This window comes from Protopterus annectens, chromosome 10.part0 (genome assembly GCF_019279795.1).
Source record: "Protopterus annectens isolate FY-2018-M chromosome 10.part0, PAN1.0, whole genome shotgun sequence".
In the NCBI taxonomy this organism is placed as follows: Eukaryota; Metazoa; Chordata; order Ceratodontiformes; family Protopteridae; genus Protopterus; species Protopterus annectens.
The window spans coordinates 1,675,355,904-1,675,427,992 of record NC_056744.1 but is presented as its reverse complement, the minus strand read 5'-3'; positions in this window follow the sequence as shown (position 1 = coordinate 1,675,427,992).

Below are 72,089 nucleotides of genomic sequence, written 5' to 3'. Positions count from 1 at the left end.
TTGTCTAGGACTGGCTACTATGGGAAAAAAAACAGTATTTGTTACAGATCTCATGCTGCCACTATAGGTGTCTACTATCTGCTGGCATCCCATTCAGCCACCTGATTCCCTTGCATGCTCACATCCCATACAAGTAACAACACATACTACTCCATTCAGCAATTGGTAGAAAGAGTGACTTACCTTGTGGCTGTGCCAGTATTGAGGATGGTGCTGGAGGGCTGACTATGTCAGATGCACATAGTACACTCCCTATACATGGTTAAGCACAGGTAGTGTCATGTTTGGCATCCCTTTTACTGTGTGCAAGTCAGAGAGAGGTGTCATCCCCTGGGTCCCTACCATGTCAGTGTATATGCTGAGTATTGCCTCTTTGCCAAGGCCTGGGCATACTGGGCACACCTCCTTCTGTCTACTGGGGCAGGCTCAGGTTGTTCCTCCTCCGAGTCACTCTGTGTAATGTCGCAGGCCTTGGAAATGTCGAGGAGACGTGTATGACTGCCCGTGCTGTTCCTGCTGCAGCTGTTTCTGCCAGGATCATATTGTGGCATAGCACACACAATGACAATTGGGGAGTACTGCAAGGCTCCACTGGATGTGTCCAGACACCGGAACTGTGACTTGAGCATCCCAAACACATGCTCTATTATGATTCTGGTCTGTGCATGTGCCTCATTATGGAGTTCTTGTTCAGGTGTGTGTGCATTTCTGATGGGTGTCATCAGCCATGGTTCCAGTGCATAACCAGCATCCCTCACTAGGTGACCGTAAGGGATGTCCGCATTGGCAAATCTCTGGTACAGCTGCATCAGATGCCAGATGTGGGAGTCGTGATAGCTTCCAAGGCAGCCACCACACACATTCATTATAATGCCCTGGGCATCACACACAACCTGGCAGTTGATGGAGGGGAAGCCCTTGTGGTTGATGTAGACCCTACCCCGCTCACCAGGGGGTGCTTTGAAGCATATGTGCATGCAGTCTATAACACCCACTACCTCAGGGTATTCTGCTATTTGGTGGAAGAGAAGCATATTGATGGCCAACGCCTCACGGGTGTTGGGGAAATATATGTGCTCACCGGCATGTGCTGACATGGCATCCAGGAACTGATGGAGTATCCTGGATGCTGATGCCTGTGAGATCCCCATGATATCCCCAGTTGGCCTTTGGAAGGTATCTGTGGCTAGTATTCTTAGGCCTACACATATCTTGGTATCCACTGGGATGGGTTCCCCTCTGTTAGTTCTGTGTGTGAGGTGTGGCCGGCACAGCTCAACAATTTTCTGTAGGAGGTCCCTGTCCACCCTATAGCACTCCACTATCTCCAGCTCATGTAGCCCCTGATAGTTTAACCTGGGTCTGTACACTCTTCTCCTTCTTCTCACTGTGGGTTGGTCGTCAGCATTCCCATCCTCACCACCCTCAGCCTCATCCACATTTTGATGTATGATAGCTGCTGTAGCTCCTATCATTTTGTTGCTTTTGTTTGTTAAAATTTCCCCGCTTGTGTACACTGGTGGTGTACAGTATGTGGGAAAAACCAGAGGCTAAGGTATTTGCATAGTTTATAGTGGTGTGCTGGACTGGTCTGCTGCTTGTGTAATTGGCTGACTCTGATACATTTCACATGCCAGCTATGCTAGTTCTCCTTGATTACCTTCCTACTGCTGTTTTCCCTTCACATTGCCTTATTGTTTAAGGCCAGGGGTGTGCTGCGCAAAGACAGTGCTCAGATTTGCACAGAGCTGCTATTTCCTGGTTTACTTTTTTTTCCTTTAAAACCCGGCACGCACACCCACTTAGGCAATGTAAAGAGTGATAGGCAGCCTCAGACACACACCCTTGCTTAGCTCTGCTAAGCTAAGGGCAAACCCGAGCCACAGGGCTCCAATAAGCTTACAGTATGCCTGATGCACCCCCTATGATGTCAGCTAACTCTTAGGCTTGCACCATGTTATTCCTGCATTTACATGGTTGGGTGCTGGCTAGCAATGAGGGGGAAATCTGGGATTCAGTATCATTCCCCTCATTTGCATAGGATTGCCTGCTAATGCATAGTTACAGGTCCGACACTGAGCCTTCCCCCTTAGCAATCACTATTCACTGGTCATGTTGTCTTCTGCCTGCAATTGAGTATAATGGCAAAATAGTGATTTTGGTTACAATGCTTATTTCAGGTTTTTTATTTTATTTTCAGCCCGATCCTTTATGTGCGATGCTGCCCTACGCTTAAACAGCCAAAATCGGCTAAAAAAATTAAAAGTTTTTTTTTTTTTTTTGCAACTGTTTAACATTCCAATGGCCATATATCTGGCCATTGTCATGATTTACACATACTATACACCCTTTATTTGGAGCTGTCATGGCTCCGTTTTGTAATTTGCAAAAATGTACTTGCTTACTAACCGAGTACATTTCTGCACACTACACTAGTCCTGCACGGCCAGCTGCCAGCTTTCTGTATTGCAAATTCACCTCATTTGCATATTTTACCTGCAAATAGGGTATTTTGCATACAGGAGCTGTGTCTGTGCAGGAATAGTGCAGGAATAGTACAGGAGTGCTCATGCACATCCCTGGAGCTTATTCCTGGATTGCACTGTAGCCATATTGCCCCCCAGCAGCTCCTGCACTATTCCTGCATGCCATGCAAAGCTTCCTGAATCTGGGGGGGTTATCTTTCATCAGAGGGTTATTTTTTTTTTGTCTTTTTAGATATTTTCACTGTTTCTGATAAGATAATGTAGTTAATTTTTAGTTTCAGTGCTTTTATTACCCTTACAGTACTGAAGTGGCGGGAGTGTTCTATAATTTGCCTCACATCAGTGAATGAGGATAGCTGTTTGGCATTTTATGTCACTATGATGGAGATGACAATGTCCATCCATGTTTAGGATGCCACTAGTATGGGTAGCAGCCTTGGTCAAACTATTCCAAACCTCAGCCTTCTACTGAGACCCGGTACAGACCTTCTGGAGTAGCCTCTGTCTGTAGCTGCTTACAAGTAGGTGTACAAAAAAATCACAACTCATCTTCATACCACCTCTGTGCTCTAAATGAATTGCCCTTATGTACATTTTGTAATGTATTTACAGGTTGCATTGCTTTGAGATAAAAATAGTTTTGTTGTGGACTATGTACAGCACAATGGACTCAAACCCCAGCAAGAAAACACATTAGCTACTGAACTATATGTATTAAATAGTCACGCCCCAGAGGAAATGGCATTACATATGCGCGTGAAGTGAGGACTACAAATGTGTGGATGACTGGGAAATAATATATGTTACATATCCTAAACCATTATGTAGATCTGAAACAATACAGCATGTATCATAATAATGTGCCTATGGTATCATGTATAGCATGGATTCATACTTTTTGTCATGTCTGTGATATGATTATTATGTCCATATGGTATCATGTGTAGCATATATGCATATTTCTTTTTTTTGTCATGACTGTGATATGATTGTGTTTCACCTATGAACATTACCCATATTAGGGTGTCATGCTGACAATATAACAATAGTCAATGTATATGAGGGAATTAGAAGACATGCGTACTTTAATGATATAGAAAAGAAACATGTTAGGGATGCCACTGCAGCTGTGAGAGGGGATGTATGCATTGATATACAGTACAATCTGCTATATTACCTGACTGACATAATAAGGACATGATGTTCACTGTGATACAACCCTGTACCTCTTGCACTATGTTATGTTTCTTCATTGCATTAATAAGTTGAGGCACAAAGGCTCTTATGTGGAAAGGGTTTTCCTTGAACTAATTGTGTTTATATTCAGAATGCCAACTGACGTAACCAGACACCAAGCTTAGGTGCATGACTGATGACAAACTGCTAGTGCCTCCATAGGAATTTTCTCACTTTTTGCAATGAAACGAGAACTGCTATTTCCCTACGGTCATTGCTTACCACTCATGTTGCTCAATGCCAACCATAATAAAAGTGGCATTTTGTAGTTTAGAAGAACTTTTTGGTAGATGTGTATGTAATGTGATGGAATGTGAACACATGCAAGTTCCAAGCACATTTAAAATAAAAACCATTAGCAAGGTTTGTCACTGAAGCTGTGTGAGTGCATGCTTTCAAAGTTTTTGTGATTCATTTTACATATAAAAATAACTTTACTTTATATTCCACACACCATGCTCACAGATGTTTGTAATATTCTGAGGAGAGCACATTCAGGCATGCATAATCATGGATACTATTCAGAATAATGAATTATAACTTCAGTATTCCATAATATCAGAATGTGAGGCTAGAAACTGCTACATTTTGAAGTCAGAATTCTATATTGTCAACTAAATCCCAATGATACACATCACTCTTTATTATATGAATAGAGTTGTCTTTGTTGTTACTATATGCTATTGTATTCAAACATGTACATAATGAATTATAGTTTATACTCAAAACATATCTTTGCACTGGAATATGTCATGCAAATTGGATTCTGCCCCTTGAAAGCCATAATTAACTTCTTGACTGGTGTATTTACTTGTAACTCCACCTAGGCACTTATATTAGGGTTGGAATGAGGCAGGTGTGTGAACTGATGTTAGAACAGGTGTGTAAGAATGTAACTGCATTAACATAAAAAGTTGTTGTTGTTGTTGTTTGATATATGTAAAATGTAATGATAACAATGAGCCATGCAATGTCTTACAGATTAATAAACATTATCAGTAGTGTCTGTTAAAAATATGGAATGATAACATGTATAATGCCATGAAATAATAATGTATATAATGCCATAATATCGATTCACTCCTTTTGTGGATTAAAACCCTGCACTTATGGTACTGTAACTGAATTTACACATCATTAACATGTTAAGCCATTGAGGAACTTAGAGGACAAACTGCTTTTCTGACTTCCCCATTGTGCATGTCACAAATGCTGACTGGTGTGCACCAACACCATTCTCATTTGTAAGGATAATAGCAAAGTGTTTTTGTATGCATAATTCATTTCTGGGTTTTTGCCATAGGATGGGAACTATCATTCTCTGAGGGGTATTGATGACTAGCCATGATGTACAATGCCAAAGATTATGCTGTGGATAACTGGTCTGAAAGCAATATATTGCATACAATTGTCAAGTCTGAGAGTTAAAATGTGTACTTTTTCACAATTTGAGGAAAACAACACCTTCACCTTACTGGAGCCCTACAGTAATGAAGAAGAATGGACTATTCATATCATTAATATGTTTTCAACGTAGATGTTTACTGAAAGGAGGTTCAGTTACAATTTAAATTCATTGCACTTCTGCAATGGGACATTATGTTGCAGTATGCTGTATGTTCAGGGCTTTTTCTTCTCATTTTGTGAAACAGATTAAAGTGTGATATTGGGGGAATAGGACAAATATAAGGGTGAAAATGGAGGTGAAGGTACAACCAAGTTTTGCATGGAACACTCCTAACATTTCTGTAAAATATTCATTGCATTATCTTTGCTCATTGAATGTCTTAAAGTCTGTCATAATTTCATCCCACTGTCTTCTACTACTGTGGCTATATGCATATTAGGTACTCTAGATTCGTAGTGCTGGAAATGTCGTTTATATTATTTGGAATCTTCACCTGCGTCTGACTTGTTTGCACACCCATCTCACATAAATTTTATAGGACATGGTATGTGGCTCTAAGTTCAGTCATATTTCCCAGTTTGTAGAACTTAATTGCAACAGTTAGATGTCAGACAAACCCTTTCAAAGTGTGAGTTTGCTGACCATGAACCATTGGCTGACCAGCACTGGTAATGAGGCAGAATTGGAAGGAATTAGGTTGCCAAAGACTTAATTCCAGTTCCTATGTTGCTCAGGTGTGTGTAATGGCATGTGTATTGTGTAGAAACAAGATGATGTTTACTTCCTTTGCTCATTGTACCAAATTGGGTGATTCAGAAAGTATAATGAGTCCGACACTGAGCCTTCCCCCTTAGCAACCACTATTCACTGGCCATGTTGTCTTCTGCCTGCCATTGAGTATAATGGCAAAATAGTGATTTTGGTTCCAATGCTTATTTCAGGTTTTTTATTTTATTTTCAGCCCGATCCTTTATGCACAATGCTGCCCTACGCTTAAACAGCTGAAATCGGCTAAAAAAATTAAAAGTTGTTTTTTTTTTTTTGGCAACTGTTTAACATTCCAATGGTCATATATCTGGCCATTGTCATGATTTACACATACTATACACCCTTTATTTGGAGCGGTCATGGTTCCGTTTTGTATTTTGCAGAAATGTACTTGCTTACTAACTGAGTACATTTCTGCACACTACACTAGTCCTGCACAGCCAGCTGCCAGCTTTCTGGATTGCAAATTCACCTCATTTGCATGTTTTACCTGCAAATAGGTTATTTTGCATACAGGAGCTGTGTTTGTGCAGGAATAGTGCAGGAGTGCTTGTGCGCGTCAGTGGAGCTTTTTCCTGGATTGCACGGTGGCCATATTATCTCCAGCAGCTCCTGCACTATTCCTGCATGCTGTGCAGAGCTTGTTGAATCTGGGGGGTTATCTTTCATCAGAGGGTTATTTTTTTTTTGTCTTTTTAGATATTTTTCACTGTTTCTGATAAGATAATGTAGTTAATTTTGAGTTTCAGTGCTTTTATTACCCTTTTAATTAGTGGTAAAAGTCTTATCCAAACTGCCTATGTTTTATTTAGTTAATATGTGTAATTATGAACTGTTGATTGTTTAATGTATGAATAAGTACTGTGTATATACTGACAGTAGCATAATTACTTTTGTGAAAGTATATTTCTGTTAACATCTGCTACTCCTTAATATCCAGGTCATGGCTGCAAAAAGGTCAAAAGACCAGCCCACTTACCCAGTTATAAAATAGCAATAACTAAAATACATAAGTAATCTGTGTCACTAACCTATTTTTTATTTTATTTTATTTCTTTCTTTTATTTTCAATTTTTATTCAGACTTACCATACATTCATTAATAATGTGGCCACATTGTGGTAAGCTATGTCATGGCCATCTATGACTACATGATGTAAGCAAATTAGTGCCTCATAGCTCTCAGCTGTTTACATCCACAATCAGGGAGAAATTCAGAAATAATCAGGGACACATGTAAAAATATTAGTCCATACAACATGAGACATTAACTGACTAAGATAATACAAAATAGGATGCATTATCTTACATAAAAGAAGTTTGTAACTCTTATTATTGTCGTTATTAATAAGTATAATTCACCACTTTTTTACCCTAACTCTCCAGTTTTAGGAGTGATTAGAAAGGACAGAGCTAAATTTTAGCTAAAATCAGGAGTGTTCCTGAAAAATAATAAGGACATTTGTGAACTATTGAGTGTATGTAAGAATCCCTTGGCAGCCAAAGTGAGTACACATGCAGCAGTCTGTGTTTGGGATGTAATCAATATCATCAGATAAATAAAACAAGAAGTCATGAGCAAGAGAAAGTGTAGTAACAAATGGACAAGGAAGGGTGGTGTGGAGGTCATTGACATAAGTCAGGGAGAGACTGTATATTAGTTACAAGGTGATGATGTGCATAACCAGTCATGTGAAGGTTCAGCTTTAAAAATGTGTAAGTTAATACTGCTATTTAAAACATTTTAAAAATATATGCGCATGCCTCTCAACCTCTCATTGCAAGAGTACTGGAGCAATAAACAAACAAACTGTGTGAGGACAAAGCCACAAAATTAAGGACAAATTGTAAACAGCACTCCTATACATTGTGACACTGGATAGAATAACAGTTGTGACTATAGCAGCATGTTCTGAAGGGTATGACGTCAGGCACAGAAAAGATCTGTTATTAGTTACAGCAGTCCTCAAGGGTATGGCAGACAATCACAAATGTCAGGAGAATAGCACATGGCTGCGGCACAAACAGTGGACTGTGAAGGTCAGGATAGGTGAGTAATTTGATGTAACAACACATACATAGCTAACAACTATGGAGTCTTAACTATGTGCCCATAATACACCATGGAAGTAGTTTAAAAATGGAAGATGTTTGTCCTGAGGTGGGTCAATGCAACATTGCAATCCACACATCAGTATATCAGAATATCCATATTCTAATGTTAAGGCAAGACACTGCAGATGTCACAGTGTAAGGGTATTTTAAAAAAGAATACCTATGTTTTTTTTTCCATGTGTAAGAAATAGGTGACTGACAAATACATGCAATGGAAACAGACTAGGTGATATCATGCAAACTAAATGTGCTTACAAGTTTGTCAGTTCATTACCTTTGATATTAATAATGGAAAATCATGGACCCAGCTATAATACACCATAAAAGAAGGTGTTCTAAAGAGTTGTGAATAAAAACAGACATGCACAATTAAAAATAATGATGTGGAATGTAAAATGCATATGGAAAACTTTTATAACGATGGTGGGAAGCAACATCCACCATAAAATGTATAAGATATACATGATGCCAACGAGGCATGGAATCTGTGAGCTGGACATATGTTACCACTGTGTAATGCTTATATGGTGTTACTACAGTATGATAATGGTAGTTGTCAGTATTCCAAAACTGGCATCAGTATAGATTTCCTGCAGGCCTGCCTAACTCAGTTCTGTACTACCTAATGATGCCACAGAGCAAGTTACACAACTCTTCTCATAAATCACAAAATTTTATTTATTTATTTAAAAATTAGTTGATCGGGAAAGTCTGACTAGGATAGAGCCTATTTTCAGTGAAGGCCCAGGGAGAAAGGCTCCAGATGTATGTCTTTGGATTGTGGGAGTAAACCGGAGTACCCAGAGGAAACCTATGCAAATGCAGGGAGAACATGTAAACTCCACACAGAACGCATCCCAGCCAAGAATCGTACCGGAGAACCTCTTGCTGTAAGGTGACAATGTTAACTGCTGCACCATTGTGCTGCCCAAATATGGAGGAAGGTCATCAACAGTGAATGTGAATGAATGAGATCACAGTTAAAAGTGAGAACAACACTTAGTGGAGCAAAACCCAACCATTGTGAATATATCATATACAACACCATACCTCTCAACTGTCCAGATTTGTGCCTTGTATTTTTGGTCTGTTACTCATAAAATTTTGTTTTGCTGACAAATTATTGAGGCCTGAAGTAAAAAAATAATGACATACATTTCAGTTGCAGACTTCATACCCTTCAAAAAATTCATGCTAACATAAAATCTGTTATTCTATCAACTTTCTCCATTTGTAAAAGCAATCTTTAAAAACTGTCCCTATTTTTCAGCCTTTGTCCCCCCATTATTTATGGCTTTGTCCAGATTTCTTGCTCTAAGAGGTTGAGAGGTAGGTATGCACAACATATATGTGCAGTAAGTCATTATTGCATGTCAACAATTAGTTTACACACTGCTACAATGTCTACAACAAAGGATCTGAATCCCTGCCTGTTTAAGTCACATTTGCATGATCTGTATATCAGCTAATGACTCTGCAAAACTATTTGTGCAACAGTTTTTAGAAAGCAAACGTTTGAAGGGAGTATGATAACATTATGGAAGAATGACAAATGATTAGTGTGCAACAGACAACAGTAATCAGTGGATCACAAACCTTAAGTAGCTTATAGACAGTTTGAACATCATATCAGGGTTACAGTAAACTCTGGAAGTTGTGACAGCAGACATAATAAATATAATAAATATAATAAATAATAAATACATCACTATTATTTTCCTTTGCACATCAAATCTAAGTTCTATAGCAAGACAGGCAGCATAGCTATCCAACCAAAGGCAACATTTTAGCAGTTTTAGTACAACAAGAAATTATAATTATTATTTATCAGCATGTAGTATTGGTGCTGCTCTTTGCTAACTATTGCACAATGGAAGGCCTAAAATGTACATTGTGAAACTGGCCATGTTTAAAATGAAGTACAGCACTTATAGGATGAAAAGCCTCTATCTAACAAATACCACTAAGATTTCTCATATCACATCTGATTAGAAAGACATGCTTGCATATCATCATCTACTGCTAACACACTGATACAGTGCACAATTTATTGGATTCAGACTCCTGCTTACATAACTTACATTGCCCTGATGTATGCACCAACTACAAATGTAATAGATAAAGTAGGTAACAGTTGTCAGACAGCACATCTTTGACTGCATGACATGACCAGGGTGTATGAACGCATACATCCTTCCTTAAAAGGAACATTTGGGGGAGCAAAACCCTCCAGCTGTGAATGTGCTGCAACTAAGAAGTATTGCACACAACACATCTGTTGAGCCATTCCTGTATATGACTAATGTCTTGAAAACACATTGTTACAAATTACATCCCACTAGATCTGAATACCTGTCTATGTAGCTGTTATTCATTTGGCTTGTACACTAGCCAAGGATACCACATGAGAACTCATGCCACAGGCATCAGAAAGCACACATATGAAGGGATAACATGACCACTGTGTGTGTGAATGCATATAGTAATCTGTAAAAGGGAGTCCATGTGTGGGATCAAAACCTTCCACTTCTGAAAGTGTTACAGCTAAGCATAAGGGCAAACATCACACCTGTTAAGTTGTTAAGTAAGCCTTTCCTTCTTCTTCTTTCGGCTTTTCCCAGTTAGGGGTCGCCACAGTGGATCACCTGTCCGCTCATGATTGGCAGTGGAGTTTTACAGTGTCGAGTTTCCAGCCTGGCGCCCAACCTTCCACAGAAGGCACACACACACACACACACACACACACACACACGCACACACACGCACACACACGCACGCACACACATGCACACACACGCACTCACACATAGGGCCAAATTTAGGGTGTCCAATCCACCTACTGCATGTCTTTGGGATGTGGGAGGAAACCGGAGCACCCGGAGGAAACCCACATGACCACAGGGAGGACATGCAGGCTCCACACACAAGGCATCCCAGCTGAGGATTGAACCAGAGAACCTCTTGCTGTGAGGCGACAATGCTAACCACTGCACCACCGTGGCCACCCTTAAGTAAGCCTTTCCTATATGTTTGCAATTTTATTTAGCACACTGATATAAGCAATGCACTGCTAGATTTTAACACCTGCCTAACTCACATTTTCTAGACCTGTGCATTAGCTCCTGATGCCACAGAAAAAGTCATAGCACAGTTGTCAGAAAGCACACAGTTAAAGGGTGTGTGAAACATTTACATAAGCCAGACAAATACACTTTCTGAAATGGACAACAGCAATTGGTGGGATTACAGGCTGCAAAATACCAAACTGAGAGTTTGAATATCACATCAGGAATACATTGAACCATGAATCCTTTTATAGCTATAATAGTAACTGTCTACTCATACTGATATTGTTATTGTTTTCTGTCATGCATTGAAGCTGAGCACATTTGTGATAAGATCAGAATATTACTGCAGCTGAAGGAACATTTTGATCTGCTTTTGTCATAGGGTGTGAAGTAGCATTTCCATTACTTAAAAATGAATAGTGGTACTCCTCAATACACACATCATGCAATAGTAAAAGCAGAAAAGTACATTTTTGTTCTTTACAAACTCATATGTCCGTGTGTGTGAAGTGATACATTTGTTTTTTTTTTCTTGTCTTCTTCTTCTTATTATTATTATTATTATTACTATTATTAATATTTAACCACAAAGCATGTTCAATCATGACAACTAAATAGAAATTGCATACTCAAGCAGGCTATAACAATACCCATGAATGGCTGTATCGATTGTAACCTTAAGCTTACCAGACTATGAATAATTCTTAAAGATGAGCCAAGACAGAATGAGGAAACAATGGAGGTTCTAAACCCATATGACAGCATCCAGAAAAAAATAAATATTAATGACAATTGTAGCCCACAGTCTACGTACAGTATTTGGTCCTAAAGTTATAATGAGTAAATAATAATTCTAGGGTAACAAGCATCAGGAAATTTCCCATTGGCTAAACACTATTGTAGGGCACTGTGAGTTTAAACATTAGCAAAATCAAGAGAAAGGAAAATACAACAACATTTTGCAAAGTACTCATCACATAGATATTTGAACAGATAATTAACAGTTAATTAACGATTCAATAGCATGCTGCTGTTTATCTTCAATCATCTGCTTCATTGTCAAGTGTAAACATATTACAAGTTAAGGAATAGCAGTGTAGAAGAAAACTAAACATAGCATTTTTGGGCCATCCCCTGCATAATCCCCAAACAACTTATGTCATCTTACCCCAACTTACTGCCTAGTCACTAACTAAGTGAAGGGATTTCTAGGCAAGTTGTCCTTTTTAGTAAAAATGAACTTATTATATTTTTTTCTCAAGACTAAGGACTTTTCACCTGTAAATACATCTTACTATTTGCCAGCATTCCGCAATTTTTGCTGATTGTGGAGATCAACAATACCTAGTAATAGACTTTTTGCAAGCAAGAAGTAGAATAGTCAGTACTGATTGTGGGGCTCGGCAGTCCTGATATACTGTACCAAAGAACACGTTCACACTGTGCTCTTAAGTCAGCCATTACTCAAAACAAAAAAACAAAAAGACGTAAGTTATCCACTACATACATCCAAAATAGGGCTATATGTTATAGAAAATCCAATGAAACCAACTCCACATATAAAAAAGAATTTTATTAAGTGCTTTCATCTCTCTCAATAGAGACTACATCAGAACAAATCCACTTGTAGTAAAACTTCTTAAATAGTAAAAACCAAGTACTATTTCCATGATTAAAAATACAATGAACCAATCTGTCCTTAAATAGTTCAATTAAACAATTATTGATTCAACTTTTTTTTAAAAAACAAATGTTCTTGCATCCCCTTCAAATATATAAATACAAACATCAAATTTGATTCATATGCTTAAAACAAACTGTATGAATGAAAATAATAATAAAATGTTTCATAGTTTCAAAGCTTTTAATTTTAACAATGGTAATACAGAAATATTACCAATTGTTTGGGTTTCACTTGTTTCAAGTTTGGTATTCTAGAAATTATTTCAAGAGATCCTAGGAGAGTGGGAACTACAAATAGAAACAAATGAGCTACAATGGCAACTAAGGTTAAATGCCACCCCCCAGGTCTTAATATAATTTTATAATTTTATAAAAAAGGTGAATCAATAATTGTTTAATTTAACTATTTAAGGTCAGATTGGTTAATTGTATTTTTAATAATGGTAATAGTACTTGATTTTTACTATTTAAGAAGTTTTATTACAAGTGGATTTGTTCTGATGAAGTCTCTCTATTGAGAGAGACGAAAGCGCTTAATAAAATTCTTTTTTTTATATGTGGAGTTGGTTCCATTGGATTTCTATAACATATAGCCCTATTTTGGATGTCTGTAGTGGACAACTTAAGTCTTTTTTTTTTTTTTTTTTTTTTGGAGTCTTGATGTACTCCACAGACTGACAAGTAATATCTCTCTGTTGGCATGGTAGGCTAGATCTCCTTGAATTTATGCCAAAACGTGACCCAGAATTCCTGAACTCAGAGACAGCTCCAAAAGACGTGATCCCATGTAGAGGTTGATTGGGGCTGTGCACAATGCAAGCAAGGCAATCAGATAGTATAGGTATTGAGGGCTACAAGTTCAGAAGTTATAAATAGCTTGTGAAGACATTTCCAAGCAAATGTTTTCCACCTAGGAGAGGAAGTAGTTCTACTAGGAGATTGAAGTATGCCCATCTCCTATATCTACAATCGCTACCCTTGAAATCTTCGCCTTATAGACTGCAATCATACTTTATTGTAATTACACCATTAAGTCCATCATGTAACACATAGATGGTTCCCTATTTTCTCTATTCTCAAAATATCCATGACTAGGAGCTGCAGAAAAGGAGATGCCGATTGAAATTCTACTTGCAGGGGATATGCCATGGTATGTTTGTTACTTCACATGTATTGTTGCAGTAGGCAACATCGATGTCTGTGCTGTGACAGAAACCTGGTTCAAGGCTCCTGAGAGCACCCCAGCGCTATCAGGTTTTACCTCATATCATGCGTTCCGGCCCCAAAATCCGGACAATACCAAGAAAGGAGGGGGGGTATCCATATTCATCAAGGACACCCACACCTCAAGACTGGTGGCAACGCATGATGCATCGGAGACCATCCAGGTACAATTAACCGTAGGCAAGACGGCTCTGCAAATTGTAGCATGTTACAGGCCACCCTCACAAACTCAGGAACCTCACATGGCCTTCCTGAAAACACTAGAGGGGATAAATGTATCACCAAACACCATCATATTAGGTGACTTCAATTACCCTAATATAGACTGGGAACACTACTCAAGCCCAAACACCCTAGCCCAAAAGTTCCTGGAATTCATAAACTCAAATGCCATGGAACAACTAGTCACCATCCCCACAAGAGGAGATAACATACTTGATCTCATCATCACGAACATGGGAGCACAATGTTCAACACCGGAAGTATAACCCTCACTGGTGAGATCAGATCACAAACTAATCTCGCTGGAGGTCCTCATCCCACCCCCACCTGAAATAAAAAAGACCACAGTAAAGAACTTCTCAAAGCCGACTTCACACTTCTAAAGACTAGTGTGGTCTCCTTTAAGGCCCCGAGCGGCGGAAAACAGTACTCAAGCCGCTGAATCACTTACAAATGCCTTCTACCAGCACCTGCAGGACTGCATGGATAAGGCAATCCCAAGCAAAACAAAGACTCTTTGTACCAAAGGCAAGCGTCCAGTCTGGTGGACCCCAGCCATAAACAAACTCTACAACAAAAGGAGGAAGCTACTACAAGATAGAGCAAAATCCTTAAAAGGTAAGACACCCTTGATCACTATAAGTAAAAAACTAAGAGCTCTCATAAAATCATCCAAAGCAAATTTCGAGAGAAAAATAGCTAAAGACTCAAAAGACAATCATAAGGCCTTCTTAGGCTATGTTAGAAACCTAGGAGGAAACTCCCAGATATGCTCAGAACTAGTTCAAAATGATGTGAAGATTACTGATCCTACAGACATTGCCAACATACTGGCTGACAGGTTCAGTGCAAACTTCTCCCCTCCCCCAAAGGAGAGATATCTATACCAAACGATTGCAGCCCCAAAACATCTCCAGCGCCCAAGTGAGAACTGCTCTCTCCAAAGCAAAAACACAGCATCCATGGGACCTGATGGTGTCCCGGCTGTGTGCTCCACGAACTCAATGAGGAATTAAACCCACAGCTAGGACAGCTGTTTAATCAAAGTCTTACCTCTGGATATGTACCCAGGAGTGGCGCACTGCAACTGTGGTCCCACTTCACAAAGGCGGTGCCTCCACCGACCCTGGAAATTACCGCCCATTAGCTTGACAAGCCTTATCTGCAAAGCCATGGAGAGGATCATAATGGACCTCATAAATAAAGACATAGGGAATTTGCAGACTTTGGATCCAACCCAGTTTGGCTTTGTCAAAGGCAGATCATGCCTTTTAAACTTGGTTGACTTTTTCAAACAGTCACCAAAGCCATTGATGAGGAAAGGCAGTCCATACAGCCTACCTCGATCTGGCTAAGGCCTTTGATACAATACCCCACTCGGGTATCATTGAAAAACTCATCAGCTTAAATGTTAACCCATACATCACAAGATGGGTTGCAAACTGGCTGAGTGACAGAACCCACAGGGTCAGAGTTGCTGGCGCCATGTCAGACTCAAAGCCTGTCACAAGTGGTGTCCCACAGGGCTCAGTCCTGGGCCCACTCTTGTTTGGCATCTACTTTTCCGGTACAAGCAAACACAGGAGGGTTATGGCTGACAAAGTTTGCAGATGACTGCAAACTAGGCCATAGTAGAAAACACATCTGACACAGATATCCTTCAGAAGGGTCTCACAGAAACGGATAACTGGTGCCAGAGCCACGGCCTAAAGTTAAATGCCAAAAATGCATAGTCATACCCTTCGGGAAAAACAAGGTTACCCCTAGCTACCAAATAGGTGGCAATCCACTGAGCACAGAAGAAGTTATCAGGGACCTGGGGACCCAGGTTGATAGTAGTCTGTCATTCGACACCCATGTAGCTAAAGTAGTTAGGAAGACCTGCTACATTGCCCACCTTATCATGAAGGGATTCTCATCTAGATCAAGGGAGGTTATAGTCTCCCTTTACTCATCACTCATCAGACCAATGATTGAGTACAATGCCCCATTCGGAATGTATCTGACCCGACACTTGCAGCAGCTGGAGAGGCCACAAAAGTTCCTCACCAAAAGGATAAAGGGTCTCAAAAATCTATCCTATGCTGCCCGACTGAAAGAACTCCAGCTCTATTCAGTCGCCAGCTTGCTCAGAGGTGACCTTTGCCTAACATACAAGGCCATGTCAAACCCAGATTTGAAGAATATGCTTCACCTCAAAAAATCTAGATCCATCAGAGCCACAAGGGCAGGAGACTTAAACCTCGACACAGCTATTAATAGGACGTGCTGGAGGGATAGATTCATCACCCAAAGACTCCCTATGCTGTGGAACAAAATCCCGGTACATGTGAGGCAGAGCACCTCGCTGGCCTTGTTCAAGAGAAATCTTGACCAATGGATGGGAGATCGCAGATATACCCCAGGGATTACCTCAGTGTCACTGCTCGACAGAGGCACAGCAAAATAATGGGTATAGTTCCCCATACTAAAGGGGTGGCGTAAGCCACAAAACGATGGGCTAGGCTTGTAAATGCCCTCGGGCAGATAGCCTAGTATGAACCTATGAACCTATGTATGAGTAAGACCGATGCTAAGCACACACTGTTGGAATGGAAGTCATGATGAAGTAAGTGATATGTTCTACAGCAATGTTATATCAGGTGAAGTCACAGAGGAACTTGTGCTATCATGTGTTTGACAAGTCACAGGTGGAGGAAGTGTGCGGAAAGGAAGTCACCAAGGTAATGACATAGGGATTCAGCAGGATAGTGCTGAGCAATAGGGACAGTTGTGACACAATGGAGTGCAACATATACATCCTTGAGTGATATCCTTCATATCACTGCAGTATCCAGCACTGCCAGTAAGTCTTGTGTGTATGTGTTCACTAGTGACACATTGCTGTTAAGTATATACAATTTGCAGAATAATATAAAGGTATTCATGCAACTGATGTCAAATTTACAACCATTGATATCAGTCTGCAAATATGGTTTTATGTAATCCTGTTCAATGACAAAGTTTCAGAATGAAACGAAAAATGTAAGACAATCCCAGCCACTGACATACAGCACTGCACCATGTGCAGTGGAATGGACTGCTCATATCATGTGTACTTTGAGTCAGTAAAGCATACACAACTGACAGAGGTCTCTGACTTTAGTTTTTTTCTGTCAGAATTGCTTACTGAAAAGCAGTGCTGCGAAGCTCAGTTGCATGACTGATGGCAAAGTCTTAGTGCATGCATAGTTATTTTTTGACTTGTTGCCATAGAACAAGAACTAACAGAAGGCTTTGCTGCTCAATGCCAAGTGGTGGTTATATGCTGAGTACAGAAATATCGATTAATGTTTAAAAGCCTTTTATGGCCATGTCTGTGGTGTGCACATCTGTTTTTTTGAACAGATCAGTGGTATGAAATGGGATGAAAGGACTGTGATGGAAATGGTGTGCAAGCAGGAAGTAGGACATTAGTTGAGTAATTCAGGAATAAGCTGGATGGTGGTGCAATAGGACCATATCTGTTCACTTCTTCACATGGTAAGAATGTATGTTTACTAAAAATGCAGAGAATTATGGTTGCTCACATCATAAATGATGTGTAAGAACAATATAAAATGCATGTGATCAATTTGACCAAATCAGGTGCATAATACACATAAATGGGAGAAAAAGTAGATAGCTATTCATGGGACATATATCTATATCTATCTGTCTATCTATCTCTCTATATGTATATAAATATATATATATATATATATATATATATATATATATATATATATATATATATATACATATATATTTTATTTTATTTTTTTTGCACAAGTGCTCTTTTTACTTTTCTATAAAAGAGTGGAACATTGGGGAAGGAAGTTAGGGATATCAGAGATCAGTATGTAGAGTATATTAGGTCATTGGGCAGACATATATGACATCCATGACAGCAACGGTGAAGGACACAAGAGGGAGGGGCACACCATAATGGAGGATAGGTATGGGTTTTAGGAGGTGCAATCCCATTCAGCACGAACACAGTGGGAATCAAGTCTTTACCTTCAAAACTGTCATCATTGTCTTCTATTGCGGACACCTGGAGCAGTGCCAGATGGGACAGAGATTTGGTGATTTACTGCCGAATATTCTCTATATGGCCAATTCAGGCACTGAGACCCCTCTCCATAATCTGCTACAATATCCCTGTCAGCTCCTGTCAGTTGAAATAATCTCCACCTCCACTTGACTACTCCAAGTGGGTACCACTTCACAAGGCCCCAGGACAGAGCTATCAGACACAGGTGATGCAGGTAGTACAAGTGGTGTGGAGACAATGCAGGCAGGGTGTGCCACTGCTGTCTGAGGTAGCACCACCATAGCCACCTATGGAGGGACAGTGGTCCAAGCTGCAGTAACCAGTCTAGCTTTCATTGTTACTGACTGTGATGAGACAGTAATGGATGATGCAATTAAATATAAAAATAAAAAAAAATAATATTAAAAAGGTTAGCGGGAAAGAGGGTGGGCTTGGGCAAGACATGCAACAAAATGAGTATGAACATTTTTTTAGTTTAGGCTCACAGTCATTAGACACTCCAGATATATTGTTAGGATTATTTACATCCTGATACAAACAAATTAGGTCATTAAATCCTGTTATACAAATGCAATAATATAATTGGGTGTCACGTTTAACAAACATTCTACAGTAACTGCAATTGTTTTACATTTAGTTTATGAACCCAATTTAATTTGCATGCTATTTAGCCTGATGATTTAGTATTATAAGTCAATAAATGCAGGTTGCATACAGGTTAGTACTAGGCTAACTACCCTTAGCGAGCCATTGTAAGCCTAGCCAATTATCCCTTGTGAGACTCAAATCCTGTACCTTGTGTTTGCAAGGCAAACACCTTAACCATTAGACCACCCTCCAAACACCCAAATGTCTACTAATGCTATAATTATATTATAATAATATATTATATAATAATATAATTGCTGTTGAATGGAATTTAACCCACAGCTATCAGATCTTGCCTGACAATTAAGTAGTTCATAGCTGCATGGCCTAAACTTTTAGGGAAGTTAGGTTTGCATATTTAGAATATGCATACCCAGTTAGTTGTCTGACAAACACTTTTGCCCTCATTTTCCAGATGCTTTATTTTACCTATTGGTAAAATTACTGGTATTCTAACATGCATTCAGTAATACCTGAATCCATACATACTGCCATGTCCATCTGAGGTGTTCTGATGCACCTCCCAGTTTCTTTCAATCTCCATAGGGGCTACACATACAAAATAGACTAATTAAGAAGTGCTTGTTGCCATGTTATGGCAGTGGTTTGAACTGTTATGGGAGGATACACTTACAGTACTGAAGTGGTGGGAGTGTTCTATAATTTGCCTCACATCAGTGAATGAGGATAGCTGTTTGGCATTTTATGTCACTATGATGGAGACGACAATGTCCATCCATGTCTAGGATGCCACTAGTATGGGTAGCAGCCTTGGTCAAACTATTCCAAACCTCAGCCTTCTACTGAGACCCGGTACAGACCTTCTGGAGTAGCCTCTGTCTGTAGCTGCTTACAAGTAGGTGTACAAAAAAATCACAACTCATCTTCATACCACCTCTGTGCTCTAAATGAATTGCCCTTATGTACATTTTGTAATGTATTTACAGGTTGCATTGCTTTGAGATAAAAATAGTTTTGTTGTGGACTATGTACAGCACAATGGACTCAAACCCCAGCAAGAAAACACATTAGCTACTGAACTATATGTATTAAATAGTCACGCCCCAGAAGAAATGGCATTACATATGTGCGTGAAGTGAGGACTACAAATGTGTGGATGACTGGGAAATAATATATGTTACATATCCTAAACCATTATGTAGATCTGAAACAATACAACATGTATCATAATAATGTGCCTATGGTATCATGTATAGCATGGATTCATACTTTTTGTCATGTCTGTGATATGATTATTATGTGCATATGATATCATGTGCAGCATATATGCATATTTCTTTTTTTTGTCATGACTGTGATATGATTGTGTTTCACCTATGAACATTACCCATATTAGGGTGTCATGCTGACAATATAACAATAGTCAATGTATATGAGGGAATTAGAAGACATGCGTACTTTAATGATATAGAAAAGAAACATGTTAGGTATGCCACTGCAGCTGTGAGAGGGGATGTATGCATTGATATACAGTACAATCTGCTACATTACCTGACTGACATAATAAGGACATGATGTTCACTGTGATACAACCCTGTACCTCTTGCACTATGTTATGTTTCTTCATTGCATTAATAAGTTGAGGCACAAAGGCTCTTATGTGGAAAGGGTTTTCCTTGAACTAATTGTGTTTATATTCAGAATGCCAACTGACGTAACCAGACACCAAGCTCAGGTGCATGACTGATGACAAACTGCTAGTGCCTCCATAGGAATTTTCTCACTTTTTGCAATGAAACGAGAACTGCTATTTCCCTACGGTCATTGCTTACCACTCATGTTGCTCAATGCCAACCATAATAAAAGTGGCATTTTGTAGTTTAGAAGAACCTTTTGGTAGATGTGTATGTAATGTGATGGAATGTGAACTCATGCAAGTTCCAAGCACATTTAAAATAAAAACAATTAGCAAGGTTTGTCACTGAAGCTGTATTAGTGCATGCTTTCAAGGTTTTTGTGATTCGTTTTACATATAAAAATAACTTTACTTTATATTCCACACACCATGCTCACAGATGTTTGTAATATTCTGAGGTGAGCACTTTCAGGCATGCATAATCATGGATACTATTCAGAATAATGAATTATAACTTCAGTATTCCATAATGTCAGAATGTGAGGCTAGAAACTGCTACATTTTGAAGTCAGAATTCTATATTGTCAACTAAATCCCAATGATACACATCACTCTTTATTATATGAATAGAGTTGTCTTTGTTGTTACTATATGCTATTGTATTCAAACATGTACATAATGAATTATTGTTTATACTCAAAACATATCTTTGCACAGGAGTATGTCATGCAAATTGGATTCTGTCCCTTGAAAGCCATAATTAACTTCTTGACTGGTGTATTTACTTGTAACTCCACCTAGGCACTTATATTAGGGTTGGAATGAGGCAGGAGTGTGAATTGATGTTAGAACAGGTGTGTAAGAATGTAACAGCACTAATAAAATTGTTGTTGTTTGATATATGTAAAATGCAATGATAACAATGAGCCATGCAATGTCTTACAGATTAATAAACATTATCAGTAGTGTCTGTTAAAAATATGGAATGATAACATGTATAATGCCATGAAATAATAATGTATATAATGCCATAACATCGATTCACTCCTTTTGTGGATTAAAACCCTGCACTTATGGTACTGTAACTGAATTTACACATCATTAACATATTAAGCCATTGAGGAACTTAGAGGACAAACTGCTTTTCTGACTTCCCCATTGTGCATGTCACAAATGCTGACTGGTGTGCACCAACACCATTCTCATTTGTAAGGATAATAGCAAAGTGTTTTTGTATGCATAATTCATTTCAGAGTTTTTGCCATAGGATGGGAACTATCATTCTCTAAGGGGTATTGATGACTAGCCATGATGTACAATGCCAAAGATTATGCTGTGGATAACTGGTCTGAAAACAATATATTGCAGACAATTGTCAAGTCTGAGAGTTAAAATGTGTACTTTTTCACAATTTGAGGAAAACAACACCTTCACCTTATTGGAGTCCTACAGTAATGAAGAAGAATGGACTATTCATATCATTAACATGTTTTCAACGTAGATGTTTACTGAAAGGAGGTTCAGTTACAATTTAAATTCATTGCACTTCTGCAATGGGACATTATGTTGCAGTATGCTGTATGTTCAGGGCTTTTTCTTCTCATTTTGTGAAACAGATTAAAGTGTGATATTGGGGGAATAGGACAAATATAAGGGTGAAAATGGAGGTGAAGGTACAACCAAGTTTTGCATGGAACACTCCTAACATTTCTGTAAAATATTCATTGCATTATCTTTGCTCATTGAATGTCTTAAAGTCTGGCATAATTTCATCCCGCTGTCTTCTACTGTGGATATATGCATATTAGGTATTCTAGATTCGTAGTGCTGGAAATGTCATTTATATTATTAGGAATCTTCACCTGCGTCTGACATGTTTGCACACCCATCTCACATAAATTTTAGAGGACATGGTATGTGGCTCAAAGTTCAGTCATATTTCCCAGTTTGTAGAACTTAATTGCAACAGTTAGATGTCAGACAAACCCTTTCAAAGTGTGAGTTTGCTGACCATGAACCATTGGCTGACCAGCACTGGTAATGAGGCAGAATTGAAAGGAATTAGGTTGCCAAAGACTTAATTCCAGTTCCTATGTTGCTCAGGTGTGTGTGTGGTATTGTGTAGAAACAAGATGATGTTTACTTCCTTTGCTCATTGTACAAATTGGGTGATTCAGAAAGTATAATGAGTTGAGACCTCATTAGCATGTTCAATGTGCTCAAAAGGGTTTATCTATACTTTATAAGCATAACGTGGAATAGGGATATTCTATTTTGCTATAGAAGACATTTTTCATCTTCTTGTACATCCTAAGACAAAAAGGTTTTCTCAATTGCTTCAGAAATAGGGATGATTCTTTCAGAAGTATTGCAAGGTATGTCTTCTTTCATACAACAGCACCTTTGCACAATGTTGACAATTATTTGCTTTGTGTTGTTTTTCTCCATTATTTTACTATAATTCATAAAAGTCATCTGAAATGCATTTTATGGGTCCAGGGTATCACAATGTCTGCAGCCTTTAGTAGCCTACCAGGTAAAAGGTTTAAACATTTTATTTCTTCAGAGTTATACCTATCGACATATGCCATTACAATGGTGGGCAAGTGCATGTGTGTAGAATTTCTGTCAATGCAAGTTTAGATTGTGCTCTCTTTCTTATCATTGCTGTGCTTATGCAGTTGTGTCTCTCATGAGTGGACATGCCTGCATCTGTTACTAGTTTTTCTTAGGTTGTAGCGGGATGCATTTGACTTTAGACTGCTGGTTGTGTTTTGTTAAGTTACAGCTATGTTAGTGTTAGGGGAACATACATTTGGCACATTAGACTGTTGGTTGTATTTGTTAGGGGGATCTCTGTTTGTGTTAGGCACAAGTAAGCCATTTACTAGGGGCATACAGTTATAACACTGAATTATTGTTACATTTTGTGAAAGATCAGTGAAGTAACCTGGATTGTGATATCCGTTTTTTTATCAATAAGAATGGAAATATGGTTCCTAAGACTGCTAAGGGCAAAACCTTACTGAAGCCTCATTTTTCAGAAGCTGAAAAGGAGATGATATACAGGGCCTCCATCTCCATGGTGGATGGGTACTCGATGTGCAAGCCCCTGACAATCCCCTTTGTGACTATATCAGGTGGCATGTGTCCAATGATGTGAATGCTGTCAGTGGCCATGACTATAAATGCAAAATGGTCCAACAAAGGGCCACTGATATGATACACAGTGACATCCTGCCAGCAAAGGCCATGGTGTGGAGTGGAGGGCTACAGGTGGTGAGATGTCTACCATACCACCACTTACTGAGATGAAGGAGTTCCTGTCATCAACCAGGGGTGCAAGCAGCTACTCTCAGTTTTACAGTGAGGTGCTGGACACTGGGGGTAGAGATAGATAGGACCAGGCATTTTGACTAGTGATGTCCTAGGTATGTCATTCCAACTTTGTTAAGTCCACCATTTGCAGATGAGATTTGCATGGATACTACCTCTCTCCCCTATTGCATTTAGGTACATCTGACAATGTGGTGCAATGACCACCTGCACACATTATGGCCATATTTACATTTATCAGACATGTTTATTAGTAATTGAAATGCATGTGTTCTTGTGGTATATAGGCATAATAACAATGAGTGTACTTGTTGTCATTTTTTAGTGTGTTCACAGGTAAAGCATTGTCTGGCACCAGTACTGTGGAACTATCACCATCTGATGTTCAAGAATCATTATCTTCTGATGATGATTATGGTGGGATGAACATGCACAGTCTAAGGCTGCAGGGGTTATGTCAGACACAAAGAGTGTGCCACACACATCACCTCCCAATACTGTGGACACAGTCCATCTACTTATGCATATGCATGACAGCAAACCATTGGAGAGTGGATAGGTGGATGGGGACATAGTTGATCAGGGTAGTGTGGTCTATCCCTCTGCAGACATGCCTGAATATCCTCCAGTCATTGTGGGAGGGAGGTACCACACATGGGAGTCAGTAGAGGTGCTCAGTGAAGTTTTGCTTACTACCCGCCCTCTAAGGTTGATGTGTCAGTAGCTGCCACCTATTGTATGTGCAGCTCCATCTTGGATGCACAGGAGAGTTCCACTGAGGCCTCAGAAGAGGCTGTAAGATGACTGCATGTTGTGCATGCTGACATACAGGACTGCATGAACTGTGTGTGTGTGATTCCCTGGACACAATGAATGATACACTGGACTGTGCAGTGCCCCTTCTGGGTAGTCTGTTGGGAGAGGGGCAAAATCCATGAGGCTGTTCAACTGAAATGTCATCAGATGTCAGCCGACATGGCTGTGGTAATGCCAGATCTCACTCTCAACGTAGCAGCATTTCCACTGCTACAATGACTGTGTCTACACTCAGGCGGTCACCCATATGGTCATGCTGTTGGAGATGTTCATGACGACAACACATACAGTAGACACTGTTCACATTAAGGTAGCACACCAACTTCTTTCCAGGGTCATGGAACAACCAGTTTAATTCCTGGCAGAGTCAATTCTCATGGATGGGGGTATCTGCTACAAACTTCATCCTATTCCATGCATGGCTCAGACTTGTCCAGAATGCTAGGACATAATGCTGGCACACAGCCTATGGCAGTCTTTCTGCAGACAAACACATATTAACCTAGGGTAGTTGTGAGATCTCACATCCACACACAGTTCACCATGGACTTTCAGACATCAGACACACACACCCATATGTGGAAACATTGGCCTTAATTGTGCAGACTTGTTCTAGTACACCTCAGCTCTCACACTCACAACACTTCTCTATGAAAGACATGCACTTCTGTAACCTCCCCAATGCAGATGGTTATAACTGTGCTCGGTGTTTTGAACAATATGTCACTTGGTTTGTCTATGTCTGATGCACAGAGTGGCCAAGCAATGCATGAGTAGGCAAGATCTGGTTTTCCATGTATAAATCATCATTTGTAACAACAGGAGCAGTAGTAGCAGTAGTAATAGTAGTAGTTGTAGAAGGAGTAATAGGTAGTAGTAGTAGCCGGACTATCAGTAGTATTACTAGTAATAGCAGTAGTAGTAGTAGCCGGAGTAACTGTAGTAGTAGCAGTAGTAGTAACAGTAGTATGTATTAGTAGTAGCCAGAGTAGCAGTAGTAGTAACAGTAGTAGGTATTAGTAGTAGCCTGAGTAGCAGCAGTAGTACTAATAGTAACAGTACTAGTTGCAGCAGTAGTAGTAGTAGCAGTAACCATAGTAGTGGTAGTTGTATGGGACAACTTTGCTCACCCACTTATGAAAATGATTATGTGAGTGCTCTGGACTCTGTAAGGGTGTCTGTCTTGAGCTGCTTATGTTTGACACACAGAGTGGCCAGGCAATGTATGCCTAAGCATACTCTGTTTGTATGCATCATTGTTACTTTCTGTGTCTGCTGAGCTCATAAATAAGTGTATGTGGTCTGACTTTCCTGTGTATGCATCATTGTTGTTTTTTTGAGTTCTAAATCTGTTTAAATGTTGAACTTCTTATAGAAACCTTGATCACCCACTTATGCTACTGCTGTTAAGAGCACCCTGGCTTTGGGCTGTCGATGCCTGATTGTTATAGGAGTAGACAATGCATGGGTAAGCATGGTCTTGTTTGTTTCTATGCATCAGCATTACTGTCTGTATCGGTTGGGATCTTAACTAAGTTACGTTATGAGTGAACGTGCAGATTGCTGCTTCTTAGCTAGTGCCATGGCATATTGTGCCCATTTCTATCTGCACTGTCATTCACTCGTCCTCTGCCTCCTTGCCTGTCACAGCTGCCACGGCCTGTGGTGCTGAGAACTGTAGTCCCTGCACTAAGCATCCTTGCTATAATTCTTTTCTAAGCATAATGTTATGTAAGATGACACACATAATCACTGTTTTGGCACAGGTGGTAGGCTCATACTGCAAAGCATCAGAACTGTGACTGGAGCTTAGACAGATACTTTGTGATGTTTCTAGTTTGTGCATGGGTGTGGTTGCAACCTTACTCTGACTGTGAGTTGTGTGAATTTCTCATCCGTGTCATGAGCCAAGGTTCTAGTGCTTATCCAGCATCCCCCACAAGATGTCGCTGTGGGAAGTCTCCCATTGCAAACCTTTGTTAGAAGTTAATAGGTGTGCCACATGTGACTTGTGGAAACTGTCTGGGTGACCTGTACTCATGTTGTAAATGATGCATTGTGCTTTACAGACCACCTGACCGTTGATGGGGTGATATTCTTTGTTGTTCACATACTCCCCTCCCAGTTCATCAAGCGGGGGCTTTATTTCAATATAGGTGCACTCTATGACCCCTAATATTGCAGGGGAAATGGACTATAGTACTGAAGCCTTGGATAGTACTAGCTCTCTCCTTTTGAGTGTGTGGAAAATACATATGCTTACTCATATACCGAAGCAGGTCATTGAGGAACTGGTAGAGTATTTTTGAAACAGAAGCCTGTGACATCCCCACTGTTTCCTATAGGTCAGTGAAAGGTTCCTGTAGCTAAAATATATGGAGCTATACATACCTTAATATCCACTGGAATGGGTTGTTCACTATTTCCATGGAGTTGCAGACAAGAGCGACAAATGTCCACTATTTAAAAAAAAAAAACAACTGACGAGAAGCCGGTCCAAGGTACACTATAAAAGGTTTATTGCAGGATACAATAAACTATATAATCCAAATCTTTAAACACAATGTAGATACACTAATACAAACACTTTTCGTTTGCACTAAAGCCAACTTCCTCAGAAGACCTTGTAATTAGAAACACTACGAGTTTAAATTAGTATTACTAGTGACATCACAATTACATAATTATGCTGCTGTTCAAACTTTAAAGATATAGTGCTTTAAAATAACAAACCACTCACTTTAATCAAAAACACGCTTAAAAATTTCCTTATACCAAATATAATATACATGTTATTGTAACATTTTAAAAATAACCCTAAATGTAGTACTTATAAACTATAAAAATGTATATGTATATAATATATCCATCTATACCATTATATATAAAATCATAAATAAAAAATGTGTATGATAACCATTCCCTTAAATTCTGTACGGCTTTTCATGTTCAAAGGTACCTAATAATAAGGTTCAACAAGATATTTAACCACAATTGCCACTGTGTACTGTAAAACAAGTAAACTATCTACACATATTTCTATTTTTTAAAATGCAACTAACTGAACACATATCATTCAACCCAGGCAGTCTATATGCATCAAGTCTGATTTGCCATGTTAGTTCCAATTCTTCTAAAAGAATTGGTATCGAGCCCCCTCTCGGGGGTATGTTTACTTGATCTATTGCCATGTATGCAAAACTATGGCTGGGTGAGGTATGTGCATGCTTTGCTAATGCATTATTCATTTTACCTTTATTTATAGCATACTGGAGTTCATATACTCTCTCTCGAAGTTTACGTTCCATTTTCCCAATGTAAAACACGTCACACTGCTTACACTTTGTAAGATAAACTATAAGTTTAGACTGACAGGTGAATTTAGATATAAACTTATATTTCAAATTATTAACAACAAAATTATTGGAAGTTTCCATATACTTACAATAATTGCATGCTTCACATTTAAACATGCCTGTTGTTTTTGTAGTTTGAAACGTCAATGATTCAAAAACATTTTTCATGTTCCTGCCCCTTCTAAAGGTTGTACGGGGTGTGTCACCCAATCTATCCCATAACATTGGAAATGATTTAAATAAATTCCAATTTTTCTTTAAAATACCTGTTACTGGGTGGCTGTCACAGGTAAATGTAGTGATGAAATTTGAACTATAGCTATTAACGCTACATGATACAACCTTTTCATTTTTGTATGTAGAGGTTACTGTTTCAAAGGGCTCACTAGGGGTATCCATTTCTATATCACATTGAATTTTTACTGATAATATCGGTGAATAAATTTCATTCATCCTTTTGCCTGTAACCTCGTCAGTCAACTTATCGATTAAATCTTCAGGATATCCTCGGTCTAAAAACATAAGTTTAAGGCGATTGCATTCAGCATAAAAATCACACAATTGTGTGTTAATCCGGGCCGCTCTTACTAATTGGCCTTTCACGACTGAGCGTTTCTGATGGAAGGGGTGGCAACTTGAAAAATGGAGAAAATCATTTGAATACGTAGCCTTCCTATGTATACTTGCCTGGAAACAGTGTGAGGTTCTATTTTTTACAACCAATAAATCAAGGTATGCTATTTCTTCTGTACTAAACACTGAAGTGAACTTAAGGAAATCAGTTGTACCACTGAAATAATGCAATAAATCAGACCCTCTTTGGGCAGAACCCTTTACCAGAATAAAGATGTCATCAAAAATCTGGTATAGTAAATTATTTTGTTGGTTACATTGAAGTTGTTAATCACATACTCCCTCTCCCACTTGGCCATAAAAATATTGGCAAAACTCCCCCCGCAGGGGGACCCCATGGCAATACAAGATGTCTGCAAATAAAAAGATTCCTCAAACATGAAATAATTTTTTGTTAACACCAAATCTAGTAATTCAATCACTAGACTAATCTCACAATTGGTTGCACCATTCTGCTTTAGTCTGGAAACTGTCCAGTCCATAACCACAGAATGGGGAATACAAGTATAGAGGTCCTTGACATCTATTGTAAGGAAGTTATAATCATTGCTATACTCAATTTTATTTAAATCCGCAAGGAAGGACCATGAATCTTTGCACACTTGAACCTCTCGTTTTAAATACCTATTTAACAAATCATCCACAAATTTCACTACAGTGTATGTAGGTGAATTTCGACCATCAACTAATGGTCTCAAAGGAGGTGAAGCTATACTTTTATGTAGTTTGGGAATCCCAAACATATAAGAATAACGTGGGTAAGAAACAGAAAAAATAATTATACATTTTCTGATTGATGCTGCCATCAATAAACAAATCTTTGACACACCTATTGATTAGCTGATAGGCCCCGTTCAACTCTGAGTGTGAGCTTGGTTTATAGGCTGAGTCAAGTAACTCCTCCATACATAAAACATAATCGCTGGTATCAAATATTGCTAGCCCACCACTTTTATTTGGTTTACATACCCTTACTCTCTGAGTTTTGATGAAAGATAAAATTTCTATTTTAATCATTCAAAATGTTGGGTTTCACCACCCTATTATTTGAACGTGGAATCAGCCTAATGTCCAACTCACAGATTTGCTCAAATGTTTGTAGGACTGGGTTCAAGGGTGGATTAAAAGTACTTGAGACAAAAAAGGGGTCCCGATGTGACATAGACTTACCCATCAACAAAACTAAGTTCAACTTCCTCACAAATAACTTGATGTCAATAATTGTTTTCACAACGTCTAGTTTCTGGGTTGGTACTTTTTTCGATTTTTTTTCTGGTTGCTTGAGTTCCGATTAACTGCAAGTTGGCTGTATTTGAATATCAGGCAGTTTTGCTCAATGTTTTTACATTTGATATATTGACTATTACAACATGTACCATATACTCATCTAGACAGATAGATATAGCTTCTCAACTGTCCAGATTTTTGTAGAATGTCCAGATTTTTACCTCAGTTTTTCTTCTGCTCCTCATAACATTTGTGATTTTCTGGAAAATCACTGAAGATCAAAGTCAGTAAATAATGACACATTTGAGTTTCAGACTTCATATCCTTCAGAGAAATGCATACCAATTGAAAACCTATTATCCAATTGACTTTCTAAGTTTATAAGTGCAACATTTAATATTTGTTCCTATTTTGGGGCCTCTGTCTCCCCATTATTTTTGTCGTTGTCCACATTCTTGTGTTAAGAGGTTGGGAGGTATGTAGAGCAATACACAAATACAATATAGTCACCCTGTACATGCATACCCACACTATTTTTTTATTTATTTTTAACTGGCTGCTGTGCTGATCCATGCTTCATTTTTGAACAATGACACAATGACACAAGCAATAGACACAGTGAAAGACAATAGTGCAACATTTATTTATTTAGTGAGTCTTCGATTGGTCAGTTGATTGATTTTCTTTACCAGGTTAGTATACTGGCATGGACATTTGCAGACTCAACCCATGTTGCAAAACACAAAAAGAAGAAATGTGGTAGCAGATTCAGATAATGTGAAAAGTAACTGTTTATAAATTGATATAATGCTATACATCATATCATTTACATCATGTTAGCATAACTGTATACATCATATTATACTCATGTACATTAAATAAGAAGAATACATGGAACAGGGTTAAATCCATTGAATACATTAAATGATATACACAGATAATAGGGAAAGCTATAATAACAGTTATTTCTGGCAGGACAGTAATTTATGGCAGAGAAGGTAACATTCTGCCAGTAATGAACAGACCAACAACTGCATGTCATGGTGTACAGGAGCTACAGCTGCTCCTGTAACAGTCATATTTATGGTATGTAGTTACATGGTCAGGCAATACATTTCAGAATCTGCATACCTCTGTCCATTCTAAACACACCTGGGCAGTTGGTTTTATGTTCCAGGTGAGATGTTGTTAAAGGCCTTTGCACCTACAATCAGTCCTAAGGAAGACTCCTCTTGAATGAGGCCATTGCAATCTTGAGCTGTAGTAAGGGAGAAGTTGAAGGTGGCAGTTTTTAACTTTTGCGGCAAACTCACTCAACTAGGCATTGACTCTTATTTCATTAGATGGGTTGCTAAGATGGGTTGCTAAATGGCTCACTGATAGAACTCATATAGTCAAAATAGGGGAATCCACCTCCAACAGCAGACCTGTAACCAGTAGTGCTTCACAGGGATCAGTCCTGGGACCTTTACTGTTTGGAATCTATTTCTCAGAAGTGCAAGCTAAAACTAAAGGTCTGGAGCCGGCAAAATTTGCTGATGCCTGCAAACTGGGAGCTGTCGTAGAATCTACAAATGATGTCAACATCCTACAAGAGGGTCTTACACAAACAAATGATTGGTGCCAAAGTCATGGCCTGAAGCTCAATGCAAAAAAAATGTATTATCATTCCTTTCTGTAAAAGCGAGGTTCCTGCTAAGTATCACATCAATAGCAAAACCTTAAGAAAGCACTCAGTGGTGAGAGACCTGGGCACTCAGTTTGGCAGCAACCTTACCTTTGACCACCATGTCTCCACAGTGGTAAGAAGTGCATTCTATATTGCTCATCTCATAAGTAAGGGCATTGCCTCCAGAAAGAAAATAAGTTATAACCTCCCTGTACTCTTCGTTCATCAGGCCAATAATTGAGTACAACTCCCCTTTTGGTATGTATCTTTCTAAGCACCTGCAGCAGTTGGAGAATCTACAAAGTTTCCTCACAAGGAAAATTCAAGGTCTTCACTATCTGTCCTATGTGGATCATCTGACATCACTGTTACTTTATTCTGTTTCATGCAGACTACTCAGAGGTGATCTCTGCCTTGCATATTAGGCAATCTCTGAGCCTGTGTTATTGGAAAATGCTTCATATTTGAAAGTCAAATGGTACACGAGTTACTCACTATAAAGAGCTTATCCTGGTATGTGATATTAATAACACCTGCTGGAGGGGCAGATTTGACTCCCAGAGATTACACCTTGGAACAGACTCCCACTTCATTTCAAAAAGAGTACCTCATCGGCTCTCCCCAAAAGCCATCTGGACGATTGGATGGATGTCCATAAATTCACCCTGGGGGTTCTATGTGTGTCCCTCTTGGACAGGGTCAGTAGGTGTTGATCATGGAAATAAGGGTAAGAACTTGGCTAGGCTTGTAAGGACCCTAGGGCCATTAGCCTAGTAACTTCCTATGATCCTATGATCCTATTCCAGTGAAACTGACAGGGTAATAAACCCATAAATCTTCTCTGTAAAACAACGTAAATTACAGAGGAAACGCAGTACAGGCTCCAGATAAACAATGTTTATTATCAAACAACTCGCTGAGATGAAAAAAGTTTAAAAAATAATTCCAGACCTACGCATCAGTAAATGTACTTCCGAGATAAAACCTTAAAGTTGAACAAAGAGTTAAGCGCTTTCACCTACATAATGTAGGCTTCCATAGAACAAAAGAAAGGTGATTAGCTAAGTTTTGTTAAGCACCTCTCAGTGTTGTTAAGATCTAAGCTTGCACTAGAGTATAATAGCAGCCAATTGTGGATACCACAGGAGAGTGGCAAAAAGCTAAAACAGAACTAAAAGCTGTAAAACACTCCTTTGTCTGTCTGTCTATATGTCTGTCTGACACACACACACACACACACACACACACACACACTCACAAAACAAATGTGGCTGAGAAAATAGTCTTAACAATTTCTAAAGCCACCCATAAATAATGTGGTACTGTAATGTCAGTGACTCAACAGGTAGCACGCTCACCTTCGGTGCTGGAAGATCAGAAGGCTGAGGTATACTTGGGTTCATTTTCCAATATTGGCACAGAGAACTAAACTGGTCAGCAAAGAGTAAATAAATAAAACTTTGCTGTTGGCCTGTGTTTGTGTGACAGTGTCTTATGGCTTTCTCCGGATTGAGGTCCCTCTCTTTTTCATGCTGCATAACTCATTTTCATATATACTGCATACCAGGTGCCTGCTTCGTGCTTAGCAATATATTACTTTTGCAGCTGTTAATTTCACTTGTCTTTGAATCAACTGTTCGCTTTTTCTTCATGATTTCTCAGTGTACTTGCTATTTACATTGCAGACCTTGTCCCTGAGTCCCAGCCTATGCATTTTGTATTACAATGGCATTATGTAATCATTGCAGCCTTCTGAACACCTTTTATGCTCTTTTCAAAACATGCATTCCAGTGCCTTGATAGAGTATACAGTGCAATGCAGATTGTTTTCAATAGGTTAGACATATTCTCCGAACACACGTTACTACAGCTTCATACATGTTGGTATTTAATATTCCTTTATCCACTTAATTGTTTAACTCTGCACTACCTTAACATCAATATAAACACTTTTGGAGACTTAGGAGACCACCACATTGCTAAATAACTTTAGTACTTTAATTTAATGCACACAAATATCTGGAATGAAAGCCAGATTCTTCACTCTTCCACATCTTTGAAATTATTAATTTTTACCCAATGTATTTATTTATTTACCAGGTAGGTGGCTTTATTATTACTTCTTTTTTATTTAGTTATTTGTTAAGTGAGTAGGTGAACTGGTAAACTGATCTGCTATGATTCAAATTCAGAAATGAACAGAATTCAAAGAGCAAACAATAAAGTATAAACATACATGTATACAATCATGCATAATATAATCAGTACATATCCATATAGTACAGTTCAAGTTCAGATCATAATGGTTATAGTAACCAGAAGGTCAACCATAGTCCCATAACACCTTAATGACAAAAACCATATCAGTGTAAGTCTACACACCAGAAACTAGGCTCCGTTTATAGGATCAATGTATTCCTTACAGTTACTGCAAGAAAAACACTACCCACCACCTTCTTACTGCCAACTCTCTTACACATTGCTCCTATCCTAGCAAACATAAACAATACTCAAAGAAAGAAACTTGCCTCCAGCTACAATAAAATAGCTAAATTTGCCACCAGTGTCCCTCATAGGATTCATCATTGTCATAGCTTAAAGCAATTAAACTAGCTTGAACTACATAACTGTCTAACATATTCACAGCTGACTACAGCTCACAAACTAATTTATCATCCAGAAAAATTAACTGCACTAGAAAAATTATTACTACCCTAGTGTCCAGCAAGAGACCTCTGTTCTACAAACAAATTCTTATTATGTACTAATAAGTCAAATAATGTTGCAGGAGACTCGGTCTACTCCCAATGTGTTGCTAAACTCTGGAATAGTATCCCCATGCAAAAAAAAAACTGTGCAACAAATACAGCAGTTTTAAACCATATGTTAAACATCTTAACCAGTCCTGGTCCTGCACATGCTCATCATAGGGTTAAAACTTTTTCACTGTATGATACTCTCCAAATACCCTCCTTAAACATAATATTCTCAACCTCTTACAGAAATGACGAAATCTTTTTTAAACATAACTTCTGCCTCTACAATCCACTGAGTTGCATGTGTGCTTTCTCTTTAGTAACTTTTACCTCTGTAAAATCTTAGAATGTATATGTATTAATGTAAGTACTGTTTGTGTATAAATGTAAATAGAAATGTAATTACTGTTTGTGTATGAATGTAACTACTCTGTGTTTGACTGGAACTTAGTATAATGCAATGTAAGCAAATGGAGCTTTTCTTATAAGGCCTCCACTGAAAATGAGCATTACCTAGTCAGACTTTCCCAGTAAACAAAGACAGATAAATAAAATAAATAAATTTACAAAGGTTTTAACAATATAATCTACATAATATTCACAGTTCCAGTATTTCTTTTCAGTCAGTTCCTCAGAAATCCATAAGGTTTCCTTGTATGATCGTCTCTACCATCATCTATGATCTTCTTTGCTCTTCTTTATATCTTATTACAATGCACTATGGCCCTATATTTCTCATCAGTTGTTTTTTTTTTTATTAGTTTTACGATTGGTTTCTGGGTTTTCAACATGTCCACTACTTGTTGTGTGTTGCCCCTCTCCACCTTATAGCAATCCATTATGTCTATTTCATGGAGGTTATGAAAGGTTAGGTGTGGTCTGAAGACCCTATGCCTTCAGGGGTGAAGTCTGACAACCTCGGTAGCAGCAGCTTCTATGACAGCCTATTTCAGATACAAGTTTACAATGGTTGTGGTAACCCCTAGCATTTTAAAATATTTTTTCTGTGGCTGAATGGAAGCATATAGCCAAATTCAATGCTAAATTAGGTGTGGCATGGTTTGCATGTGTTTTATATGTTTCTGAATCTCTCCACCATTTTTTACTTAATTAGCATACAGTATGGTTCACTATATGGTCATTAGCATATAGCTATGATTACCCTTGTTTTCAAGCCAGCCACATCACGTTATACCTTTTTCTGAATTGCTCAAATCCTGCTCATCGCACAGTCAAGCTTAGCATGACGTGGCAGCCTTTCATGATGTCCATCATTAGTATGTTTGATCTGGGGTGTGGTGTGTTTTTCTCTTGATAGTGTTTATTTATATTGACTTACTGGTTTATTTCTGATTCTGGAATATGTCTGTGTTTTACAGTTTTTTCCTTCTAAATAATTTTTCATGATGGTGACATTTTACTGGATTTTGTAGTCTGTGACACACTAGGGATGTGTGAATGAATGTTTTTAGATTACAGTAAACTCTCGATTAATCGGCACCCATGGGGATTGGTATATGCTGGATAACTGTAGTTTCTGGTTACTTGAGAGTTACTATTTAAAATAGACCTGACTAATACTGTACCCTATACTATTTGTTTGATTTGACTTGTTCTGAGGTTGGGGTGAGAGGGAATTTATTCCTATCTTCCTTTTTAAAAATGTAAAACTCTAAAAACGTAAGGTGTGTTTCTGCGGGGGGTGGGGTGGGGTGGTAGAAAGTGCAACACATGAAAATTGTACTGTATTTTTTCGATTTTTTTTATGGTTGCTTGAGTTCCGATTAACTGCAAGTTGGCTGTATTTGAATATCAGGCAGTTTTGCTCAATGTTTTTACATTTGATATATTGACTATTACAACATGTACCATATACTCATCTAGACAGATAGATATAGCTTCTCAACTGTCCAGATTTTTGTAGAATGTCCAGATTTTTACCTCAGTTTTTCTTCTGCTCCTCATAACATTTGTGATTTTCTGGAAAATCACTGAAGATCAAAGTCAGTAAATAATGACACATTTGAGTTTCAGACTTCATATCCTTCAGAGAAATGCATGCCAATTGAAAACCTATTATCCAATTGACTTTCTAAGTTTATAAGTGCAACATTTAATATTTGTTCCTATTTTGGGGCCTCTGTCTCCCCATTATTTTTGTCGTTGTCCACATTCTTGTGTTAAGAGGTTGGGAGGTATGTAGAGCAATACACAGATACAATATAATCACCCTGTACATGCATACCCACACTATTTTTTTTTATATATTTTTAACTGGCTGCTGTGCTGATCCATGCTTCATTTTTGAACAATGACACAATGACACAAGCAATAGACACAGTGAAAGACAATAGTGCAACATTTATTTATTTAGTGAGTCTTCGATTGGTCAGTTGATTGATTTTCTTTACCAGGTTAGTATACTGGCATGGACATTTGCAGACTCAACCCATGTTGCAAAACACAAAAAGAAGAAATGTGGTAGCAGATTCAGATAATGTGAAAAGTAACTGTTTATAAATTGATATAATGCTATACATCATATCATTTACATCATGTTAGCATAACTGTATACATCATATTATACTCATGTACATTAAATAAGAAGAATACATGGAACAGGGTTAAATCCATTGAATACATTAAATGATATACACAGATAATAGGGAAAGCTATAATAACAGTTATTTCTGGCAGGACACTAATTTATGGCAGAGAAGGTAACATTCTGCCAGTAATGAACAGACCAACAACTGCATGTCATGGTGTACAGGAGCTACAGCTCACCCAAACTCACTTTAACAGTCATATTTATGGTATGTAGTTACATGGTCAGGCAATGCATTTCAGAATCTGCATACCTCTGTCCATTCTAAACACACCTGGGCAGTTGGTTTTATGTTCCAGGTGAGATGTTGTTAAAGGCCTTTGCACCTACAGTCAGTCCTAAGGAAGACTCCTCTTGAATGAGGCCATTGCAATCTTGAGCTGTAGTAAGGGAGAAGTTGAAGGTGGCAGTTTTTAACTTTTGCGGCAAACTCACTCAACTAGGCATTGACTCTTATTTCATTAGATGGGTTGCTAAATGGCTCACTGATAGAACTCATATAGTCAAAATAGGGGAATCCACCTCCAACAGCAGACCTGTAACCAGTAGTGCTTCACAGGGATCAGTCCTGGGACCTTTACTGTTTGGAATCTATTTCTCAGAAGTGCAAGCTAAAACTAAAGGTCTGTGGCCGACAAAATTTGCTGATGCCTGCAAACTGGGAGCTGTCGTAGAATCTACAAATGATGTCAACATCCTACAAGAGGGTCTTACACAAACAAATGATTGGTGCCAAAGTCATGGCCTGAAGCTCAATGCAAAAAAATGTATTATCATTCCTTTCTGTAAAAGCGAGGTTCCTGCTAAGTATCACATCAATAGCAAAACCTTAAGAAAGCACTCAGTGGTGAGAGACCTGGGCACTCAGTTTGGCAGCAACCTTACCTTTGACCACCATGTCTCCACAGTGGTAAGAAGTGCATTCTATATTGCTCATCTCATAAGTAAGGGCATTGCCTCCAGAAAGAAAATAAGTTATAACCTCCCTGTACTCTTCGTTCATCAGGCCAATAATTGAGTACAACTCCCCTTTTGGTATGTATCTTTCTAAGCACCTGCAGCAGTTGGAGAATCTACAAAGTTTCCTCACAAGGAAAATTCAAGGTCTTCACTATCTGTCCTATGTGGATCATCTGACATCACTGTTACTTTATTCTGTTTCATGCAGACTACTCAGAGGTGATCTCTGCCTTGCATATTAGGCAATCTCTGACCCTGTGTTATTGGAAAATGCTTCATATTTGAAAGTCAAATGGTACACGAGTTACTCACTATAAAGAGCTTATCCTGGTATGTGATATTAATAACACCTGCTGGAGGGGCAGATTTGACTCCCAGAGATTACACCTTGGAACAGACTCCCACTTCATTTCAAAAAGAGTACCTCATCGGCTCTCCCCAAAAGCCATCTGGACGATTGGATGGATGTCCATAAATTCACCCTGGGGGTTCTATGTGTGTCCCTCTTGGACAGGGTCAGTAGGTGTTGATCATGGAAATAAGGGTAAGAACTTGGCTAGGCTTGTAAGGACCCTAGGGCCATTAGCCTAGTAACTTCCTATGATCCTATGATCCTATTCCAGTGAAACTGACAGGGTAATAAACCCATAAATCTTCTCTGTAAAACAATGTAAATTACAGAGGAAACGCAGTACAGGCTCCAGATAAACAATGTTTATTATCAAACAACTCGCTGAGATGAAAAAAGTTTAAAAAATAATTCCAGACCTACGCATCAGTAAATGTACTTCCGAAATAAAACCTTAAAGATGAACAAAGAGTTAAGCGCTTTCACCTACATAATGTAGGCTTCCATAGAACAAAAGAAAGGTGATTAGCTAAGTTTTGTTAAGCACCTCTCAGTGTTGTTAAGATCTAAGCTTGCACTAGAGTATAATAGCAGCCAATTGTGGATACCACAGGAGAGTGGCAAAAAGCTAAAACAGAACTAAAAGCTGTAAAACACTCCTTTGTCTGTCTGTCTATATGTCAGTCTCACACACACACACACACACACACACACACACACACACACACACACACACACACACACACACACACACAAAAAACAAATGTGGCTGAGAAAATAGTCTTAACAATTTCTAAAGCCACCCATAAATAATGTGGTACTGTAATGTCAGTGACTCAACAGGTAGCACGCTCACCTTCGGTGCTGGAAGATCAGAAGGCTGAGGTATACTTGGGTTCATTTTCCAATATTGGCACAGAGAACTAAACTGGTCAGCAAAGAGTAAATAAATAAAACTTTGCTGTTGGCCTGTGTTTGTGTGATAGTGTCGTATGGCTTTCTCCGGATTGAGGTCCCTCTCTTTTTCATGCTGCATAACTCATTTTCATATATACTGCATACCAGGTGCCTGCTTGGTGCTTAGCAATATATTACTTTTGCAGCTGTTAATTTCACTTGTCTTTGAATCAACTGTTCGCTTTTTCTTCATGATTTCTCAGTGTACTTGCTATTTACATTGCAGACCTTGTCCCTGAGTCCCAGCCTATGCATTTTGTATTAAAATGGCATTATGTAATCATTGCAGCCTTCTGAACACCTTTTATGCTCTTTTCAAAACATGCATTCCAGTGCCTTGATAGAGTATACAGTGCAATGCAGATTGTTTTCAATAGGTTAGACATATTCTCCGAACACACGTTACTACAGCTTCATACATGTTGGTATTTAGTATTCCTTTATCCACTTAATTGTTTAACTCTGCACTACCTTAACATCAATATAAACACTTTTGGAGACTTAGGAGACCACCACATTGCTAAATAACTTTAGTACTTTAATTTAATGCACACAAATATCTGGAATGAAAGCCAGATTCTTCACTCTTCCACATCTTTGAAATTATTAATTTTTACCCAATGTATTTATTTATTTACCAGGTAGGTGGCTTTATTATTACTTATTTTTTATTTAGTTATTTGTTAAGTGAGTAGGTGAACTGGTAAACTGATCTGCTATGATTCAAATTCAGAAATGAACAGAATTCAAAGAGCAAACAATAAAGTATAAACATACATGTATACAATCATGCATAATATAATCAGTACATATCCATATAGTACAGTTCAAGTTCAGATCATAATGGTTATAGTAACCAGAAGGTCAACCATAGTCCCATAACACCTTAATGACAAAAACCATATCAATGTAAGTCTACACCCCAGAAACTAGGCTCCGTTTATAGGATCAATGTATTCCTTACAGTTACTACAAGAAAAACACTACCCACCACCTTCTTACTGCCAACTCTCTTACACATTGCTCCTATCCTAGCAAACATAAACAATACTCAAAGAAAGAAACTTGCCTCCAGCTACAATAAAATAGCTAAATTTGCCACCAGTGTCCCTCATAGGATTCATCATTGTCATAGCTTAAAGCAATTAAACTAGCTTGAACTACATAAATGTCTAATATATTCACAGCTGACTACAGCTCACAAACTAATTTATCATCCAGAAAAATTAACTGCACTAGAAAAATTATTACTACCCTAGTGTCCAGCAAGAGACCTCGGTTCTACAAACAAATTCTTATTATGTACTAATAAGTCAAATAATGTTGCAAGAGACTCGGTCTACTCCCAATGTGTTGCTAAACTCTGGAATAGTATCCCCATGCAAAAAAAAAACTGTGCAACAAATACAGCAGTTTTAAACCATATGTTAAACATCTTAACCAGTCCTGGTCCTGCACATGCTCATCATAGGGTTAAAACTTTTTCACTGTATGATACTCTCCAAATACCCTCCTTAAACATAATATTCTCAACCTCTTACAGAAATGACGAAATCTTTTTTAAACATAACTTCTGCCTCTACAATCTACTGAGTTGCATGTGTGCTTTCTCTTTAGTAACTTTTACCTCTGTAAAATCTTAGAATGTATATGTATTAATGTAAGTACTGTTTGTGTATAAATGTAAATAGAAATGTAATTACTGTTTGTGTATGAATGTAACTACTCTGTGTTTGACTGGAACTTAGTATAATGCAATGTAAGCAAATGGAGCTTTTCTTATAAGGCCCCCACTGAAAATGAGCATTACCTAGTCAGACTTTCCCAGTAAACAAAGACAGATAAATAAAATAAATAAATTTACAAAGGTTTTAACAATATAATCTACATAATATTCACAGTTCCAGTATTTCTATTCAGTCAGTTCCTCAGAAATCCATAAGGTTTCCTTGTATGATCGTCTCTACCATCATCTATGATCTTCTTTGCTCTTCTTTATATCTTATTACAATGCACTATGGCCCTATATTTCTAAATGCTGTACATTTGAGCTTTTCTTCCAAAACTCCCACTGAGAAAGCAAGCTAGCAATCATGCCTGTTAAATTACCCTATGACAGTTTAGTGCTGGAAACTTTATTAACCTGCACAGGATGTTCTTTTTTTTTATAACCCCCCTACCTCTGTCTATATCCTATTTATACTATACTATTTAAACAGTATTCAAATCACATACATTTCTGTAATCCAGTTATCACTTTATCTTTGATACTTTGTTATTCAGTCCTGAAGGCATCATGATACTGATCCGTAGTCGACATTTTATACAAATTGTAACATTCTCCACATTTCCATCAGCTTTTACACTTGTTCACTTTACCCAAATATGTCATACCCCAACATCAGCTAAGATGTCACCACATCCACCCATCAGTCTAAGCAACAGTGGCTAAGGTGGTCTGTTGCCATTTCTTTGCTACCTGTATTTCATAAACACAGCCACTCCATGCAGTTAAATCAATCAGTCATTGTGCTAGGGGTAAGCATTGTACCTCTGCCACTTTATGGGATATACTTGCAGTCATAATAATATCCACTTCCTGACATTTGTTTTATACTTATAGATTACACTAGTCCATATTATTCTTTCAGGTTTATGTATACATTGTCTTATCCACCCATAAGGCCAAGAAAGGACAAAAAGAATGTAGCTGTTACTCCAGATTTTCTGACCTCCAACAAGGTACCCAGTCAATAAATAATAGTCAGCCAAACTAATATGAATTGCATTCCTCTCGCATCCTCCCCAGTGTTACAATCGTATTCAACCATTATACATACACTTTGCTCTTCAGCACTAAGAAGAATTCCTTTCGTCAGAACAACCGGTCCTGCATTCAGTTTATATGTTCTTGAACAAATTTTGAAGTATTTCTCATCACTGGTCATCCTCGGGTATCCTCCCTGCTATTGTAGTCCACTACATGTATCCACATCTATCTTTCATAACTCTTAGAAAAGCACAGTGTAATCAGCTTACTGTAATTATCTCTTAGAAATCAAACATTTTACCTTTTACTAAAAGATAACTTGCACAGATTTCAATAATATAGAACAATTTAATTGTTACTTATAGTAGTACACAACTAGCTTAGATTATCTGCAATTTATGAACAGCATTCAGTCTTACATAATAAGTCAGATCTTACATAATTATATAACCCAGAAAGTTGTCCACAGCTTCCCCTTGTAATTTTGTCTTCCTTATGGTTATACATTGCCCATCTCTTGACCAACCATGAATAAATTAATGAAAACTAGAATGTATTTGTCAGGATATGGATTTCTTTCATAGACAAAATTAATTTATGCTAAGTTTCTCATGGAACAGCTACTTACAGCAGCTAAAGCCTTTCCTAAGCACTACTTAATTATCACTATATATAAAATGTACTCCTTTTTCATAGAGAAGCTTTGTGCTATCCTTTGACTGACATGCACTTTATTTACTGCCGAGGCATAAACTGGTACTGTGTGTGTGCATGTATGTGTGTGTGTGTGTGTGTGTGTGTGTGTGTGTGTGTGTGTGTCTGTCTGTCTGTCTGGGTGTGTGCACATGAGTGTGAATGTCAGCGTGTGTTTATGTGTGCATGTTTGTATTGCAGGTGAAGAAAAGATCCTCCAGACCTTGTATTTTCGGTTTTTATTTAATAAATTTCTTTCTGAAAACTGCAATGAAACAAAGGTTCTGAAAGCACTATTTGTTTTTAATTACCTTCTTTTTTAATAGCATTGGTATGTTTTTGTATAACCCATCATTCAGCACAGGCTACTATGTGATTCTTAATGTATCCTTCAAAATAGCAGGTTTGTTCACCTTCGAATAAAGTATGAAAAATGGAAAATCAAAACTGCGGAGAAATATGTCAAACTCCACCTCCAGCCTTTTAAGAGTGTTGAATTTCTGGGCTGCGTGGCATCATTTGAAAGTGTGAAGTGTTAGATGATAAATGTAGCTGTCTGTTTTCAATTATGGAAACAAACAAAAAAGAAAGATTAATGATCACATTTAGAACAAGGCAGGTTGTTTGTCCATGATTTTTATTGTTTCTCAGAAGAGTAGAATAAGGTGTAATAAATATTTTGCAGCTAAGGTGGCAAGAATGTACCTGAATACCTTAGCCTTAATGCAAGTGTCACTCTGTTAAGACAAACTTTCCAGACAGACAGAGCTGTAGCACTGTGCTGCAAGCTACTTTTCAATTCATACCATTAAAGCAACAAAAACATCTATCTCAATATACCTGCCAGAATACCATTTTAAGCAGTGAGAGACATGCAAAAGTAAGAAATGATAACCGAATAGTCAAGTTTGAACCTAACAAAGCCAGTACCAGTGAAGGATCAGATATGCTGGAGACAATAAAGAGGCAGATAACATTAATGTCAAGTGTGGTTATGTGGGACATGATGTGTTACCTAACATTTGTGTACCCCTAATGCAAGGCCATGAAAAAATACGTTATACCTAAGTTTTATGTACATTTTTCACATTAAAAAGAAGTTTCTATCAGATTCCTAAAAGTTCTGCATGGAGTGGCAGAACACAGTGCTCTCCAATGGCTGAGCATCACGTGTAAATGCAGGCAGGTTATAAACCATTAAGTTATGATGTCTAGCATTCTTCATCTCAGCAGCGGTTTTCATGAGAATACATGACCTGGTAGGAGAAATGCAATGTAACAATCAAAACTTTGTGTACAAGCTTAAAACCAAAACTGCCAATGCCTGAAAATGATACATATTATGAATAGCACAACATGCCACTTTAATATAATAAATAAAACGAAGAAAAAGTATACAACTGGAATGAAATTAAACCACCAAATCCTCATTTGTCAAACTCTTAAAGGTAGTAAAACGATACACCCTAGGATTTATTAATAATTGTGTAGGCTTCATGTAAAACATACGCGGTTTCAGCACATTATCTTGAAGAGCAGCAGCGCTCATTGAATATGTTTGCTGCTCCTCCCATTTACACATTTCCAAGCACCATTTCATGGCCAGCAACAGTGTTGGCCACCCATGAAATGGTGCTGGAAAGCACATGCACACAATGTGAACAAAACTGCTTGCTGTAGTAAACCTACTATGGAAGCATGTGTGGGCATCTTATATGAAGTAAGGTCAAGTTGGTTACAAGAAATAAGATACAGGTGACATTAAATGGGGAGAGTGTACACAGAATACACCATTATGAGTGCAGAAAAAAGTATAAGGGGAGGGTAAACAGAGAAAATTTTCTCATCTAATGCAGACAAATGTGATTATATCAAAAAGAAACATTTTAAAGAGAAAGACGTCCATACCGATGTGACAATAATTAATCCTTTTCCCAGTTTTTTACCCATGCACTAACTAAAAACAGATATGCGAACACTGGATGTGAGGGGGACACAATGTAACATTGTAAGAAAGGGGAGTAAATAGGTTCATAGATTAGTACTAGGCTAACTGCCCTTGTGAGCCATTTTAAGCCTAGCCAATTATCCCTTGTGAGACTCCAACCCTGCACCTTGTGTTTGTAAGGCAAACACTTTAACCATTAGGCCACCCTCCCAACCCAATAAATAATAAATAATAAACCCAATAAATGTGATATTAATGTTGATAACATGCCAAGCTGAGATAACAGCTAGCATGGACACTGGATACATTAGACTATTCACATAGACTGCAGTTATTGAATATGACATGTATGTGTTACAGATGACAGTACTGCTGTATTCTCCACTTCATCATATATAAATAAGAAATGAACCCTACAGCTGTTGTGTCATACACATCAGAAAGGGACATGTTTTACCATTTATTGTCATTTGACAACCATAGACGGGGTATATTACCTTGACACATGTTTTAGACAAGCATGTGTCTTATATTTATGTACATCCTAACCAGTAATATAATATCACTAAAAATATACAAGTGACAAATGATAACGCAGATATGATGACATTGTAGTAGTTCAAGGTCTTCATTCGTATATTTAACGCATCTTGTACATGATTATACTGGGCATGCTCACAAGAAATTACAGTGAACACTGACATAACAACATGTAAACAACAGATACACAAGAGAAAGTATCCTAACACAGGCACAATTATGCTTTATGATGATTTTGTATCATGCCATGCAGTAAGAAATGTTATATAAGTCCTCATGTCCAATAAAGCTGTACAGTATGAAGAAAACAATTAGAGCAATACATAAACGTTTGGAGGAGGACACTCAATACAGTATATTATTATATGGAAAATAACTAATGCCTGTGAATAATCAATAACATTTGCATTTTGCATAACTTGAATGTGTGCCAGGACAGATATCAGAAAGCTGCGTATCAACCTGTGATGCCACAGAAATAGTCATACTGTGTGTGTGTCGTGATGAACGCACTTGATGGGCTTACAGCACTTCCCTATTGAAATAGGTATGGATCCCGTACCTTGGAGGTTGATCCCTCTTTTCCAAAGCCACTCCTGTCTGACAGAGTTATCTGACATGCAGATGTTACCAGATTCAAACCCCTGCCCATCATACTTCACATTCTGTAGAGCTGTGTATTGACTGTGTCTGCCACATGATATAGCAGTGGATCTTGTCACAAATACACAAAATTATTGTGAGAAGAAATCACATTTGAGAATACTTTGCAGAGTATAATTTTGTCAGAATCGTGACAAGGAGCTAACTATGTTAATGTTCACCCAGTTGTGAGCAGTATATTTGGATGTTTCTTGGCTAAGGAAGTTGTTCCTGTTGTTTTGGACAACAACATTGTGCCAGAATTGAACCACACTCTATTGGTGTAGATATGCTATATCAGCAGGAGCAGTCACACCACAACATTCAAAGAAGATCTGTTTTACTGGAAGGAAATTAAAAAAATGACTTTATATTTCTTTCCCCAAAGTAAAAAAAGAAATGAGAATAATAACTTCATACAGTGCGGTTTGTGTAATGTCAGTTTGTTTGTGTCTTCTGGCTTTTCTCGGTTAGGGGTTGCCACAGCGGAACTCCGGTCTGCTAATGATTGGCAGTAGAGTTTTACGTGCTGGCTTGCTGGGCCTAACACACGACCTTCAACAAAGGAGCGCCCGTTCACGCATGTCACCACACAGAAGACGCTCTAACTGAGAATCGAACAGGCAACGTCTAACTGTGAGGCGACAATGCTACCGCAGCACCCCATTCATATAATGTTGCCCTTTGCTGGAACTGAACAGCAAGTTATGTAAGTCTACCAACTAATAGCATGTGTATGAATAACATGCACCACAGTGGACGTCTGAACAAAGCTGTGCGACTCCACCTATGTGAATTCATTACACCATAGGTTTGTGTTGCAAACAATTGCTATTTGATAAAAGGAAGGTAACTACACACATTATAACAATTCTGGCTGTCATTCATGCTTAACAGCATTAGGATACACAATGCTTATAGTCAGTCAACATGGATTTTTGAACACCTGATTACGTGACAACAGAAGCTACATGATACTGGGAAAAATGAACAAGCCACAGATATTTAGGTCTTTGAAGCCGTGACATCAGGTTATTGCTGCAAGGAATATGTGTGCTTGGGATTTCTTTAAATACTGTAGCTATATGCCCTTTCTCATACAACATTGCCTGCTGCTAGGTAAACTCAAACACATGTGGTGTGGAATGCAGTCATCACTGTGATAGGAGAATTGCAATCTTGCACAATATGTGGAAAATTACAGGTTCAAACATGTCTTACTAAGGCAATAGCAAACTGAACATTGCCTCATGTCCTTACACCATGGGAAAAGCTTAGTAGTTCCTATGGGAAAGCCAAGTGTCATCCCATGTCATCATCATTATCCAATAAAGCATTTCTATGTGAAAAATGAGCAGAAATTCTTGTAATAGGATTTGCTAGCTATACATGCACACAGCAGATAGTTGGGTGACAACATTGTTGCCTACATGTACATTTACAGGCATACTGACATATGTCAGTCTAAGAAGTGATGGCTGGATATGAACTGACTACCTGTGCCTGAATCACATGTGCCACATGAGATGTTGTTTTGCAATTGTGACAGCACATATTTGAATGGATGGCATCACCATTCTTTAATACATTGATGTTCTTCTAAAAAGGTAGTTGGTACACAGTAACACTACACAGGTACACATACCTCATGCATCACAAGACTTACCTAGACAACAAGACACTTCACTCACTTAGTAGTCAGTCATTACTAGATTCACACCTCCTCCATCTGCACTTATGCAGTGTAGAGATCACAGTATCAACAGCCAGCACCACAGGATAACTTAAACTACAATTGTGATGAAGTTTATTTTTGATAGCATAATGTAACCATTGTGTTTCCAAAGCTGGGTATTGCCAGGGGAGAATACAGATTTATAGGGTAGCCCTGTGCCAGTGAAAATGTGCTACCTAAGAGAAAGTTTACATAAGGGGGTTTGTCATGGACACAATTGCCCATATCAGCATATACAGTCACATTATAGGTTCATAGGTTCATAGGTTTATACTAGGCTATCTGCCCTAAGGCATTTATAAGCCTAGCCCAAAGTTTTGTGGCTTACTCCACCCCTTATATGAAAAAATACTGTGCCCATTAGTTTGTTGTGCCTCTGTCCAGCAGTGACACAGAGATGATTCCCGGGGTAAACCTATGATCTCCCATCCACAGGTCAAGATTTCTCTTGAACAGAGCCAGCGAGGTGCTCTACCTCACATGGACCGGGATTTTATTCCACAACATAGGGAGTCTCTGAGTGATAAATCCATCCCTCCAGCACGTCTTATTTATATCCGTGCTAAGGTTTAAGTCGCTTGCTCTAGTGGTTTTGGTGGATTTGGAGTTTTTGAGGTGGAGCATGTCCATTAATTCTGGGTTGGACATGGCCTTGTATGTCAGGCACATGTCACCTCTGAGCAGACGGTATGCGACTGAATAGAGCTGGAGTTTCTTCAATCTGGCAGCATATGACAGATTTTGGAGTCCCTTTATCCTTTTTGTGAGGAACTTTTGGGGTCTCTCCAATTGCTGCAGATGTCGGGTGAGATACATCCCGAATGGGGCATTGTACTCGATCATTGGTCTAATAAGTGAAGAGTACAGAGGAACAATGACCTCACTAGATCTGGATGTGAATCCCTTCATGATCAGGTGGGCAATGTAGAAGGTCTTTCTAACCACTTTAGCAACGTGAGTGTCAAAAGAAAGGCCACTGTCAACCTGGGTCCCCAGGTCCCTGATAACCTCTTCTGTGCTTAGTGGATTGCCACCTATATGGTAGCTTGGGGTTACCTTGTTTTTCCCGAAGGGTATGACTATACATTTTTTGGCGTTTAACTTCAGGCCATGGCTCTGGCACCAGCTATCTGTTTCCGTGAGTCCCTTCTGAAGGATATCCATGTCCGATGCACTTTAGTTAACCAATGTCATATTCAAACCCCCTACTTATCTAATTATACAATCAAGATAACAGATAATTAGTTGCAAGTGTCACAGGAAAAGTCTGACTTGTAAGATTAGAGAGTGCACTTTTGACTTTATGACCTCATCAGTGTGATGCATAGGAAATAGCTGTGTTAAAAATGGGATAAAGGATGGGGCATCCTCTCCATTGTTAAAATCTTCCCCAACTGGAAACTGATACAGCACATCTGTTCAATAACCTAAACCGACATGACAATAAAGTAGCACTCACAAGTTCACTGTTGTGAGATTTGAATCTCTTACCTATTACGTTATACAACCTAGATAACACAGTATTATTACAAGTGCCAATGGAGAAGTCTGACTTCTACAGTGAGAGACTGCACTTACAAAAGGCTGATCTCATGAGTGTGTTGTGGAGAAGATGTATGTGTTAAAAATGGGATGCAGGGATGGGGGAATACTATCTCTGGTTAAATGTTCCCATGACTGGAAGCTGATATAGCATATGTTCATTCAGAAAGCTGTATGCACCTGATACTAGAGCCAAACACACAAGTCTGCCACTGTGAGATATGACCCTCTGACCTATTTATAGGATCTAGAAACCACAGTATTAGCCACAAGCACCACAGAAGAAGTCTGACTTTTAATGGGAAATAGGCCACTTTTGACAGGATGACCTCATCAATGTGTTGCATAGAAAAAGTTTGTGTTTAAAGTGGGTAAGTTACCAAAGGAGCTGTGTCTGAAGTTAACATTTTTTCCTGAGTGGAAATGGAAGTGGATACAGCATAGCTGTTGTTGAGGCTTCATTTCCTTGACACTAGAACAGCACACACACAAGTTGACCTAAATCAGATTCAAAGCACCTCACTATTTAGTTACAGAATGTAAAGAGAATAGTGTTAACTACAGCTCCACACAAGCCTGGCTCTTAAAGGGACAGAGTGCACTTTTGAAAGGATGACCTCATCAGAGTGATGTACAGAAGTTTGTGTTAAAAAGTGGATAAACTGGAGATGGAAATATGTCCAGACTTAAAGTTTTCTCCTAAATATGTCTAAACTTAACATTTTCTCCTAAAGGGAGTAAAACAGCACATCTGTAGTTGAAGTTTTACTTCTGTGACAATAGAACCACACACACACACACACACACACACACACACACACACACACACACACACACACACACACAGTTCCACCACTGTGAGATTTAAATCAACTACCTATCTAGTTACAAAATATATAAAAAAACACAATAGTAGCTGCAAGTGCCACAGGAGAAGTCTGCCTCTTAAGAGAAGGGAGTGCATTTTGACAGGATGATCTCATCATTGTCTTGCAAATAGGAAGTGTGTGTTAAAAGTGTGATAAAGTGCAGAGGGAGCTAAGTCCAAAGTTAAATTCTTCTCCTAAGTGGACATAAAAACAGCACGTTTGTCATCAAGGCATTACTTACCTGTCACTAGAACCCCCCACACACACACACACACACATGCATTCATCACTGTGAGAATCCAACCTTGTACCTATTTACTTACAGAATGTAGAGAACACTGTATGAATCTCAAGCACCACAAGAGAACTCAGATTTTAATGATACGAAAATGTATATTTGTAGCAGAAGAGGCCCAGATCAACTGGCACCCTAGGCAAAAGGGCTCTATGGTGCCCCCACCACACCACCCAGTGCCCCCATCCTGGTCTACCTATATCAAATAAATAGTGGAAAAGCACCTCTGTTAGAGCAGTGCCCTAGGTGATCACATAGTTAGCCTATGCCTAAGTCTGGCTATGATTTGTAGTTAGTAAAACTTCACCGTTTGGAACATTAGCTACTGTGCATCAAAGGTTTTGGGACAAGTTGATATGCCTGGACAGGCCACTGTAATAGCACTGTACTTGTCCCACACAGTCACATACTTCTTTGCTAAAATTTATATACTGTAATTCATGTACATTGCATTACTGTGAGGAACATGTACCTGTTTCACAGTATGGGGTGTCAATGACAAGCACAACTGTAAAACAGTGGATTGTCAAACAAGCATTCATGATAGTTTATCCCAGGATGATTGCATGCAAATACTAACAATTTATAGTGTCACTGTCAGTTGGATTGTCTCACACTTGCAAAATGTGCATTTTCAATACAAGCAGATACTTCCTAAATATGACAGTGCATGCCTGAATAACAGTGATGGATTATCTGTGAAAAGGTTACACACCATTGCAACAAAGTTCCAAGTGTAATCAATGGAGTGCACACATACATTAGCAGACTGACTATATTGAGTCCACATCATTCTGAAATCCAGACCCTTGGTTTCAAAATTCTGTAAATACATGTTAAAGTTGTACCACCTACTCAAAAAATTATTTGTAAATATTTTTAACTTTCTCATAAAGCACTGTGTTGTCAAGCTCATTTGCACTGCTGATGGCAAAGTATTAGGGCATGCATAATCATATCATGAGGTGTTGAATTTAGAATGGGAATTAGCAGTAGTCTGTGGTACTCTGGGCCTAGCTTTGCACAAATAAGCAGTATACACATACAACCATGTCTGAATATGATGGAATACAGAACAGATATGTCTTATGGTCATGCTTCAGGTGTCGTGATTTATGCATTTGTTATGGCAGTTACAATTCTTCACTCATTGTATGTATGATACAGGTGTATTCTGAAACACATGAGGGACCAAGCATGTTGTTGCTGATAGAAACATGGCTTATGAAATCTAGTTTGAATCAAGTAGGTTTATTTGATGACATAGAAGGGGTGGGAAGAGCTGCAGAGTTGATGATAGGAGTACACATACAGACATGCTAAGACATTAGTTTGCAGTTCATTTCTGCACGTATCTCTGCTGTGCTGTGCTATTCTTCCCTTTATCATCATAATTATTCAGGCAAGATCTGTACAAGACAGCATTCACAATACTGAGCAAGCACATTAGCATAGCAGCAGGATAATGGTGTGTTAAGAAAAGGTGCAGCTGACATTTACACTCAAAGGAGTCATGCCAAATATTTAAAAACACTTTGGCAGACATCTGGATTCAGAACTTGAGAGTATTCTAAGAAAAACTTACAGACATGAGTATTATCTAACCACATCACATAAGAACTCCCACTTCACATACTTGAAATATGACATCAGACTGAAGCAAACTGTAACATCCCCTAATGTGTACATTACATCTATTAGCCTAATAGATATGAAACAGTAAAAGGTGATGGTACAGAAGAGGGAACAAATACAGACATGGACACAGAGACAGGGAGACAGAAAGAAGGTTAGAATTTTTTTGTGCCATTTTTTAACATCCTTAGGGTGCGTTAATGTTTTGTTTTTCCTGATATGTATTCTGTCATGCAATGTAGAATCAAATATTTCCAACAGGGAGAAATCAGGACCTGGAAAGTCAAACCATAAGTGATACTTAAGCAGGATAAAAACATGATAAAGACAGGTAACTAAGATATGTAAACAACACTTGCACACATAATAGCTATATAATTAAAACATTAAATATGACTTTCACTTATTTCTGGATTCAGACTCTTAACTCTTTGGCCAAAATCATTTCACAGATGTGAATTATGTCAACACACCACACAGGAAATGTTAACTTGCAACCTTAATTTTGCTGGTTTAATGGGGCAGTCACAAAACTATGAGGCATGGGCAAATGATGAATGATGAATCAAGCTTCATTGCAGTAATGACAAATTTAACATTTCATAAGGTGTACATTACCTGGGTCACCTCTAAAAAAGGGTGGTACTTACGTATTATTGCAACCAGATTTTTAACGTCCTGTAATTGCTAATATTTTCGTGAAATGACTGTAGGTTAAAGTAAAATTGAATGTGTGAACTTCCACTGACTACTGTTTCACCTTGTTTGAGAAACAGAAACCAGAATAAGAAGTGCAAGCAGGAGGTTGTCAAATACCTGCAATTGGACAACAACTTTCAGCAAGCACATTTTTTAGCACACGCAGCCTACAACCATTCTGTGTACCAGTCTACCCAGAAAAGCAGGGCAACTGCGATCCTGTAAGTGTTTCACTTGTTTGCACTACTTTTGAACTGACCTTCCTAAAGCAAAACTTGAGCAGTTATGCTACTTTTCTAAAGTCAGCCTGTGTTTATTACCTGTGTGAGGACCCTCTGCCTCTTAAAAGTCAAGCTCCTGCATAAGCTGTTTGTTGTAAGCACGCACTGTACTTAAAATTCCAGTAATACTTTCTGGACACTGGGTATAATGCACGTTGAACTCACAATTCACCTTGCAGGATTGCTCCAAACTTGCAGATCATGATCACTTTAACTGGGAAATCCTCCTCCTCCTTGGTAAAATGTTCTATCAAACTGAGGTAAACCTGCCATTCAAGCAACTGTCCAAGAGCAGAAAGAAAGAAAGAGTGCAGAATTGCTGCTAATATAGCGACACTCACTTCCTCGCACCCTACATGTGAGTAAATGATGTAAGTCAGAATTTGCATCCCCACAAAGACAACTTCAACTGACTTACTTCTGGGGAATTAAACCTTTTTAACAGTATACTGCTGCTGGTTTCAGGCTTACTACATGTAAATGTCAGCAAATGTTTGAGGCCACTGAAAACTGTAGTAATTACAGGATGTTAAAAATCTGGTTGCAATAATACGTAAGTACCAAAAGGGCTTTTGCTCAGTCGGACTCTCCCCGTCAACAAATGTAAAATAAATAAATAAAATAAAAATTACAGACAGAAGCATACAAAATGATCCAGTGCAGAATGCTTCCTAACAATATTTGACATTTGAAAATCCTCCATGGTGTACATTCAACTCTTTAGCCTATTCAAAAGAAGATTAGCCTGAGTGCACAAAGTGCAGAGAGGCTAAGCACAGTAGCGCAAAGTGCAACAAAGTAATGTAGATGAACATCAAAACTCACAAGATTTGCCATAAGCTGTGTACTTTAATTTAGACAATGTTACAGGTGGTACTCAACACTAGACATTGTACAAATGCAGAAGAGAAAGACTGATGATGCAGAAGAGAAAAGGTACATACACAGGGAGAGGAAGGCCGGCGAGATAATGGTAGATCAACACAATATGTAGGCAACGGCTACACACAAAGTAATGTAGTAAAAACAGTTAACAGTGCTTGCTAATGTCTGAATTAGAACCCTTAAAGTACACAAATCAGTCTATAGATCTGAACATTACCTCATCACAACATAAAGAAACTCCTATTTCACACAGTATAAATCACACAACTGAAAGGACAGAGCAAACTGACTGAAGAAGAAGGAGTGAACAGAAAGAGAGAGAGAGAAAGATGGTGAAATAGCAACAGCATTGTTTATGGTATATTTAGGGCCATCTTTGTGGTGTGCTGCTCAGGCTTTTCCTCCTTATTAATCTGCCATGCTCTGTAAAATAAAATGTTTGCATAGGGAGCAATTAGGGCTAGAAACAAGATTAAGACATTAACAGAATAAGGGTGGCTTACTAAGACTCCATGTTGGAGATGGAATATTTTTGCAAATGCTTTCTTGCTGCACTATTCAAATGCTATGTTCATAAAATTACATAAATAGAGATAACATTCGACATTTCCAGTTAAACATGTAATAGGAATATAAAATGTCATGAAATAATCATTTGACATACAGCTTTAATCAAACCCTTAATACTATGCTAAACCATCATTCTACAGACAGGGGATTATCTCAACACACCACAAAGGAAGTTCTAGTTCATTCCATCCAACAGCCTAAAAACGGTTGGAGTAACAGTTTCCAAGCACTGCTTTTACTTTCCATTTACTCCTTATTCCCACAGTGCAGCAGATGTAAGCACATTCGCACAGATGTAACTGGACTACTGTGGCTAAAACAAAAGTCTTCAGCATTCACCATAGGAAGTTAAACGGCATTCACCGTCACTCGGCATTGGTATGCTCTGCCAATCTCTATGTAAATGCTGAGGACAAGAAGTGAAGGCTTCTCAATGGGCCATTTTTTGGTCATGTGTGCTGTGTGTGGTTCTATTTTTGATCAGACTAAATGTGTGAAAATGGGGATGCTAGGGAAGCAGAGGGTAGAAGACAGGGGAAAGAATGCCAAGGATTTGCAGGAGGGTGGTGGGAGAGCAATATATCTATCCACTTCTTCAGAACATAAATGTAGTATTGCACAATAATTTCATGACTATGAGGAGTCACAACAGGGATAGGTGAAAAGGACAGAGTAATGTTGAATTATTGAACCAAATCAGGTGTGTCAAAATGACACATAGGCAAAGTAGAGAGTTATCTACGGGACATCATTTTTCTTTGTGGGACAGGTGGCCTTTTTTTTTTTTTTTTTGTTTTTGTGGAGTGAGAGAGGAATGGTGGAGAAGGTGATTAAGAATGAGAGGGTCAGGCAGTTAGGGTAGGTTAGGTAGCAGGTACGGATGTACAGGACATAAGAGGCAGGGATAGTGATGGGCATAGAAGATTGGGGAACACCATGACTGGTGAAAAGTAGGGGAGAAGCATATCCATGTTCAACTTGACAACAGTGAGAATCTAATCCTCACCCTCAGAACTGTCATCACTGTTTCCTGTGTCAGTTGCCTAAGTCAGTGCCAGATGTGGCATCATTTTGTCAATACAATGCAGGACCTGTTCAACCCTGCCAATTTAGCCACCAAGGCTCCTCTCCATAATTCTGTCCAATAGCCCTGTCAGTTCCTGACAGGTGATAAAATCACCACCTCCACTACTACTGCTCATAGGTGTACCACTGCACCTGCAGCTGAGATAGAGCTACCTGACACAGTTGGAGCAGGTAGAGCAGGAGTTGTGGAGGCAGTGCTGACAGGTTGTGACTCAGATGTGCTGGGTGTCCATCTGCTTGTGGATGTATCATTACAGCCACCTGCGGAAGTATGGCAGGCTGAACCACAGTGGTTGGTGCACCTCCCTGTGCTGATGGTCATTTTGTTTTTCAGCAACAATGTATTAAGATATATATGTGTGTATATATATATATATATATATATATATATATATATATATATATATATATATATATTTATATCAATACCTATATAGCTTATATATATATATATATATATATATATATATATATATATATATATATATATATATATATATATATATATGTGGGGGACAAAAAAGAGAGAATTAGATCAATGGCATATAACATTATTTTATTATTTCAGTACATAAACCAGTTAGAGAAACACATAAGTACATCTTGGCCATGTCTAGGTATGATGGGGATGGCATTAATGTGCCATAAATTCAATCAATCTCAATGGTATGATGTGACTAATAGAATCATGTATTTCACTGCCATATCAGATATTTACTTTTAAAGGTAATACTTGCATTTGCCAATATTAAATTGTTAACATCATGCAGCATTGCAGTTAATGTCTTCTAAATAATAATCTAAAAATTAATATAATATATGTTTCTGGGTATTGAACCCACACACTATTAAGCTGATGTGCTCCTTGCCTAATGCAATCAGCAAGAACTGTTGAAGTAGGCACGTATGCCTTATGCCAGAGTTAAGGTATGCCTGCTCAAGATGATATACAGTGATTGACTAAAAATACTCCTTTGCATTGCATTCAGACCTGGTGTACACTTACACTGTGCTCCTCTCAAGTGAGTTATTCTGTCTTGCTGTGACTCTCATTTTTCTTCCATCTCTGCTGCAGTTATACAAAAGGGAAATGAAAAAAAAAACAGACATACAAAAGTATAATGAATAACTGTGTTTGCTCATATCACAGACAGGTGATGGATCACTGTATTTACACAACTGAGGCATGTCTGCAGTCCTAAATTCATCCTCCCATCAGATGAGAAGGTCCCGCTTGCACCTCTTCATATCACTGTACTGGTGACAACATTGCTCCCCAGTGCATGGGATGTCAGTTACACTGGACACAGCCTGAGCCAAGCTATTCCAAGCCTCAGCCTTATACTGACATCCAGTATAATATCCCTGCAGTAGCCTTTAGCTGTAGTGCTTCATGAGGAGTGCCAGAAAAATCCTGCACCCCACTTTTGTGCTCTAAATGGAATGCCATCTCTACCATAACCAGCCATATCTGCAGCAGTCAAGTTAGAAATATGGGACTAAACCTAAGTATCTGAAGAAACATAACAAAAAAAATCTCAGTTTACCTGAAACCAGAGTATTCATTTTTTTATCAACAAACATCATAGCAATACACATTTGTTCCTCAAGCTCAAAAAAATATAAAAAAGTGATGCAGGTGTATTCTTGTAGTTCCTTCAATCATCTTGCTCAAAGCTTTGCTAGCTTAAAAAACAAATAATTCAGAATCATGCTACAGAAAAAAATGCTTATAATTTGTATTATTATGTTGTAGAAAAATATTTCATGAGCTTAATATCGTAATTTCTAAACTGTGGTATGAAACTAAAGCATTTATAAGGATGATTGCCCCTTCACACACGACAGCATGTTCTTTTTTTAATTTTTTTTTTTAATTTAAGAAACAAGCAAGGCACCCAAACCTGAAGTTTTTATAAGATCAGCCAATGAGTCAAAGCACTGCCCAATGCACTATCCCCCTGTCACTCTTTACATCATAAGTAAAATAGATGGATGCAATTGTTTGGTAATGGTTTTAATCATGTGACTTAAAGTGTATAAAAGGGGGGGGGTGCTGTCTTTTAATTGTCTAAAAAAGTTCATTAGAGTTGGATGAACGAAAGCTCTCATGTATTAAAGTTTTACCTTTTTACCTTTTGGAGTTGTGGCCTTTGTTTCTATTTTACTTGGTTTCTACTGTTTTTGGTCCTTGGTTTTACTCTTTACATCATATTGACTGAATGCTGCATGCCCGTAGTATTTGAATGATAGTTGCATGGACATTGTAATACAGTTATAAAACATTGTTAAACGCCATAAACAATTGTAACTAAATCAACCCACCACCTTTCTCCAGACTTACTGCCTTTAGGAAGGACAGAGCACAATTCTTACACAAAAAGCGGTACTGAGAGTTATCGCAGAGCAACAGAGTTCTCAGCAGTGAAAATGAAATTAATGAACATGTGAAATTCTTGAACTATTTCACCTTAACTGGAAAGCTCCTCTCTCTTACCAGTTCACCTCACAACCTAGTAAATCTCTCTCACACTCTCTCTATGTTTTGGTTTATATCAGAGCAATAGAGAGAGTTGCTAGGTTATGAGAGATGGTGGCACTGATAGCAGGGATCTCAATCTTCATGGATGCTCACAGTATGTATGAAAGGTAATAAATATAAAACAATATAAGTATATTTTTATCTTTTTTGTCATTTCCTACAACCCAGGACATCAGCCACATTTGTCTTGCCTTCTTACAGTAGATGCAAAAGCAGTGACCACATGAAACATAAGTGCCATGACTCCACTTATGTGGGCAGTAGTCATGGACTGATTAACTCTCCACATGTGAATTTTTATGCATCTATAATACAGAATAGAACCACCAGTAGGGTAGTAACCATGTCTCACATGGCCATGATGTGTCACAAGAGTAGTAAACTGTAAGGATATCGCATGCAAAAATATAAGGTGCACCATAAAACAACAATTGTGTCTTAATTGACATGGAGGTATTCAGCCCCAAAATGTCTAGAACCTTGGCAGGGTAGCTACTCAAAACAGTGATATTTCCAGATCACAGATTGTTAAAACAAATGAAAAAAAAAAACCTTTAAAAATACTTTTTGCATGGGAACAGTCTCCCTATACCCCTCTTCCCAAATAAAGCATTTGGAAGATTGATTTACTCTGTGATGCTGGAGTTTTCTTGTTTTTTTTTTTTTTGTATATAGATAACTAGATAGATGGACTTCATAACATCTCAATGCCACGAAAGTGATCATTGATCTTAAAGGATTGAAATTCAGAATTTTGAAAAAGCACCCACTCTCCACCCCCCCCCCCCCGAGCCACCTGCTAATTTTTATATACCTACTTTGAGATAACACACCAGTGGGGAAAGTGCAATATTCCCTCTCAACTATTCAACCACCTACCACAAAGTATTTCTGGCAGAAGTGATTCAGCTCCTTCTGCTGGCATTTGTATTCTCTCTCTCTCTCTCTCTCTTTCTCTCTCTGTACAACTTTGTGAGTGTTGAGCAACTGGCCACTAACAAACAGCATGTTTTCCAAAAATGTAACCTAGCAGATTTTAATGTTAATATTCATGATAGGGTCTGCAACCCCTAACCGGGAAAAGCCGAAAGACACAACAATTCATGATAGGGTCTATGCAGTATTAGATGTGTATATTTTCAGCAAAAGAAACACAGGTACAACAAAATGCAAGGGTGAAGTATGAAGCAAAGGAAAGCATGAAGGATTATAGCACTTTCAGACAATGGAACACTGATACCAGAAAGTACAAGGATAATGGATGAAGCAAAGAACATATGCAAGATTATCTTGAGTTTGAAGCATAAAGATGTCCAAAGTGACATGCATGTGATGTATGATGCAAAGGAACATGTGTATGCAGGATTATCCAGAACTGTGGGACACAGAGATGTTTAAGGTGGAGGTATACATGTCATAAATGTTGGATAGGAATGCTGAATGTCTACATGCAGATAGCATAAGTAGTCACATGAAGCAGCATATGTCAGCTCATGGCACTATTCAGGGCATGCATACACCTCCAAGTATATGTATTCACTGGTGAATACATACACCTCCAAGTATATGGATTCACCAGTGGACAGGAAAGCAAGACTAAAGATTGCAGAGCAGCACAGCTCCACAGTCCAGGCCACAGAACATCATGGGGTAGCATGACTCAGATATTGGGGTGAAGATGGTCACTAACGCATTGAGAACATGTGGCCCAGACCTGAATGTTGTCACATCAAAGAACATCAATGTATACATTTCCACGCTTGGGTCAAACTCCAGTGGTGCCAGTCTCAGGAATCTTACTTGATAGTAATTGTTGCAATATAAATAATTATTTTGGCAGTTATAAATCTTATAACCGAAAGGCATGACTGTCTAAACAAATTATTCTGCCAACCTGAGACCAAAGTGACAGTGCATGTGTGGTAGATAAAGGATGGAAAAGCACTGGCAACTGGTATGTAGGTGACTGATGGCTGTATGAGTGGCTTGTAGGTTTGTACTCACTGCCGATGTACTTGCAGATTGAGAAGAAAGTTTGTACATTGTACCAGTGCCCAGGGTACTATGGTAATATTTACTTTCATTCATGCTTCTGGCCTTGGCGACAGAATACCCCTCTTGTATTTTAAGTATGGTACACTGGTGTCTATCAGTGAGACAGCATAGAGCTGTCAGTGTGTTCTATAATTTCAAGATCACTATCCTTCTCTTTCCAAAAGTCTGTTTTCCCAAAGACAAATATTACAAACTCCAGTCGTATGACAATAAAATTGTCTATCTTGTGAACCCCACCACTAGGTTGATGTTGGTTGATTACGCCTTTTGTTTTGCTCTGTAGTTCATGAAGCTAGCATTGTTTCAGTTTTTGATGATAGCCAGAATGCTCTTCTTAGCACCTGCAATGTGCCAAAAATTGACTCCTTCTGTTATTCATATGGAGTTACATGTATAGTTAGCATATTTAAGTATGATTGTAAATTCCTTTTTATCAGATATTTTGCCCCTACTATTATTGGAACTATCTGAGTATCTTTCTTCCACATTGCACTTGTTTCAGCTTACAAATCCTGGCATTTTATGACTTTCTGTACATAAGACACTGTAATCACTGAGATTAGCAATTTCAATGAACAGTGTTCATTTGCCTTTTTATTATTTATTTTGTTATTTGCATGGACTACTGTATCTGGTTTTCTCACATATATTTTTTGAATTATTGTTAATGTATGATCTCATGTGACATAAACTTCATCATTCTTTATAAAGCTTTGTCATTCATGTTTCCAGTGCTTCTCAGCTACTTGTCTACTATAATGTTTGCACAATCCCTAGTGCAGCAGTCTCGATACAAAATTATGCCTTTCAGTGTACAGGTCCTAAGTGCATCCCAGCCATCAAAAGGATGTGCAACTGCTTCCAGTTTTTACAAGCGCAACCTGCAGAAATGGATGGCAGACTGCAAATTCATCCCGGGAGTGACACCCATGTCCCTCATGGACAAGGGTAGTTGGTGTTTATCATAGACTTGTTCTGCGAATTACATCCATCTAATCAAGCACAACTGAGGCAACTTTGGATTAACATGGCTAGGCTTCTAAGGGCCTAGTAGCCTCTTATGAACAAATCCTGCATTTGTCTGTTTCTACAAAGGTTTCAATGGACTTTGAAAGCCACCGTTTTCATAGTCCACCATACCTCTGAACTGTCCATATTTTTGCAGAATGTCTAGATTTTTATCTCTTATTTGTGGGCTGTTCCTCATAACATTTGCATTTTTGGCAAATCAGTGAGAATTGATGTTATTAAATAATACTAAATAATGACAGAAAGTGGATTTTTAGACTTCATATCTTTCAGAAAATATACAATAATGCAAAAATATGTCAATTTAGCAAGCTTCTAATTATACAGGAGCAATATTTAAAATCTGTCCCTATTTTTGGACCTTTGCCTCCCCACCACATTATTTCTGTCTTTTTCTAGATTTGTTGCACTGAAAGGTTGAGAAGTAGCCCACTATCCTGGACTGCCATTGTTATCCTTTCATCTTATGGTTTCAGTTCACCTCTCCTTAACCATTTGTATCAAATATTGGTCAACATGAGGTTGTTACAGGAGATTTCTATATGTACCACTATATTTGTGGATTTTCCTTTTTTTTTCTCTCTTGTCTGATCCTTTTACTTATATTCTTTTGCTTTTGGCACACTCAATTGTTGTACAATATTTCTCTACTTATGGTTTGATTTCTGTTCCTGCTTTATTACAAAATGGCTCTGCTAAACTAAGCAAAGATATCATCTTAGACTTCTTCTCCTCACATTTAAGAACTTTCACTATGTTTGGATCTGATGAAGTCAACAGATATATATGCAGTCTTAAAATTGCAGATCTGTACATGTAGAAAATTTCAAGGAGACCCATACCTCCTTCAACATAAACGTAATCATGATATACACTGATTTTTATATATAATTTGATAATAATGAAGCATTTTTCTTGTCTTCATGTCAAATCAATCCAATACTTTTGGCTAATCAATCACTCAAAAGCTCTAAGTTAGTTAAGAAAGAGCAAATTAATTTATAGGTAAACTTTATTCCTAAATGTCAAGGTAGTTTTCAACATTAGCTTTAGTCTTCTAAAGTATTCCTTCTGAGCTTTCTTTACATTTGTTTATGTATTATTGCCAACCCTTTTTCTGTTCCCAAATATTTATACACTCCCTCCTGCTCAAGTTCCTTTATATCACATTTCTGTCCCAGGTTGATATTTTCTTGGTACTGCAGCTTTCCTTTTTTAAATGTTGCCTTTGAACTTTTGCCAAGACCAAATGTCATTTTTATATCATCTGAAAAGCATTTAACCATTTTTTGCTGTGCTTTCAACTCCTTATCTAGCGAACTATACAATGTTAAGTCATCCAGAAAAAGGAGAAGAAACACCTTCAGACAAAGTTTGTTTCTAGGAGTCATATTGTACCTATAGACCAGTCTGTTAAGTAAACAGTTTAATGGGTTAAGAGCAAGACAAAACAGCAGCTGTGACAAAGAATCATCTGGAATATCCACCTTTGAATTTTTATCCACTGGGATAATAATTTGTCCTTTGCCATGACTCAAGTACAACAAAGTGATTTGCCTGTCTTGTATGTTTTCCATGATTGTAAGTCATGTCATTTCATCGGGAGGATATATGTCGAGTGCTGTTAGGTGTTGAAGTAGTGTTTCAAAACCCCTCAAAATAAACATTGTTTACTGTAATAGGTCTCCCCTCCACATCTTGCAGGGAGAGATCTCCTACATACATTCATGCTAAGGACTCTCTGACCTATAGCAGCTTATGAAGAACAGGAAGATTGCAGCTGTGGAGAATTTGGACTGAAGCCTGTCACACTCAATATTTGAGCTTTACTGTGAATGGCCTCGAAACATGTTATCAGTTCATGTGTGTATTTATTTGTCAGTTTAATGCAAATGGGTAAAGATATAGGGTAATATTCATAGTCCAGAGCTTTGCATACTGTAGTGGTGATCCATGAAGAGTGACACTACATGGTTATGCAAATCCCAGACTGTCAGGATGACTACATGTATTCCTATCAGAAATGCATAACATGGTTTACTCACAACCGATAGTGGCATGACTGCTACACTGTTAAGGGAGTTTACACATATGTACATTAGTTGAATTCATAGACATAAATCTATAGTTAACTCATTTGCATATAAAGTTTATAAATTATCCTGAAGTTATGCCAGAAAGCAACCATTTTTTAGTTGAGCATGGAGATGCAATGGGAACTGAGATGGCTTCAGTATACCTGAACATTTGTACTGGAGGGGGTCACTTGGTTAAATGTATTATTTTGATGCTTGTGCATACTTGGACATTTTACTGAATGGGTTGCTTGGTGAAATGTTTATTTTATTGCTTGTGCATACCTGGACACATTTCTGAGGGGTTGTTTGGGTGAAATTTTCATTTTAGTGCTTGTGCATATCTGAACATGTTACTGAAGGGATCGCTTGGTTGAAATGTTCATTTTAATGATTGTGCATACCAAGGCATTTTACTTAAGGGGTAGCTTGGGTGAATGCTTCATTTTGGTAGTTGTGCATACTAGGAAATGTTACTGAAGGGGTCGCTGGAGGTGATAATTCATTTGTGTGTGAGGGAAGTGCTTGTTCATACATAGACTGCTGAAGTGATTGCTGGGCAAAATAAATTATTTTGTCATTTTAGTGCTTGTGCATACTTAACACAAATGAATGAAGGAGTTGCTGGGGAAAGTAATTCATTTATGTGTCAGGGGAGGGCTTGTGCATAATTGGACAAACAAGTTTGCAGATTGCAACTCCACATCTGCCACTCAATTCCCCTTTAGCTTCCAACCAGTCCCAACCTCACTCATTAGGTCCCTAATTAACAAATTAAAACCAACCACCCTATCTGCTGATCTCCTCCCCGCAGAATACCTACAAAAAGCTGCAGATGCTGCAGTATACCCCATCTCAGTCTTGATTAACAGAACCATTATTGAAAATTCTATTCCCTCCATCTGGAAAACATCACATGTTATTCCACTACATAAAGGTGGTAGTTCTACAGAAATGTCAAATTATAGACCTATTGCCATCCTCTCACCTATGGCTAAAATTATGGAGAAGTGCATTCATAAACAACTTCTGCACTATCTCATTCAGAACAATCTGCTGGCTAGCACTCAACATGGCTTCAGACCACATCACAGTACCACCTCTGCCCTCCTTTCTTTTACCAATGTCATTAACCATAACAGAAATAACAATTTGCTATCCTCAACCCTCTTTCTTGACCTCTCAAGAGCCTTCTATATGGTTAACCATCCACTACTTCTCCATACCCTGTCAACCATATCTTTGGATAGCAACGCTATTCAATGGTTCTAGTCCTGTCTGAGCATTAGACAACAGGCAGTCCTATGGCAGGACAAACTATCCAGTCTACTTCCTCTCTCTCTCTCTCTCTTGGAGTTCCACAAGGCTCTATTCTTGGACTCCTTCTATTCTCTATCTTTATCAACACCCTTCATACTGCCATCCCAGATGCAACTTGTATTCAATATGCTGATGTCTCTACTCTGATCTGGTCTACTTTCTCACCATCAGACCTTCTGTCCTTATCCCCAAAAACATTCAACTTAGTAGAAATCTGGCTCTATAGTCACCATCTTATTTTGAACCCTAATAAAACTAAGCTACTACTTTTCTTCCCTACTCGTATGTCCACTCCATTCACCTTTACAATAACATCCAACAATGGTACCATTATCTCTCCAGATACCCATACAAAACTCTTAGGGGTAATAGTTGATAACAACCTCAAATTCAATATGCATGTCATTCAAACTATCAAACCAATTAATAAAACTTGGTTCTCTATGTAGAAATAAACCTTTCTTACTCTGTTAGCTAGGACTGACATTGCCCGCACATATCTACTCTCTACCCTCTTGTATACCTCACCTATGCTAACCACCTTGAATAAATCAGTACTTGGTAAAGTCTCAAACTGTTACAACCATATTGCCAGATTTGCCACAGGCTCTAAATATCGGACACATCACTGCCATAACCTCAGACTACTAGGTTGGCTTGAACTTCCCAGTTTACTTCAATATAATCAACTCATAGTAACGTATAAGGTCCTCAACCACCCCAAAAACATCCCTGGTCTTAAAAACCTCATCAACACCTATTGCAACACCAGGCCACATCATTCTTCTAACAAACTGCTTGCTCAAACACACAAATCTAATAACTCAACTGGTGACTCCCTGTTTTCTAACTTTGTCGGCAAAATATGGAACTCACTTCCAGCTGACCACACTCTACTAACCTCACTCTCGCAATTCAAAAAAAGCCTCAAACAGCACCTTATAACATACTGGCTATATCCATGTACCAACCCTGACTAACTCCCCAACTTTTCAGTTAAGAATTTACCTTCCCCCTCTCTCTAGGAGTAATATGTGCAACACTTGCTCCTTACCCCTCTATGCTTTCAGACCTTACCCCTCCCTACCACTCTTCCTTACCCTTTTATATCTTATCATATTTCCCTTACTTATATCCTACCATTAATTTATTGCTATATCAAGGCTAGTTACGGGATATCCTACTCTAATTCACTCTTACCATGCTACTCCTATTTAACTAGGCTCTAGCGCATGCGATTCCACTAGGACATCCCTATGCCTGAGTACTTAATTTCATTCTCTTCTTCTTTTTTCCCTCTTTATCTTAAAAACGTACTGTACCAACTTTAACTTTCCCTAATGCCCTTTTACTATGTCAGCCTATTAACTCCTTTTTGTCTTGTTATTTATGTGTCATCTCTTATGCATTGTATACTAAGTTATGCCTACCCTGTTTATTGTCTCTATGACTGGAGCTTTTCTTCCATTATTTGTATGTCATCGATTATACATTCTATACCAAGTTATACTGTACACTGTTAATTACATGTATGACGGAGCTTTTCTCCCCGGGCCTCTGCTGAAAATGGACATGTATCCAGCCGGATCTTCCTGGTCAACAAATGTAAAATAAATAAATAAATAAATAAGTCCAATATCAAAGTGGAGGCACAACATTTAGTACTGGATGTGCATGCACCAGGGATGATGGAGTATGAATTACAAAACTGCCTCGTTAACATTCTGCACTTTACAACACTTCTCATTTCTATTTCATTATTCTTTTAGGTCTTGTGCATTCGTGTAAATGGCTTCTATGAATCATATCTTTCCTATACTAACTCCTGAAGGACTTCAACCAATAATTCTGGCTTTGATTCCCCCAGTTTGTTTTTGCTCACTGTGTAAGTTTCTTCACTAGACAGTGATTCTGAATCATCCATGTAAAGAACTTAGGTTTGAATTTTTCCCCTGAATGCTATACTATTAATACCTTAATTTGCATTGTGAGAGAATATAGTCTCTTTATGAAGTGCAAGACCTGTTTCTATTAGTCCTGACACTTTGAGAAATAAACTGCAATTCTTATGAAGTCAGCCAGTTCTGAACCTCAGTATTATGTTTTTAAGAGGGTCAGCAGTCCCCTATACCAACAGTGTGGAGGACTACCCCACTCCCTTCTCATTTATGTATACTAATGTGACTGCTGTATCTCACAGTAGAAACAATATTATAAAACACTGCAGTCTCAGAATTAATGTATATTCCCTATATCCATACATAATTCATTATGGTCCTTGGACTTCCACTGGCTTCTAGTCAATGCAGTACTGAACTGTGTCAGTCATATACCACGTAGGATATTTATTCACATTTTTGGATATTGCTAACTGTATACATTGTTATCTGTCCTTGAAGAGATTACAGTAGTGCATTTTGACTATAGCCTATACTTTGGCTGAAAAATCCTTACTGGTTCTGCTTGCCAACCCATCTATCAAACATTAAATAAATATGAATGTACACTGCCTTAACTGTAGTGAAACAGTCAACCTCTCAAAAAAGAAAATAGTCTGCAGAAGTACCATTCCTAATACTTACTATGTAAGGAAGACATCAGTGACCATCATGTAGACTCTGACTCATTGTATTGTCCCAGGTCTGTGGCACAGCCAGGGTAGAAGACTGAGTTTATCACTAGTGACCAGATCCAGTTAGTGGATCACATTGCTAGAGTAGTCAGGTTAGAAGGAAGTCAGTAGCCACAGGCTGGCTCAATATCCTTGGAGAGAGCTTCTGGATGTTAGCCTGAAGAGATGGGGGGATCTGAGTGATAGTCAAATAGGGCAGCCCCATTTACACAGGGGACTGGGGACATCAGATTGTCAAGGAGTGCAATGCATTCAAATCAGGAAGGGGTATTTATGTACACCACTGAATGGACTCTGATGTTGCAAGTATTGCATGGTGCAGGTTCTTGTCACATAGTCGAACTTGTACAAGTTCGGACCCCATATTGTCGAGACCATAGGTTCGAACTTGAACAAGTTTGAGTGTTTAAATGGAAATCTCCGTAAAGAGAGGTTTCCGTTCATTTCAATGTGGTGTGATCTCGGAGTTGGTATATTTAATTAGTGGGAGGTGTGGGAGGTGCAGGGGGACTTGCCCCCTGCTTACAATAGTTTATTTTGTTTTTCTTTCTTTTTTTTTTTTATCACTAGTCAAAGTTTTGTAACTTCAAATGGAATGGTTTGAACATTCTGTGTTCTAAGTTATAAAACTTCGACTATGTGATATAGACCCGCATGGCGCTTTCTAACCATGAGAGGAATGAGGGAGCAGAACCTAAAAATTAAAAACAAATAAATAACTAAATAAATAAATAATAAAAAGACTAAGCCACAATAGTGAGAACCCACCACTGCTTAACTCTCATACCCCAGTGACAGTAGGTTGAAGGCAAAAGTATGATAGAGAAAAACATAAATATTGTACAACCAGATGGCCATGACCACTAATATGCACTTCCAGTCATGTGTATCTGCAGCTCCAGCACTTCAGTACTTCTAGGACAGTACACATCACAACCGATGGCAGCTGGCAGAATAATTACCATGCAGTTACCAACGGACTAGTAATGCATTTGACAGACAGCAGTGGCAAAGTATACCTGGTTAATTGGTACCACACGTATTCTTTACATGCTGCTATAGATGGAGGAGGGAAATCTAAGATTCTAAGGGTTGCAGGGAGATTTTTCCAGATGGTCAAAAGGAATTTATATGGGGCTTTGTATTCCTATGGTGAATAAATATTTGTAACCGACAGCAAGTTCTTGTTTAGTGTCTGTCTAGCTATTAGATTTTCAACCACTGGACAATGATTATTATAAACATATCTATGCAAATCAAGTGGTTTTAATTGTTTAGATTGGGCTATGCACTTTGATGGAAGGCTGATGAATCTGAGGCTGTTGATCTATGCACAAGTGGTCAGTGGGCAGTACCCTGTGTACAACGGCATGAAGGTTGGTAAATTGCACAGGCATCATCTGGAAACATCAGCTGTGATCATATCAGAACACAATACTCAGCAGGTGCAATAGGAGGCAACAACATAACCTTCAGCTGTTTGCTAATAACTTGTCACACAGAAGCTGCCATTTTGAATTCTACTGGGAAGATAACCACGGATACAGGCAAACATATACCATATATGCCATGACATACACTTTTCTAAAATTTGTCTGTTTATTTTATAGAATAAGATATGCTAGAATTAAAAAAATGTATATTTAATGTATTTTATGATTACAATTTTTGTTAAATGTCTGTTTCCAGAACACCTAGCTGGATGAATTTTAAGCCTGTTATCTCTGGGATGTTTTTATTTTATTTTTTTATGATTTATTTATTTATTTATTTATTTATTTACTTATGTTTTGCAAAAACAAAAAGGTGAAGTGCATCAAAAGGGGTGGTAACCTTCTGGAAGCTGGCATGTAATTCGAAAATCGTAGCTATGTATTATGAGCTAGGACTTTCATACTACAAAAGACAGCAACAACAACAACAGAAGTAGACAGATGGAGAAGCATCCTAAAGGCATAACATGTTGAAAAAAAGTCATGCCATAGAGAAACTATACTGCAAACCATGAAACCCACACACAGAAAACACCCAGCCTCAAGCATGGCTGCAAAGGTAGAACTATGCAAAAAGTAAACAATTAATTATACAGGAGAAGCACCCAAAACTGGGTACAGACGTTTGGATGTACAGATGCATAGCAACTCGTGACAATGATAAAGCTTGGTGGATGGGCAACCCCTGTGACGGTACTCATTTCACCTGCATGTCGTGAGTCAGTGTTCCCAGGTGCTAAAGAATTAATACATATCCTGTTGCTCTCCAAATAACCTTCAAAAGCTTGTTCTCCTTCTCAGCACAGTGATAGTGCTTAGGCAATGAGGTACAGAATCACAGGCTTTGACCATTTTCTGCACAGGCAGGATAGTCAAAATTAAAATGAAGATTCCTCCCAAGTAAAGGATACAGTTAGGAAAATCCTGATTCAATGACATTCTGTGTCAGAGACAAATTCTCAGCACCAGGACTGACATATCTCAGAGGAAGACTGAGAATGCAAGTTACAGCCAAACATTCTTGGAAATCATGGTACTGTGTCATTGGAAGCAGACATAAAGGTAGTTGTTTTCCAGAAACTTTCCATATACCTGCAGTACTGTCAGGTACCATTTCCCACCACATCTTATGTGGGTTGAATGTCCTCCTTCCGTAAGTAACTAGCAACAGGTGCATCAGAAGGGTAAAAGTGACATCTCTGCATACTGGGATCCAAGCCATTTCACTTGCCCAGGTCTCCTCATTATCTTTCCATACTAGGGCTTCCATTCCTTTGTGGCAGAAAGATCACTGTCCCATAATTCCTTTTGGAGTCTTTTATGAAATTCTTCATTATGAACTGTAGAGACAATGGGCATGATACAGCCTCTGCACACTTTGTGTTAGGTAGCACATTATGTTATAGAAGTGTTTAGCAATGTTCTTCATCATCAGATAGATAAGCAGAACAATTTTGGGAGGATCCTTCTGTGTCCAGTGTATATGTACAGTGTCCTGTTGCCTGCATATATTCCCATTTGTTGGGAATGTTTAGCCCAATAGTTACAGCCTACTAAGATGCAGCCTCCTTGGTTTGCCCTTGGCTGTTAGCAGCTGCATTTTGTTGCCCTGCTTCTCAACCCAATATACCCAATACACAAAGGGGATGCAAATTTCATTGGGAAAGCATCTTCCTTGAAAGTACACAAGTGTTATACAGACAAGCAGGTAGGGGCAGCTTGTTGACAACTTCATTTAATCATCTATGTTAGGCTTCACTTAGATGGTCCTGCAGTGATAATCTCAGTGAGCAGGCTGGCTAACTGCTTCTGAAGTGTTTGGTAGGGACTATGTGTGCATCCCCTAGCTATCCTCACTGATGATGCTTTCTGTACCCAACACAACAACATCTGTTTGATTTAAGGCATGCTGGTGGTCTTTACATATCTATGACTGCTCCTCTCCTTGAAGTTAAACAGTAACAGCCCTGTCCCTACAGCTCCTTAGCAGCGTCTGCACACTGCATCAGCAGGGCTTCTCACATCCTGTCATTCCTTTGTGATAAATGCAGCCTTCACTTAGGACTTGTAGCTTCCCACACTATGAGGTGCAACCTAAGGCCCATCCTACGACACTTCATATGTGGGAATGGGCACATTTATCACAGCCTCTCTGGGATGGGTTCTTTGTTCTGATATGGCTGTGGACTGTCAAGGGCAGTAATAGGGCTGTGTATGAATAACTGCTTCTTACCGAAGTTCCTGTTGAAGATTACTAGACTATTGGCTTGGTTCTATCAGTCTTCATTAGTGTACTCTACTGTATATTGCCTTCCAGGTGCTCCTTCTGGCTTGCTCACAGGAAAAGTTTTACTGAGATGCTTGCTGTCTCTGTCTTTTCTGCTGAACACCTGTGTATTTGTATATACCTTTGATACAAATCAGGTCCTAATCCTGCTGCAAACTGAGCTATTCTGCTATAGACTAAATTTAACTTTTTGGCTGCATCCCTGCATAGATTGCTTGGAAAGGTAATGTTGCCATATAGCAATTTGGGAAAAAGTAATGATTCAGGCTATAGCTTCTTAATAGGTGGACAAGGGTAAGGTTTAATCCATTAAAGTGGTATAATTTTTTTGTTGAATGACTTTTATTTTTTGGTCTACATACTTGCTTAAGTTAAGTTTATGGTCTGTAGTTGCACTAACATGTGTGCTGGGGTGCCTTCTTTGCGGAGTCTGCATGTCCTTCCTGTGGTCATGTGGGTTTCCTCCAGGTGCTCCGGTTTCCTCCCACATCCCAAAGACATGCTGTAAGTGGATTGGACACTCCAAATTGGCCCTAGGTGTGAGTGTGTGCATGTGTGTGCCTTCTGTTGAAGGTTGGGTGCCAGGGTGGCACCTCGGCACCGTAAAACTCCACTGCCAATCATGAGCGGACAGGTGATCTGCTGTGGCGACCCTTAACCAGGAAAAAGCCGAAAGAAGAAGGAGAAGTTGCACTAACATGTTCTAGCTGTTAAAATGTTCAGCCTTCCCCTTGATTTTACACAAGAAATGCCACCTTTGTTTTCTTTTCACTTACTAGTAAGTTGCTTTGTTAGAAGCAGTCATTTGTACTTCTTTGCAGGTTATGTAGCAATGATTCAAGTATATCAGGGTGCAGTTGCTAACAGTAGTAATTGCTACTAATAGTGCACTTATGCTTGCCATTTGCAGTGACTGAGAAGAGAAATGGACCTAAGATGGATCCTTGAGGTATAACTTGCTTTAAAGTAAAACTGAATAAGAAGGCAACTTGCTAGGTATTGACCTGTGACCCCTTAGGTGACAGTTAAAGTATTTTTGGGCAATTTGACTACAGAGCAACAGCCTCAGTATTTGCAAAATTAAGATATTACCTTCAAGGTCAAACGCCTTTGAAAGGTTCAGATTGATGTACATTTCTAAAATGATAAAGCCAAATTTCTTAAAATCTTTAGACACCAAAGAATGCTTGTAAAGGGCATTGCAAGAGTTGGCTTTACCAATTGTATACACGTGCTGATATATTTTTGTCCGCAAAGGTCCAATAGTATT